The sequence below is a fragment of the Thermobia domestica genome, chromosome 7 (genome assembly GCF_964235325.1).
Source record: "Thermobia domestica chromosome 7, izTheDome1.hap1.1, whole genome shotgun sequence".
Lineage (NCBI taxonomy): Eukaryota > Metazoa > Arthropoda > Insecta > Zygentoma > Lepismatidae > Thermobia > Thermobia domestica.
The window spans coordinates 207,332,397-207,404,485 of NC_137460.1; the positions used below are offsets into that span (position 1 = coordinate 207,332,397).

Genomic DNA, 72,089 nt, shown 5'->3' on the forward strand with positions numbered 1-72,089 from the left:
TAACGGCATGGATGTTTGCTGGTAAACAAGTGCGGTGGGTGTGCGAACTGGTAGTGAATAGGCAATGCGAATGGCGCGGCGTTCCAGAACTTGGAGGCGATCATAATAGAATTTACAGGCGGATAGCCAGGCGAGATGGCCGTAGGTTATGACGGGACGAACAAACACCTTATAGGTATAGAGTAGGAGGGCGGAGTCTAAGCCCCATGTAGTGCCCTTCAACCGACTCAGTAGATATAAACGCTGGCGGACGTTTTGCTCCAAAGTCCGAAGGTGGAATCGCCACGTCAGATGGCTGTCAAAATGCACACCCAGGTATTTCAGACTATTGCGTAGAGGTATAGTGGAGTCCAAGACTGTGATATGGAGGCGGTCCGGATTTCGTGTGGGGCAATATTTGTTTTTATTTGGCCCGAAGAGCGTCATCTGGGTTTTGGTTGGATTGATCTTTAGTTTCCACTTTAAGCACCAGGCAATGAGACTATCTATGACTGTTTGTAAATGAATGGAGATGCGGTCCACCGATGACCCCAATGCAAGATAAGCGGTGTCAACTGCGTATTGAAGCGCATGCACCGGTGGTGGTGGGATCGGCATATCCGAAACATATAATATATATAAGAGGGGAGATAGAACTGACCCCTGAGGTACCCCAGCTCGTAGTGGGAATTTAGTGGACTGTGCACCATTGATATTGATAAAGGCCTGCCTGTCAGATAGAAAATTTGCAATTAGTCGGACATATGCGAGAGGTAAGAGCCGTTGAAGTTTGTAAAGCAACCCTTCATGCCACACCGTATCGAAAGCCCGTTCAATATCAAAGGAGATCAGGACTGCCGGAAGAAACTTGTTGTAGTGGTTGGTGAGCAGTGAGGAAAGTTTGAGCAACTGATCCGATGTAGAAAAAAAGGGTCGAAAGCCGGCTTGTGAAAGTGGAAGGATGTTATGATGTTGAATATAAACATGGAGCCGTTTCACGATAATGCGTTCAAAGGTCTTACTGAAAGCTGTGGTGAGGCTGATGGGCCTTTATGAGGTGACCTGGCTGGGATCTTTCCCAGGTTTGAGAAAAACGACTATTTTTGCTAGTTTCCAGGCAGGTGGAAAAAAGCCTGTGGTGGGGATGGCAGTGTAAAGGAGTGCAAGCAATCGATGAAAGAGAGACGGCGCTTTGTAGAGCTGGCGGTAGCTTATGGAGTCCACTCCCGGAGACGTGTTACGTTGATGTGACAGAACAGAGGTGATATCTTCGGCGGTAATGGGTGGAAGTTGAGCTCCGTTGTCGGGAGGCGGATGGGCGAAAAGTGGTTCGAAGAGAGGCTGATGTGGGGCGCCTGCTGCAATGATATGTTGGTGAGTCGGATGAGTGAAGATGGGATCCATGTGCGGCGTAAAAACTGTTCGAAAATGGTCGGCGAAAGCTTGTGCTGTGTTTGCGTCTGTTGCTGGAGCGGTATTATTAATAATGAATGGATATTGCGATCGAGTGGATTGTGAAGTAAGTCGTTTAAAGAGGGCCCAGAATTTAGTTGGATTTTGCTCGGTGCGTAGTTGATTGCAGCAGGTGCGCCACGTGAGACGTTTCCTGGCTATTATGAATGACTTGACCATACGCTGGAATTGCTTGTGGAGATGGAAAAAGAGTGGATCTCCGGTGCGCTTATATTCCCTAAGATAGACATGGGATCGAGCTAGAAGCGTACGGGCATATGGAGGCAGAGGAGGCCTGGAAGGATGCGGCGTGTAGGTAGGGACCGCCTGGGCTGTGCCATGAATGATAGCACCAGTGAGCGTTTCCGTGAGTTGGAGAATGGAATCTGATGTAGAGAGGTCAGTGCAGGCACCTGCAAGCGTCTCTGTGATAGATGATTGATATTTCGTCCAGTCGGCCCGATGAAAATTATAGTTCGCAGACGGAGTAGTTCGAACAGCATCACGGCCAGGTTGAGTGATGGTGAGTAAGACAGGAAGATGGTCGCTGCCGATGGTCCCCAAGACTTCAACCGTTGCAGATGGGAGCAGGTTGTGGGTGACAAGTACAACATCAGGCGTGGTGTCACTCACAGGACGAGTGGCCTGTGGGAGTGGCATGAAGGATGCTTTAGTCGTAAGGAGGAAATCTTCAAATCGGTGTCGTTGGTCGGCGGTTCGAGAGGAGTAATTGAGATCGGCCATAAGTATGTAGGTGGTGAAATGTCTATCGAGATAAGTCAGAAAGCGGTAAGGGAGTGGTTGTGTGGAACGTAGTAAATGGTGGCAACGGTAATGACTCGATTGGCAAAGTAAATTGTAGTAACGACGCTCTCCGGGTATAGATCAGCATTAATAGGCGTGATATGGCGGTAAGGTAAAGAAGGTCGGACAGCCAGAGCAGCACCACCTCGAGCAACAGTTGGCGAGAGATCTGAACGAAGTAGGTGACAATGAGGAAAATAGTATGGTTCATTGCGTTTGAGGAACGTTTCGTTCAGAAGAATGCAGTCCGCTTGATAAGCTGTGGCCATCGTTTCAAGAAGAACACGATTGGTTGTCAGTGAACGGACATTGGAAAAGAGAAAATTAAGTGGACGCCTGCCTCCCGATCGTAGATTCATGATGGTGGGTCAGAGTGAAAGTGGAAATAAGTTGATAAACCGGAATAAGTGGCTGCCATATGGAGGTGGAAGACATCCATGGCCGCTTTAGTAGCGTGTGTGAGAATGGCTTCACGCTGGTAAGGAAAGATATTTTGTAAGACCAGTGTAACGAATTGAAGCACATTCTCTACTGTTGGTGGCGGCAGGAGAGAAGTTTGAGTGGCTGTGGATACTTGAGCGGCCGGATGAAGTCTGAGAGGTACAACTGTTTCCGGTTTATCAGTTAATGGCTGTGGCTTCTTCGGGCAACGATACGAGTATGTAGGATGGGGACCATCGCAGGTATTGCATTTGGCCGGCTGTTGGAGATTGGGGCAGCTTTTGACCTTGTGGGACCCCTTGCAGTGTGGGCAGATCGTAGGCAACGTGCATTTGTTGGTAGGGTGTGTATTGTATGAAAGACAATTTTCACACCGCAACGGGACTGGTGGAGGAGTACGGGAAGGCTCCACCCGGTGGTGGCAACGATAGATATAAACTCCGTTGCGGAGGAGATTGTCAATTAGATCTTGATCATCCGTCAGGATGCGCACCATATACGTGGGCCCGTTAGCATTTTTGATGCGAATAGCACGTTTAGGATGAAGACCTTCTTCTTTGAGTTCGTCCAAAATGTCTTGCTCTGTTAAGGTGGGCTCAACTCCACGGATCACCGCGGAGAGAAGAGCGGTACGACGTGGTGGTGGTGGCGTCTTTGGAGTTGTGGACGACAGAAGTTGAATTTTGGCATTGGGGCCAAACATCGCCGGTCCTACTTTATGGATTAAGTGTTGATATAGTTGCAGATTAGTAGATTTAAGTATGATGCCGTTTTGAGTTTTGATTAGCTGCTTTAAATCTAGTCTATTGCAGTAGCGCATGATGTGTTGGTAGAAGGATTTGATATTTGAGTATGCTGGGTTGAGGTTGCTGAAAAGTATATTGAAGATAGTGGGAGTGTCGGCAGTCACGTCCATGATATTTTCGATAGAAGAAGCTGGTGTAACTTGAGGAGAGGCACTGGGTGAGGCACCAGGAGTTGCTTTAGGTGGACTCTTGAGAACTTCGGTGTAGGACGGCTTTGGTGGAGAACGAGAACGGTCGCGATCACGAGGGGGCGAGCCCTCGGAGGATTGAGAAGAACTAGTGGGTTTGGTACGCTTCTGAGAGCGCGGAGCATCCCTGCGAGGTTCTCGGGGGGGTCCCATTACAGTTGAAGGAAGGCCTTGGTGCTTGCCTTTGGTGGAAGAGAAGTCCGGGGTCTTAGGCATGATGTCGTCGTATTAGTGACGTCAGAAAGGCGAAGCCTTTCGTCAGTCGAAAGCCGCCGGAAAAAAGGACGCTAAGAGATGAGACAATTAAAGATGTAAGGACGATGTTCAGACAACTAGTGAAACTGGCGTACCGCTAACACCGAAGTGTTGCGTCACCAACTAAGGGAAAATTAGTATAGTGCCTGACGTTGCGCAAAAACACTAAAGTGAAGCGCCCCGTGCAGGTTTGAGCGGACTTGACAACCAAGTTAGTAATTAGCAAAGCCCTAACTAACTTCTGCGGCTCGGACCCGAAGGCCGATGTCGATTGGAACTATCCTCCGCACAAGGGAACAACGAACTAATCTAAAGTACAATTAGCCTAATATTAATCGCACGACTTATAGACTTTCGACTATAGTCGCCAGGTGAGTATGACGAGAGTTTTTTTTTAAAGCTAGCTCGTAAGCTAGCAACCTCTTAGAGGGGTACGCCCTCTTTTAGGAATGGGATGTAAAGGAAAATGGTTGGACTAGGATATTGGGAGAGGATCTAAGGGATGCATGGTTACAGTTTCAACCTTTATTTTGCTTTATTTCGTCATTTATTTACATCACTATATATATATGATTATGGATGGACATTATGATCTTTGCGACCATAAACATACTGACAGGTGGAAGCACAAGTAATAATATAAACAAGTAATAATATAAACAAGTAATAATATAAACATATAAGAGAAATCAAAGAAAATGCAATGAGAAGAATGGAAATAAATTATGAAACTATAAACATTACACAGACGAGAGAGAATGGTAATTATATGCTATGAACGTGAAGGATGAAATGGAGTGCTAGCACGCCACAACACAAGGGAAAGGTTAGATCAACGAATGCTGTTATCTTCCGCCTAGGGGCGACGCTAGACTGATGAAGACTGGGGGAGCCCTGTTAGTAAACAAAGGAAAATCACTGTGCAGTATATGAAGGAAATACGTGAGGGAGATGAGCCTGAATACGATAGTCGTCCAAAAGTTCTAGGTTGAGATGATTAGGGGGCAATGTATAACAATAGAGTGTGAAAAGGAGGTGCAAAGGGGTATAGTAATAACGTGGTCGGCATGGGTGAAGTGAAAGGTGTCGAAAAGTAGTGGGTGGTGACGAGAGTAGCGATCGGTGAGAAATTTATGGCGTAGCGTTTCGAGGTGAAATTTGAGAACAGGAAATGTAATACGAGAGTAAAGATCACGGGTGGGACTGGGTAATGAAATGCGATAAGCGATGCGAAAGGCGTGTCGTTCTAAAACTGCGAGCTTGGCATAGTAGGATGGTGATGCTGATATCCAGGCTGGAGAACCATAGGTAAGCACGGGGCGAAGGAAGACTTTATATGTATTAAGGATAAGCTGGGAAGAGAGCCCCCAAGTAGTTCCGGTTAGTCTTTTGAGTAAATTAAGTCTATTATATGCCTTAGTTTTAACAGAGTTGAGGTGAGGTGTCCAAGTGAGGTGACGGTCGAAAATGAGGCCAAGATAAGTGACAGTTTTAGAAGGATGTATTGGTACGTTATTGACTTGTAATGAAAGAAAAGATGAATTGCGATGGACTTTTGTGCGTTTGCGAGGTGGGATGAAAACTATGGCTTGTGTTTTTCCGGCATTTATTGTTAAAGTCCATTTCCGGCACCAGTGTGTAAAGCGATTTATAGCTTCCTGGAGTGCAAGATTGATTTGCGGAACGGTGCGACAGAGGGCAAGAAATGCCGTGTCATCGGCATATTGGAACAGATGGACGTTCCTTGGTAGATCTGGAAAGTCAGCAACGAATAGTAAATATAAAAGAGGTGATAAAGCAGATCCCTGTGGAACGCCAGATAACAGAAAAATGGGATATGAAAGCGCAGAATTTATTGCAACGTAAGTAAGACGGCAGACAAGAAAGTGATATATGAGCCGAATATAGGTCATAGGAAGCCGGAGTCTGACAAGCTTGTAAATGAGCGCTAAATGCCATACCTTATCAAACGCTTTTTCGAGATCGAATAGGAGAAGACAAGATGGCTGAATCATGTTATAATGGTTTGTGATTAATGTCGTGAGACGAAGCAACTGGTCGTTAATAGAGTAACCAGGACGGAAACCAGCTTGATGGGTCGGGATGAGATGGCGATCAGTTAAATATGGATGTAAGCGTTTGACGATGATTCTTTCAAAGATTTTACTGAGTGTGGACGTTAACTGGATGGGTCTGTAAGATGAGACGGAACTAGGAGATTTATTAGGTTTCGGAAACATAAGACATTTTGAAACTTTCCATTCAGTGGGGTAGAAACCAGTGCGTAGTATGAACGTAAATATAAGGGCCAGAAGTTGGAGCAGTATAGGTGGGCTTTCCTTGATGTGGCGGTAAGTTATGCTATCAAAGCCGGGAGCAGTATTTTTCTTACGCTGAACCACAGCTGTTATTTCATCCGACTGGATGGGTACAGTTAGGACATGCGGTGGTAATGGATGGTTGGCGTCCGGCTGAAAGTGCTTGGAATCCGTGTTTACACTGTCAACAGGATGTGAGCAGGAAGTAACCTGTGCAGGAGGTGTAAATATACCTTGAAGATGGTCTGCGAATGCATTCGCTTTTTCCAAATCCGAGTGTAATGGCTTGTCATCGACAAGGAGAGGATAAGGAGTCTTGGAAAATTTCCCACACAAGGCATTAAAACGCTTCCAATACACAGTTGGATGGCTTGTGTCGGCGAGATTATTGCAAGTTTTCACCCACTGCCTTTGCCGATATGCTAGAAGGTAATTTCGGACAGTTCTCTGTAGTTGATGGTGATGATGAAGTGCATCCGGGTTTCGTGTATGGAGATATTCACGATAAGCTTGTCGTGATTGACGAATCAAAGAAAGATAATGCGGTGGTAGTTTTGGACGATATGGTATGGATTCTGTTTGTGGTATGTAGAGAGCGGAGGCTTGTTGGAGAGCAGAGGTAATATGATCAACTTGAGCGTTAAGTTCATCTGAAGTGGTTGGTGCTTGATAAGGTGCAAGAGCAGAAGAGAGGTAAGTGCGGTAACGCGGCCAGTCGGCTTTATCGTAGCGGGGTGAAAGACGAGGTGGTGGGAGAGGCTGGTCAGGAGCAAGACCTGTATGATATGTAAGTTTTAACGGCGCATGGTCGCTGCCAAGTAAATCGAGATCTGTGACAGTACAGCGTGTGGTGAGCGTGTTAGAAGTAATTGCAATGTCCGGAGTGGTGTTTGATATTGGCCGAGTGGCCGTCGGAAGATCGAGAAGAACGCCTGTCGTATGAGTTGTGATATGATCAGTAAAACGGGTTCGGTCTTGAGCGGAGCGACTATGGAAATTGATATCAGCGAGAATGATATAATGGCGGTATGTAGCTGATATATGAGAGAAGAAATTCAGAGGAATTGGATTGCCTGGTCTGATGTATATTGTAGCCAAAGTGATAGTGATATTTTTAAAATACAGGGTAGTAATGACATGCTCTGGTAAATGTAAAATAGGACATTGTTGCTGCCTGTATGGTATGTTGTGTCGGAATCCTACAGCGGCACCGCCATTAGCTCGCAAGGCTGGTAGTGGGTTATCACAGCGAAGTAAGATGTAATTAGGGAATCGGCAAGAGATAGACTTTGTCAGAAAGGTTTCGTTGAGAAGGAAAGCTGTAATGTGTTCTTCGAGTAATAGGGTCTGGAAGAGGACTTTGTTTTTAGGTAAAGATCGGATATTCAGAAACAAGAAAGACAAGTCCATGAGGAGAAAATAGTTAAACAGTTGTTTCGTATCGTGCAGTATGAAAATGAACATAATTATTGGAGTATGTAGCATAAAGTGAGACATTGAAAGTTGATTTAGCGGCAAGTGTGAGTTGTTAGAGAATGTGCTGACGATTGAAGGGGTGGATATTCTGAAGTGCAAGAGTAAGAAATTCCAGGAGTTTGCCGACAGTAACTGGATCATCGACATGTTTTTCAGTGTTGGTTGATGCTGACTGGGTGCGGAGTGGAGCAACTAATTCCGGGTGTGATTCATCAGGCTTAGGTTTGTTTTTGCATTTATAGCTATAGGCGGGGTGCCTATCTTGACATGTTGGACATTGGGGTGGAAGTTCCATATTTGGGCAAAGTCGCGTTTCATGTGGACCAGAACAGTAACCACAAATATGACGAGAGCACGCAGTTTTCCACTTTATATTATCAATGTTCCAAGAGTTGTAGTGAGAGTTATTTGTGTTAGACACCTTTCATTCAATCCAAAGTAGGTATGGCCCAAATAAATGTAAATCTTAGACGCTGCTATTTGGTTCCAATAAGTGCGTTTAATTTCATGCTTGTGTAATTTGCGGTTCTATCTCGATTTGAAATTTCACTACTAGCATATATTTAAGAAGTCCCTATACATACATTGCTGCTACGCAACCCATCCGCCATGTTGGTGCCATTCACAACATCCAGTATATATTGCATGAAATCGGAAAATTACATTTATTAAAGCAATCTCAATGTTTCATCAGCTTTTCATGGATTATTTACCAATCATTCCATTGTTAAATGTTATTGTTTTCGTATTGTAAACAGCCAGAAAATTGTTGCATAGCAATAGTGCGCTCACAGATAGAACAGTTTCGGTTTGCGTTACACAGTTGGAAATAGGCATCAAATATCTTCAAGAAAGCACAGCCAACTACATATACGTACATTTCGAAACATAAATAGCTGTAAACTATACCATAATCATTTTATTCCTCTCAGTTGTGCCCATGTTCAAGACGTAAAACAAGAAGAAATGCCAACAGATAGCAGTAGATTGCTCACCGATGGTAGTAACCGAGTGCAGGCAGGTAATTTCTCGTCATAATATAAAAATGTTTCTATTTTCTGTGTTTTCTATTTCCTAGTGACTTTTCTGCCTACATTAAAATGAGTACTAGTGCAGACAACACATCTATGTTTGTGGTATAATTGTAACCTCTCACTGTCGATTCGTTGGGGCAATTTGATTGGGCAAATGACTTGGATTTCATGAGCATACTTACCTGGCGTAGGGGCTACCGTGATCAGCAAGGCGGTTCCCCCGGGGTGAGATCCTTCCATTGCACTTCGGTTGGGTTGACCCCCGCGAATACCCCAAACGTGGGTATCTCGGGCGCGTAATTTTTGTTAGTCGGGACTGCGTTCGCGCTGTCCCGGAATAAAACAATTCAAACGCAGACACTAGTTGGCAAGCTCAGTGGTAGAGTGCCCACTACTATGGTTTCGGTTTGTAGTTGTGGGTGTTCTCAGACTTTCATAATCATCCGTCTTGTGTAGCCTTTAAACTGTAAAACTGAAACAATTCCCACTCTGACTTCTTACAGATAAATATCCTGATTCATACGAAAACTACAGAAACATGATGTATCCAAGTACTGCTTCACTTTGGTGATCGAACGAGGACTACTATTCTCAACGTAGCATGGCCCTTCGCTACATGTTACTTCATTTTCTTCCAAATGTGGCAGGAGCACCTACTTCGATACCCACACAAGTAAATTTGTGGTCAACAATATCGTGTCCGTGGGTTTTCACACACATTCTCATTCCACCAAATTTTCCATCGTCATCATTCACTTGACTTACCTCTTACTTAGCCTGAACTTCAAGAAGAAAAAAGGTGGGACGTTAAACTGGATGATTTTATTTTCTTCTTATTCTCTCTGCAATAAAATAAAGATTCATTCCATCGTATCACCAGTATTCGTTCAAAAATAAGAAATTAAAGAAACAAATACATTTAAAAAAAGTGATAAAAGTAGTTAAAATGACAGAAACTAATAGGACTTTAAACAAAATGGAACATTAATTATTGGCATACAAATACACAAATGGAAAGCTATATAAATGGAGAAATTAGAAATTCGATACTACACTTACAGATACTATACTTTGATCTTAGCCAAATGGCCGAGAAGTAATGATGAGACGGTCACGGTCACGGTCACGGTAATGTTGAAGTTGTGTGAAGAGTATCGGGCCGAAGCCCCTGACTCCATGAGTAAGATGGAATAAAGAATATATATAGATGTGCAGGTGGCTAGTTGGATATTACTATTGTTTTATTATGGCTGGAAGTCTACATCTGCAACTGTCGCAGAGTAGCTGATAATGTTATTACGAGCTATGGAAAGATACTAGATGCGTGGCGTGCGATAAACATTCCGTAGAGCGCATTCGGTGCCAATGGTGGCTATAGCTGGATTAACATGTCTTGGTAAAGTATGCCAGAACTTATGATGGAGATGCCGTAGAACTTCTCGAACAGGAGGCAGCTCTAAATCTTCCAGAATTTGGCGGTTGCGAGTATATCTGTCGTGACCAGTGATGATGCGTCCGGCTCTCGTTTGCACACTTTCAAGTGTTTGAAGATGGCTATTAGAAGCATGTTGCTAGGCAGGACATGCATAAGAAAGTGTGGACAGGACTATCATCTTGAAAATGTGCACGCGGACCTCATGAGAGCAGCGAAAAATGGGGTACAAGGCCGAGATTTTTCGTAATGCTCGTTGCTTTATATCTTTGATGTGTGGGGCGAACGTGAGCCCCTGATCAAATGTCACACCCAAATATTTTGCATGCGTGGCGTGAGGAATGTGTGCGTTCTCATATATTAGATTTCGAGGGGCGCGGATGCGTCTTCTACTGTGAATGACAGCGCAACTTTTGTCGGCATTTACTTTAATTCTCCAGCGCCTGGCCCATTCCTGAAATCTGTCTAGTTGACGTTGCATATAGATGTAGCACTGTGCAAGTGAACTACTTGTTGTAAAAAAGGCGATATCATCGGCATACGTTGCGAAAAAGCAGTTTGGTGAAGTTGGAAGATCTGCTGTATAGAGATTATATAAAAGTGGTGAAAGTACAGCGCCTTGTGGGACACCTGCTTTAATTGGCCTAGACGAAGATTTGACACCATCAACTGACACATGAAAGGATCTGCCAATGAGATAAGAACGAAGTAAATGCAGAAAACGATCCGGAAAACCTTGAGTGTATAGCTTATATAACAATCCAGCTAACCAGACTTTGTCAAATGCTTTTGACACATCCAGGTATACTCCAAGGGTGTGGTGTTTTCTATTGAAAGCCACTGTTAAGTGATCAACTACTCGTACGAGTTGGGTAGTAGTGCTATGTTGAGCACGAAACCCAAACTGATGGAAGGGTAGAAGATCACTATTGGCGACATGATGTTTCAACCTCCAGAGGAACACACGTTCAAATAATTTACTTAAGTGTGACAGAAGACTTATCGGCCTATAGTTTTCCGGAAGCAGCGGATTCTTTCCGGGTTTAGGGATGGTGATAATACGAGCTTCCTTCCAGGTCTTTGGGAAGTAGCATATTTGAAAGATGGCATTAAATAAATATGCCAAAAAGACCAGTAATTTTCGAGTTGGATGTTTCAGTATCACAGGTCGAATCCCATCAGGCCCAGATGTTGTCTTTGTCGGTAGACATTTAATGTGTTTTTCTATTTCCCGAGGTGTAACTGGGTTGATGCCATGTGTAGGGTTTTGAGTTCGTATACTATATAACGTAGTCCCAATGTGCTGGTGGAAATAAGGATCGAGTTGATTTCTATTGGGCTGGAACTGTGCTTGCAGAGAGTCAGCGAAAGTATCTGCTTGCAACTGAGGGTCTTGAGTCAGTCCTTGTGGTCCTTGGAGGACTCTAGCTCTGGAAGCAAAAGTAGCCCGTTGGAAGGATTTAGAGTATATCCAAATTTTACGATCATTTACTGTGAGGTTACGAAAAGTATCTTCCCAGTACTGTTGGTTTTGTCGTTGAGTTAGCATCTTGATCTTTGCACGCAGTTTATTCCACAGTGTCTTGTAGGCTGGATGAAGTGTGAGCTGCCAGCGACATCTAGCCCAACGTTTTAAATGAATATAGAGTTGCAGATGTAGACTGTCGCATTGACCTGTTTGCGTTGGAGAGATTGTAGTAGTGGAGCTTGCTGCCTCTGCTGTACGAAGTGCTACTGTGATATGAGAAACTGCCTGATCGATGTCCTGAATGGTGGCGGGCCGATCTCTTAGGTCGATCAGTGTGTTTAATTCTTCTTTAAACAAATCCCAATCAGTTTCTATGTGTTTAAGAATAGGAGCAGTGTGGGCGATGCTACGGTGGAAGACATGAAAAATGACTGGGTCGTGATCTGAGTCTAGGTCCGAGAGAACATATGGGTGAATACTGAAGGATACGTTTTTGCAAAGAGCAACGTCAAGCACGTCAGGTTGGCCGCCGAATTTTGGATAATGAGTTGGATCTGGTGGAGCACTGATGATAAAGTTGGACGTGAGGAGGTATTGATGTAAAGCGTCTCCAGCAGTGTTTGGAGTAATGGAGTTCCATTCTCCATTCTTTGCGTTAAGGTCACCAGCTAAGACAACTTTGGGCCCTAAATTTGCGATGATGTCGAAGTCAGTCGGTTCTAAGTGTGTGGCCGGGGACCTATATCCAGTGACCAGTACTAATGGAATTCCTGGAGTTATTAGCTCAACAGCAAGTGCCTCTAAAGTAAGTAGTGGTGGTATTGTAAGCGACCTTACTGGTAATGACTTTTTGACAATGAGCAGCAATCCTCCTTTCTGTCTACCCACTCTATCCTGTCTGCATACATTGTAATTAGATAGGCGCCAAGAAGTGATACGAGCAGTAAAATGTGTTTCTTGGATGAACATGACATCAACTCTATGCTTTATTAGAAAGCGAAGAAGCGTTTGTTTCTGCCCCTCAAGACCATCTGCATTCCACGTAGCAAGTATAAGTGTGTGGTGTAGGACGCCGGATTTAGAAACAGCCATCGTCAACCATTTCCGCTATTGTTTCGATTACTGCTGCAGCCTTGGAAGCTGAGTCTGCAGCTTGTCGAAAACGTGTGATGCCACGTTTAATGTGTGTAAGTATTTTACGGAAATGTAAGCCCTTCAGAAATGAAAGAACTGATTTTAAGTCAACATCTTCGTTAGAGTTCTCTTGTTGGACGGCAGTAACTGGTTGGGTGTGAGAAGAAGTGGGAGCTTCAACATCATTGTTATCCTTAGTCACGGGTTGTATATTATCAGCAGTGGGAATGGATGTTTTCTCTGAGGATGGTGTGTGGATATTTTTCTTAGGTATATCTGGGAGTTTGTTCGGATGTTGCACTGGCAATTTGAGAGCTTCTGAGTAGGATTTAAATACCGGACAGCCACGGTAATTTGCTGGGTGATCTCCCTGACAGTTTGCGCAGGTGGCGGGTGTGGATGTGTCTGGTTTGGTACATGACTGTGTAAAATGTGATTGCCCACATTTGAGACACCTCGGGTGGGCTTGGCAGGTGTCTTGCGAATGCCCCAAGCGTTGACATCTGTAACATTGCAAGACTGAGGGATGCTTGTAAGGTTCAATTTGAACCCGGTAGTGAAGCATGTTGTTTATAGCGTATATTTCTTTGACTGCTGCAGTTCGTTCTAAAGCAACCAAGAACAGTGGCATCATTATTTTCTTGTCATCCGTCTTGCTTTTACGAAACATCTGGTGGACGCTGGTTAGTTTGTACCCCAGTCGGAAGAATTCTTCCTTTAGGTCGTCTAAATCTGTGTCAATAGGTAGTTTTCGGACAACTACCTTAATAGGTCGTTCATTTTTTGCTACACCTGTGGCATACTCAGTCTTCGTTTGCTCACAATAGGTTTTGATGGTGGTATAATCATCTTTGTTGGACGCTTGAATTCGAATGCGCTCTTTATTTGGTTGTGCTAATGGAGGCTTCTTCAATGCTCGTGACAAGGTCTTTATGAAAGTATAAGTATTTGTAATGCCGTATATGAAAATTGGAGGAGGCTTATGACTGGGCGGCTGTTTTGGCGGAGCAGTATTATTGCTGGCAGTAGTAATCGCGTCACTATAGGACACTTTTTGGCCCCTGGGTCCCTGCCTCAGGACCCATGGTCCCTGGCCGGGGTCAATGACCTAGGGGTACATAGGACCAACCCTCTAAATTTTGGCAGGGGTACCATGGCCCATCCCCTAAATTTTGGCAGGGGTACATAGGACCACCCCCCTTAAATTTTGGAAATTGCCAAATCTAAAAATTTGGTATGGTAGCCTAGGACCATAGTATGTACCTCTATCAGTATTGGGTGTCTATGTCGTTCCCTTTCATGGGTAAAAAATTGCCAAAAAGTCAAATTTCGGGGGTTTTTGACCGAATTTATCCCCTTTGATGAGGTGTTATTACCCTATATGGTTATATGGGCGTATACAGGGATTCATTCCCTTTCATAAGACATGGGTATATTAATGCACCACTTGAAAAATTTGGGAGGGGTACCTTGGCCCACCCCTTAAATTTTGGAAATTGCCCAATTTAAACATTGGGTATTATAGTACAGGACCCTAATATGTATTATGATAAATTTGGGTGGTCCACCTTGTTCCCTTCTAGGGGTACAAAATTGCCAAAATATAAACGTAAGCAATACGTAGTACCATGTGTTTGGTTTTTGGTCGATTTTATCCCCTTTGATGAGGTGTTATTATCCTATATAGTTATATGGTCATGTATAGGGGTCCATTACCTTTCATAAGATATGGGTATATTTGTGCACTCCTTTAAAAATTTGTGAGGGGTACTTTGGCCCACCCCTTAAATTTTGGAAATTGCTCATTTTATATATTTGGTATTATAGTACTGGACCCTAACATGTATTATAATAAATTTGGGTGGTCCACCTCGTTCCCTTCTAGGGCTACAAAATTGCCAAAATATAAACGTAAGCAATACGTTGTACCACGTGTTTGTTTTGGCTCAATTTATCCCCTTGGATGAGGTTCTATTACCTTATATGATTATATGGTTATGTATATTGGTCCATTCCCTATTATAAGACATGGGTATATTGATGCACCCTTTAAAAATTTGGGAGGGGTACCTTGGCCCACCTCTTTATTTTGGAAATTGCCCAATTTAAACATTTGGTATAATAGTATAAGACCCTAATATATTACTATAAATTTGGGTGGTCCATCTCGTTCCCTTTCATGGGTACGAAATTGCCAAATTTTAGTACAACCACGTGTTACGTTTTTGACTTAATTTATTCCCTTGGATGAGGTCCTATTACCTAATATGATTATATGATCATGTATAGGGGTCCATTTTCTATCATAAGACATAGGTACATTGATGCACCCCGGGAGGTGTACCATAGCCAATCCCTTAAATTTTTGGAAATTTTTCAATTTAAGCATTCGCTATCATAGTACATGACCTCAATATGTATCATGATAAATTTGGGTGGTCCACCTTGTTCCCTTTCATGACTAAAAAAAAAATGCCAAAATATAAACATAAGCAATATGTTGTATCACGTGTTTGGTTTTTGGCCCAATTTATCCCGTTTGATGCGGTCTTATTACCGTATATGGTCATATGGTCATGTATATAGGTTCATTTCCTATCATAAGACATGAGTACATTGATGCACCCTTTAAAATTTTGGGAGGGGTATCTTGACTCATCCACTCAGTTTTAGAAATTGTTTAATATAAGCATTTGGTATCTTCGTACAGGTCTTCAATATGTACCACTATAAATTTGGATGGTCCACATCGTTTGCTTTCATGGGTAAAGAACTACCAAAAATCAAATTTCGGAGGTTATTGACTCCTATTTAGCACGTTATATGGTTTATTACCTTTATATGTTTATGTTCTCTTTTAAATTTGGGAATTATAAAATAACATAATTTGGTAAACGTTTTCTAGGACCCTTTGGTGTTCCTCTTATGGCCAAATATTCAAAATTTAAAGGTTATTGACCGGCTTTATTATTGAATAACTACAGGATTTATTACTTTTTCATAAGACACAGGTGTATTTCTGTACCAATCTTAAATTTTGGGAGGGGTACATTTCTTATTGTCATATGAATAATTGGTAATTGTTCATTGTTTAAATCATTATGATCACGTGATCAGTTATTGACCTATGATGGGATTAGGAGTCCAGGACATTGGTACATTTAAACTTTGTAGGATAATTTGAGAATGCGTCATTGGTATTGATTACTACAGCCAAATATAAACGTAAGCAATACGATGTACCACGTGATTGACCTTGATGAGGTAGTGTACAGGGATACATAGCTAACCTTATTGAATCTTATGACTCATAGTCTTAAGGGAATACATGCTACAACACTGGCAAAGTTATTGTTGATGTAATTTGATTGGTTGATCACTATCTTTCGTGCAATCCGATTGGCTGATCACTATCTTTCGTGCAATCTGATTGGTTGCTGATTTTCAAATCTTTGTTGCATTCAGTTTTAAGTTTTGTTTAACATTTAAAAATCTTGGTTTCGTTCAACATTTTGCACTCACTGATAAATATGATCAAATCCGTTTATTTGTTAATCGAATAGTTAAAAACCGGATAACATTTGACGGTTAACCGTGAAACGTAAAATTTTTAGTTTGAAATTTTTTTGCTTGAAACTTTTTGTTTGAAAATTCTTGCTTTCAAATTTTTGTTTGAATTTTTTTGTTTCAGAATTTTGTTTGAAATTTGTTTCAAAATTTTTTGTTTGAAAATTTTTTTGTTTGAAATTTTTTGTTGCAAAATTTTGTTTGAAAATTTGTTTAAAATTTTTTCGTTTGAAATTTTTCGTTTCCAAATTTTTTTGTTTAAATTTTTTTGTTTCGAATTTTGTTTTTTCAAAATTTGGTTTGAAATTTTTTTTGTTTGAAAATTTTTGTTTCGAAAGTTTTGTTTGAAATTTTGTTTCAAAGTTTGGTTTGACATTTTTAAAAGTTTGTGCACTCATTAGTAAAGAACCGGAACTGTTTAGAACAAAAACCTCTGGCAACATTGTGGTGCAATAGTACACATCAGAATATGGGGTTGTACTTGAAATGAAAAAAACACAATTCATTGAAATGGATCATTTTATTACACTCCACATACATCCATACCAGATAGTGGTTCTGGATATTGTCGATACAATGTATTTTGAACTTCTTGCACTAGTTTGTCTTTAGCGTATAATTGAAGTCTTTTAAGGTCTATTGCGATATCAATTGGTGGAAACTCAATGTCCATTTGATCACAAATAAACTGTTTATCAATACAGATATGCACCCACGAACGATGTTGACAACCATCACAATATCTAGATACATGTTGTACAATATGCATAACACATTTTTCAAAATAGTACTTTTTCAGGAATATACTTGTTTTGTTGCACACTTCCACTGCATGTTTAACACACTGAAATACGTTGATAAATTTGTTCCATTCCGTTTGTGTTAGATACACCATGTTGCGAGAGTCATGGAATGTACTCTTTTTACGTAACAGCACCATCTTCTCTTCGAGGACTGTACGCAGCACCACTTCATGATTTGAGCCTAATGATTTGACTATGGTCACATTTAGCTCATCATGAAAATAATCGTTCATTTGGTCGATTCGTGAACATAATATTTGCCATTCTTCACAGGTCAGTTGTACACCAAATTGTTCTGCTTTGCCCAATCGAATTACTGGTTCAAATGTTCTAGCACTGATACCAATCATCACATGTTTTGTTTGAAATATATTTATTGGATAATAGCTTGCGAAGATGAACTCTTTATCGTTAGAAGTACACATCTTTCCACCTGAAAAGCACTTACTCAAATGATTTCGTGGGATGACAGTGTATTGGTTGATTTATAGAACTACGGCTGACGTCATTGGAAAGGAATGGGCTGACGTTTGAATTCATGGTTTCATCACAGTTACTGACGTCATGCTGACCAACCAAATTGATACAACTATGTCTGACGTCAAAGGAATGTGCTGACGTTTGAATTCATGATTTCATCACAATTGCTGACGAATCTGGCTGTGTACTAAATTCAAATTGATGACTTCGACCCAAGAGTCTTTTATAACATAAAGATACAGATCCAGTATTTAAGAAACGCAGCACTTCTTCTTGTTTTGATGCTTCCATGGGTAAATATCTTGCTGGTAAAATTATATTCTTATCATTTTCAAACCTCACTACGATTCTTAATCCAAACTTTGTAGGGATCATTTGGCTAGCTAAGATTCTATAAGGTACATTCTGTTGTAAATCAGTAATCTTGGTAAATGATTTCATCACATCACGTGTGTTTAGAAACTGTAGACAAGTAGCCATGATGATGTTATCATGAATACTAACTCGAACGATACTTATATATGATGCAAAACTGATGACGTTGCAACATGTTCTGACGTGTACTATTGCACCACAATGTTGCCAGAGGTTTTTGTTCTGAACAGTTCAGGTTCTTTACTAATGAGTGCACAAACTTTTAAAAATGTCAAACCAAACTTTGAAACAAAATTTTTGAAACGAAAAAATTTGGAAACGAAAAATTCAAACAAAATTTTTGAAACGAAAAAATTATAAACAAAAAAATTTGGAAACGAAAAATTTCAAAACAAAGATTTCGAACAAAAAATTTTAAACAAAAAATTTTCAAACAAAATTTTGCAACAAAAAATTTCAAACAAAAAAATTTTCAAACAAAAAATTTTGAAACAAATTTCAAACAAAATTCTGAAACAAAAAAATTCAAACAAAAATTTGAAACAAGAGTTTTCAAACAAAAACTTTCAAACAAAAAATTTTCAAACTAAAAAAAAATTCACGTTTCACGGTTAACCGTCAAACTTTATCCGGTTTTTAACTATTCGATTAACAAATAAACGGATTTGATCATATTTATCAGTGAGTGCAAAATGTTGAACGAAACCAAGATTTTTAAATGTTAAACAAAACTTAAAACTGAATGCAGCAAAGATTTGAAAATCAGCAACCAATCAGATTGCACGAAAGATAGTGATCAGCCAATCGGATTGCACGAAAGATAGTGATCAACCAATCAAATTACATCAACAATAACTTTGCCAGTGTTGTAGCATGTATTCCCTTAAGACTATGAGTCATAAGATTCAATAAGGTTAGCTATGTATCCCTGTACACTACCTCATCAAGGTCAATCACGTGGTACATCGTATTGCTTACGTTTATATTTGGCTGTAGTAATCAATACCAATGACGCATTCTCAAATTATCCTACAAAGTTTAAATGTACCAATGTCCTGGACTCCTAATCCCATCATAGGTCAATAACTGATCACGTAATCATAATGATTTACCCAATGAACAATTACCAATTATTCATATGACAATAAGAAATGTACCCCTCCCAAAATTTAAGATTGGTACACAAATACACCTGTGTCTTATGAAAAAGTAATAAATCCTGTAGTTATTCAATAATAAAGCCGGTCAATAACCTTTAAATTTTGAATATTTGGCCATAAGAGGAACACCAATGGGTCCTAGAAAACGTTTACCAAATTATGTTATTTTATAATTCCCAAATTTAAAAGAGAACATAAACATATAAAGGTAATAAACCATATAACGTGCTAAATAGGAGTCAATAACCTCCGAAATTTGATTTTTGGTAGTTCTTTACCCATGAAAGCGAACGATGTGGACCATCCAAATTTATAGTGGTACATATTGAAGACCTGTACGAAGATACCAAATGCTTATATTAAACAATTTCTAAAACTGAGTGGATGAGTCAAGATACCCCTCCCAAATTTTTAAAGAGTGCATCAATGTACTCATGTCTTATGATATGAAATGAACCTATATACATGACCATATGACCATATACGGTAATAAGACCGCATCAAACGGGATAAATTGGGCCAAAAACCAAACACGTGATACAACATATTGCTTATGTTTATATTTTGGCATTTTTTTTTAGTCATGAAAGGGAACAAGGTGGACCACCCAAATTTATCATGATACATATTGAGGTCATGTACTATGATAGCGAATGCTTAAATTGAAAAATTTCCAAAAATTTAAGGGATTGGCTATGGTACACCTCCCGGGGTGCATCAATGTACCTATGTCTTATGATAGAAAATGGACCCCTATACATGACCATATAATCATATTAGGTAATAGGACCTCATCCAAGTGAATAAATTAGGTCAAAAACGAAACACGTGGTTGTACTAGAATTTGGCAATTTCGTACCCATGAAAGGGAACGAGATGGACCACCCAAATTTATAGTAATATATTAGGGTCTTATACTATTATACCAAATGTTTAAATTGGGCAATTTCCAAAATAAAGAGGTGGGCCAAGGTACCCCTCCCAAATTTTTAAAGGGTGCATCAATATACCCATGTCTTATAATAGGGAATGGACCAATATACATAACCATATAATCATATAAGGTAATAGAACCTCATCCAAGGGGATAAATTGAGCCAAAACAAACACGTGGTACAACGTATTGCTTACGTTTATATTTTGACAATTTTGTACCCCTAAAAGGGAACGAGGTGGCCCACCCAAATTTATCATAATAGATATTAGGGTCCAGTACTATAATACCAAATATATAAAATGAGCAATTTCTAAAATTTAAGGGGTGGGCCAAGGTACCCCTCACAAATTTTTAAAGGAGTGCACAAATGTACCTATGTCTTATGATAGGGAATAGACCCCTATACATAACCATATAAGGTAATAGGACCTCATCCAAGGGGATAACTTAGGTCAAAACCAAACACGTGGTACAACGTATTGCTTACGTTTATATTTTGGCAATTTTGTACCCCTAAAAGAGAACGAGGTGGACCACCCAAATTTATCATAATACATGTTAGGGTCCAGTACTATAATACCACATATATAAAATGAGCAATTTCTAAAATTTAAGGGGTGGGCCAAAGGACCCCTCCCAAATTTTTAAAGGAGTGCACAAATGTACCTATGTCTTATGATAGGGAATAGACCCCTATACATAACCATATAAGGTAATAGAACCTCATCCAAGAGGATAAATTGGGCCAAAAGAACAAACACGTGGTACAACGTATTGCTTATGTTTATATTTTGGCAATTTTGTAGCCCTAGAAGAGAACGAGGTGGACCACCCAAATTTATTATAATACATGTTAGGGTCCAGTACTATAATACCAAATATATAAAATGAGCAATTTCCAAAATTTAAGGGGTGGGCCAAAGTACCCCTCACAAATTTTTAAAGGAGTGCACAAATATACCCATATCTTATGAAAGGTAATGGACCCCTATACATGACCATATAACTATATAGGATAATAACACCTCATCAAAGGGGATAAAATCGACCAAAAACCAAACACATGGTACTACGTATTGCTTACGTTTATATTTTGGCAATTTTGTACCCCTAGAAGGGAACAAGGTGGACCACCCAAATTTATCATAATACATATTAGGGTCCTGTACTATAATACCCAATGTTTAAATTGGGCAATTTCCAAAATTTAAGGGGTGGGCCAAGGTACCCCTCCCAAATTTTTCAAGTGGTGCATTAATATACCCATGTCTTATAAAAGGGAATGAATCCCTGTATACGCCCATATAACCATATAGGGTAATAACACCTCATCAAAGGGGATAAATTCGGTCAAAAACCCTCGAAATTTGACTTTTTGGCAATTTTTTACCCATGAAAGGGAACGACATAGACACCCAATACTGATAGAGGTATATACTATGGTCCTAGGCTACCATACCAAATTTTTAGATTTGGCAATTTCCAAAATTTAAGGGGGGTGGTCCTATGTACCCCTGCCAAAATTTAGGGGGTGGGCCATGGTACCCCTGCCAAAATTTAGAGGGTTGGTCCTATGTACCCCTAGGTCATTGACCCCGGCCAGGGACCATGGGTCCTGAGGCAGGGACCCAGGGGCCATAAAGTGTCCTATAGTGACGCGATTACTACTCTGGCATTGACATTAGCATTATCTGCTTGGGTAGAAGACAAAACATCAAACCTATTGCTGACTGGAAGAGGCGGATAGTCTGCTTTGTTGAGGTTTTCCAATGAAGACCTACGTCGCTTTAGTGTTCCCACTACTGTAAAGTCCATGTCTTCAGGCTTGGTTGAAGTACACGGTTGTGAGGCACTTGATTGCTTAAATGTACTTTGTTTTGATTTGAGCTCCCCTGGAATGGCTGTTTGCTTCTTCTTTCCCAAGGGCAGAAGAAAGTCTTCTGGTTTGTATGTGGCTCGTATTATTTTGCCCCTAATAGCAGGAATCTTCGTCGATTGAGATTTTTTCTCAGATTTGGTGGATGTCTTCTCAGAAGCCATCTTTATTGTTAGAGTAGGGGATGGCGCCAGCTTACAAGAAGGGTAGTGGCGTTCCCAATAAATGGTATGAACTTAGAGCAGTGCTCTAAGGTTTTAGTTTGTCAAAGTGCTTTTCCTCCGAAGAGGAAGCACTACGAATCGTTAGCCGGTAGAGGTGCCAAAGTCGTCAACGAGTTTTAGTTATCTCTGCCTCCGAAGAGGAGAGTATCAAAAATAAATCGTTTAGCCTAGAGGAATAGCAAGATCGTCAACAGAAAAGATCAATTTCGTGCGTTAACCTCCGTAGAGGTATTAAATATAATTCGACGGTTGTTTCCTCAGCCTCAAGGAGGCAAGTAATCCAACCGTATTAACGAAGTTCGCGATGCAATCAATGGGGATGGACACACTAAATGACTTGTTTATTTTTCTCCGCCAGCTACGAATACCCTATTTTTTTCCCTGGTTAGAGATTCCAGGTGGCCAGTTCTGATGAAAGCACGCTGTTTTCCACTTTATATTATCAATGTTTAAACAGTTGAGGTGAGAGTTAGTGGTGTTAGACACCTTTCATTCAATCCAAAATAGATATGGCCCAAATAAATGCAAATCTTAGACGCTGCTATTTGGTTCCAATAAGTGCGTTCATTTTCGTGCTTGTGTAATTTGCGGTTCTATCTCGATTTGAAATTGCACTACTAGCATGTATTTAACAAGTCCCTATACATACATAGCTGCTACGCAACCCATCCGCCATGTTGGTGCCATTCACAACATCCAGTATATATTGCATGAAATCGGAAAATTACATTCATTAAAGCAATCTCAATGTTTCATCAGCTTTTCATTGATTATTTACCAATCATTCCATTGTTAAATGTTATTGTTTTCGTATTGTAAACAGCCAGAAAATTGTTGCATAGCAATAGTGCGCTCACAGATAGAACAGTTTCGGTTTGCGTTACACAGTTGGAAATAGGCATCAAATATCTTCAAGAAAGCACAACCAACTACATATACGTACATTTCGAAACATAAATAGCTGTAAACTATACCATAATCATTTTATTCCTCTCAGTTGTGCCTATGTTCAAGACGTAAAACAAGAAGAAATGCCAACAGATGGCAGTAGATTGCTCACTGATGGTAGTAACCGAGTACAGGCAGGTAATTTCTTGTCATAATATAAAAATGTTTCTATTTTCTGTGTTTTCTATTTCCTAGTGAATTTTCTGTCTACATAAAAATGAGTACTAGTGCAGAAAACACATCTATGTTTGTGGTATAATTGTAACCTCTCACTGTCGATTCGTTGACGCAGTTTGATTGGGCAAATGACTTGGATTTCATGAGTATACTTCGAACCTAACTTCTCTTGTGGTTAGTTACTGTACTAAGCTGTGATCAAGTATTGCAGACGTACTTGTGAGAACGGTACAGATACGATACTTAGGAGTCTGACAGAAGATCCTCATCTTCTGGAGGGCATTGTTTGCACTCATACTCTGACCAACTCTTTGTAGCACGTATTCGAACGGGGTGCTCTTCGTTTATATACTGCTGAGTATTTCTTGTTTCCATTGCCTTGATCCCCTTGGATCATGCATCGGTTACCGGGGATAGTTGTGCCTCCCACCAGTAACCCCTCGGAAGAAACAGGAAGGGATCCTCGCAGAAACCGGCGCGGTCGACCACTATCAGAAAGTAGTGCCGAGTCTGTAGACAAACGCTCTCGGTCCCGTTCACCTGCTTACATACAGAAAACACCTGCACAAGCAGAACCAATGCAATGCACTACAGATATGTCGCCGCCATCGACATCTACTTCTGGAATGCAACCAAACTTTGTTGCATCTCTTACACGACCAAAGATACATTCTTTTTGCTTACCGATTACGACACCAAGTACAGCAATAGCCGCCATATATTTAATCAAATAATGAAATACCTTCCTCGCGCCAGTGTCAAAGAGATTGTGTTTACCAGGAATGGCATTATTATTAAATCTGATGATGAAAACTTCGGTATCACGCTTCGTAACAAAGCCAGCTACGAAATATTTGAAAAAAATGCTAAGCTTACCAATCACAGTACTAAGATCAAACAAAAACCACCGCCCTCTCGTTCACCGATGATGTCTGTTGTCATTCGAGGCGTTCTGCCAGAAATAACTGACGAAGAAGTCTTAGAGGAGCTTAAAGCCGAGGGCATAGAGGTAGCAAAATGTCTTCGAATCAAAAATAACAATGGTCCAACTTATATGGTTCGTGTTTTGACCATGTCTCAAATATCAATCGATACTTTGTTGCAAGATGGTGCTTACATCTTTAAAAAACGACATCGTGTTGAGCCATCTCGTACCAGTTCACCTCTTCCAATTAGATGTGAGAAATGTCAAATCTACAATGACCATGTTACTTCCAAGTGTTCAAATGTCCCCAAATGTGGGTACTGTGCAGGACAACATGAAACAAAGGATTGCTCAAATACAGGGAAGCCACCACATTGTTCAACATGTTCAAGTAATGCACATCCTACTTACAGTTATAAATGCAAATCTAAGCCAACAGCCAAACCAGATCACCCGGAAATGACTGTTCCGCTCCGTACAATAGACGCTTTTGTTCCTTTTTCCCAATCTATTGCTTCTCCTCTCACCGTTGAGAATTTCCTGCGCTATATTACTCTTATCTTGCAAAATATCTTTCCGTTTCAACGACAGCTAATTCTTGACCATGTTATTGCGGCGGCCTCAGTAATATTTCAAGTTAATCTCTATGCTACCTATTCTGGTCCGTATGTTCATTTCCATATTGTACCACGTGATACCGCAGTTTAAACCCAACGCTTTCTGTCTCAGTATGGCTCTTACTATTCTTTTTATGAATATTCGGTCGTTATCTCAACACCGAGTACTATTTGAGCAGCTGCTCTTAGAACATCATGTGGATAAATTCGCTTTGAATAAGACGGCCCTTAAGCCCACAACATCTATACGCCTTCCTAGGTATCAGTTACTAAGACATGATTACGCAGATACTAACGCTCGAGCACAAGGCGGCGCTGCTATTGGAATCTACCATAAACTAACTTACAGAGCTCATTCTATTCCATCACTTGTCCCCTTGCCTGAACATTTGGTGGCAACCATATATCTACCAAATATGGCTCTAACCGTAGCTACAATCTATGTCCGTCCAGGGCATGATATTCCGCTCGATTTCTTCCAGTACCTATTCTCGCAGTATCGTCAATTATTAATACTAGCCGATATCAATATTCACAGTCGATCCACCAGGGAGAAAACTCAGTTTTCTGATTTTATTTCCCTAGGTCTGCATGGCCATATATATCAACTACCCAAACATACCAGGCCGAGTAGTCAGACTACTCCTGACGTTATCATTAGTACAGCTTCAATAGTTGCTAAAACTTCTATCACGGTTCTTGACTGTATCGGCAGCGATCATCTACCAGTAAAAGCGGTAATTAACCATGCACGACCACCATCGTCTCCACAATTAACAAGAACTATTTTCTTATATGATAAGGCTAACTGGGAACAATATCGGACTGATATCAATACCGCAATAGATCAGTTACAACCACCAACCTCTGAAGCTGAACTGAACAATGTCGTTCATAACATTACAACTGCTCTTAACGACAGTGCTGCAAAGAATGTCCCTACGTACCATGGGAAAACATATCAGCCAATATTACCACCGCAATATCTTACACTTGTACGAAAATCCAGGCAGTATTTTCGTGAATATGAGAAAACACGAAACCCAGAATATTTAGCCCAAGCACGTCGATGGCAACGCACAGTTCACAATTATATAGTTGCCCATAAAAGACTTACGTGGACTAAAACGTGCAACAAGTTGAACACCGAAACACACCCCACAAGATACTGGAAACAGTTTCACCTGTTAACTGGGCAGAAAGTCAGTACTTCATACCCTTTTGTCCAGGACGATCAGCCTTTGCACACTGATCAGGCGAAAGCGGATGCTTTCGCATCTCACTTACAAACAGTCTTTACGCCGCCTCTATCTACACATCGTTTAAGCCCCCGCATATCTGAACCAGCAATCAACCAACTGCTCCAACCATCAGTCGCCCATGAGTTGGATACAACACATCCTTTAAATCACGAAATTACCTCAGATGAAATAAGAGATGCTTTAAAGCGGAAACGTAATACAGCACCTGGTTTTGATCATATATCTTATCGAATCCTCAAAGAGTGCTCACTACAGTTTTTTCTCTTCCTGGCAACGATTTATACGTTTATTTTAAGAACTGGATATTATCCACGCGACTGGAAGATGTCTAAAGTTTGCATGTTCTTAAAACCAAACAAACCACCTCACTCCGTGAAGTCATATCGGCCCATACAACTGACATCCACTTTGGGGAAATTATTTGAGAAAATACTGGTGCATCGTCTCCATCCATATCTCAATGATCATCACCTTTTACCTTCTCATCAGACAGGATTTCGTCCATATTACAGTCTCAATGATCAATTACTCCGTCTTACCACTATTATCACCAATCATTATAACAAAGCACTACCGTCCTGCCTCATACTCATGGACCTTGAGAAAGCATTTGATCGTATATGGCATTATGGGTTATTCTATAAATTGCTGAAGCTTGGTGTTCCTCTAAATTATCTTCGAGTTATCTACTCTTTTATATTAAACCGTATTGCCTATGTTAATATCAACGGCTCTCTATCACATCCGATTTTCCCCTATACGGGAGTGCCACAAGAGTCAAGTTTATCACCTCTTTTGTATATCTTATATGCCTCCGATTTACCATCTCCGGCACCTCATACATATCTCTTCCAATATGCGGATGACACTGCATTTCTTACGCTCGGTAAAACAATTCAGCAGATTAATGTCAATTTGCAGACTACAATTACGGACTTTCTTCGCTGGTGCAATAAGTGGACACTTACTGTTAACGAAGAAAAGACACAAACTTTAGTTATTTTACCGCCTAATTGTCGTAGCAAAGTCCATCGTAATCCGAATTTGCTTGAGATACGTGTTGGAGATCATCTCCTCCGACCAACTAAAACTGTTACTTATTTAGGTGTCATTTTCGATGATAAATTGAGATGGTCAGCGCAACTACAGAAACCTGTTACAAAAGACAAAAATAGACTGCAACTTCTTCGTCGCCTTGTAGGTCAAACCTGGGGTTTAAATTCAACATTGCTACTGAACACTTATAAAGCATTTATGCGAAGTATTCTTACTTTCGGTCATGTCGCCTGGTGTTCAGCCCCTCAAAAGTTTTATATCAGATTAGAGATACTCGAGCGTCATGCCTTTCGGCTAGCATTTCGTATCAAACTACCTTACCATAATCAAGATCTTTACGACAAGATAAACTTTCCGCCGCTTGTACAACACATTGCGCACTTACGTAGAAAATATATAGCTAAATGCCTTCACGACTACAAGGATATTTTTCTAGACACCATATTTATAGATTTGGAGCAAGAATCGCAGTTCAGATACTTTTATACGCCACTAAGCATCTTACTTTCCATTTATGCTCGAACTCTACCGGATGATCACCATCATGTCAGATTTTTCCAACGACAACTCATTCATCATGACATTCCTCATCTTTTTCCATTATAGCACTGTTTATTTATCACACCACTAACAAGGGCTTCCCAGTGTTTTCTCATTAGTCTTGAGCCGCCCCAAGACAGAAGACTAACCTGCATTCGTCATACTTACAAATTTAATTGTTTTGTGTTGTGATGTCAAGTGCACTGCATTCATCATCATCACTCGACTGTCGTTCTACCAATTCGACGTTATTTGAATACCATTATTGCTTTATATATTTGTACATTCATTTCGTCGCATTCTTAGTACCATCACTGTTCTTTATCACTTCACTTAATTATATATTTAATATATATTAGTTACATTTATCTTGGCTTCATTATATATTTCTTATAAATTAGTTAGTTATATTTATCTTTCCTATGTTAATTTTTCTTTATGTTTTCTCTTCACTTATCAATATATATGCTGCTGTAATGTATTAGTTTCCTTTGATATTTATTAATTATTAATCACCAGTATATTTCTCTACAGCTCAGTGCCCAACTATAAGTAAAATAAAGGCACAATTGATGCAAACACACCCCATGCCAAGAGAGAGGGCGAAACCCTCTAGTGGCAGATTAATCTCATCTTCTGCTTTTGAAACAATAAAGATGTTCTCCAAACCTGCTTCCCTCAAAAAAAAAAAATTCATGAGCATACTTACCTGGCGTAGGGGCTACCGTGATCAGCAAGGCGGTTCCCCCGGGGTGAGATCCTTCCATTGCACTTCGGTTGGGTTGACCCCCGCGAATACCCCAAACGTGGGTAGCTCGGGCGCGTAATTTTTGTAAGTCGTGACTGCGTTTGCGTTGTCCCGGAATAAAATAATTCAAACGCAGACACTAGTTGGCAAGCTCAGTGGTAGAGTGCCCACTACTATGGTTTCGGTTTGTAGTTGTGGGTGTTCTCAGACGTTCATAATCATCCGTCTTGTGTAGCCTTTAAACTGTAAAACTGAAACATTTCCCACTCTGACTTCTTACAGATAAATATCCTGATTCATACGAAAACTACAGAAACATGATGTATCCAAGTACTGCTTCACTTTGGTGATCGAACGAGGACTACTATTCTCAACGTAGCATGGCCCTTCGCTACATGTTACTTCATTTTCTTCCAAATGTGGCAGGAGCACCTACTTCGATACCCACACAAGTAAATTTGGGGTCAACAATATCGTGTCCGTGGGATTTCACACACATTCTCATTCCACCAAATTTTCCATCATCATCATTCACTTGACTTACCTCTTACTTAGCCTGAACTTCAAGAAGAAAAATGTGGGACGTTAAACTGGATGATTTTATTTTCTTCTTATTCTCTCTGCAATAAAATAAAGATTCATTCCATCGTATCACCAGTATTCGTTCAAAAATAAGAAATTAAAGAAACAAATACATTTAAAAAAAAGTGATAAAAGTAGTTAAAATGACAGAAACTAATAGGACTTTAAACAAAATGGAACATTAGTTATTGGCATAGAAATACACAAATGGAAAGCTATATAAATGGAGAAATTAGAAATTCGATACTACACTTACAGATACTATACTTTGATCTTAGCCAAATGGCCGAGAAGTAATGATGAGAGCTTTTTTTTTTTTACCTGCAATTTCATTCCCAGTTGAAACTGGGCGGGCCACAGAAGGTAACGCCTTCTCTGGGGCCAGTGAAAACGGAGTTGTTGGTATCTTTTGTTTATAGATGGGCTCAGGATGCTATTAAATGGACAGTTGTATATTCATTATTATATCTAGGGATGCGGTAGAAGAAGTGCATGAGCGTGGATGAAAACCCAAATGTGGAGGATAGAGGTTACGGATTATAGATATGCGGATGGCAATGATATATTCGACGACGTGGGTTATAGGTAGCAGTGGCCTCTTCTTGGTCATTTAAAGCGAGTAGATGGTCAACTGGAGGATAGGCATGCCGTGGTTGTGCAGGAGTCTGGTCTACTAATTCACCAAGGATAGGACGTCCTTCCGCTATACGGCGCTGTATGTAACGAGTGCGCAGGCGATACAGATGGGGTAAGAGCGTGGGAATGGTGGTGCGGCGGTAGACCTCTTGAGTAGGAGTATGTGGCGGTAATGAGTATGCAAGCCGCAGAGCATGACGTTCCAGGACTTGTAATTTGTCGTAGAAGTGCTGTGGAGCTGACAACCAGGCAATATGACCATGTGTAAGGGCAGGGCGGACAAAAACTTTGTACGTATGGAGAATAAGTCTAGTGTTGAGACCCCAGTTGGTGCCGCAGAGACAGCGCAACAAATTTATACGACGTCTAATCTTAGCTTGTAAAAGGGAGAGATGGGCGGTCCAGGTAAGGTGTTTGTCAAATATGACGCCTAGATATTAGACACTGTTTGACAAGGTCAACGGTGAGTCAAGAAGCGTAAGATGTAGACGCTCGGGATTTCTAGTTAGACAAAATTTGTTGCGGTTGCGGGCGAATAATGCCATTTGGGTCTTGGAGGGGTTTAATTTCAGCTTCCACTTCAGACACCAGCTGACGAGCTTATCGAGTGCTGGTTGGAGAGTGATGTTGATACGATCAACAGAGGAACACAAGGCGATATAGGCGGTGTCGTCAGCAAATTGGAGTGCGTGGATGGGCGGCCGAGGTTGGGGCATATCTGCTACATATAAGATGGATAGTAAGGGGGAGAGCACTGAGCCTTGTGGTACACCAGCGCGAAGAACAAAATGGTGGGATTGAGCCTGGTTAATTTGGATATAAGCTGAACGTTGATGGAGAAAATTTGCTATGAGGTGAACGTACGGTAAAGGAATAATACGTAGTAGTTTGAAAATAAGGCCTTGATGCCACACAGTATCGAATGCTCGTTCGACGTCAAATGAGATGAGGACAGAAGGCAGTCGTTTATTCAAGTGGTTAACCAGGAGGCTGGAGAGTTTGAGCAGTTGATCAGTAGTGCTGAATGATGGTCTGAAGCCAGCTTGCGTTGGGGGTAGAAGATGATGAGTTTGGAGGTAAGAATGAAGGCGTGTGACCACAATACGCTCCATAGTTTTGCTGAAGACGTTAGTTAGACTAATTGGGCGGTATGATCCGACGTTGGTTGGATCTTTGTCCGGTTTCAGAAAAACTACTATTTTGGCGAGCTTCCAAAGAGCTGGAAAATGGCCAGTCGTGAGAATAGTAGTATACAACTGAGCGAGCACATTATGGAATTCCGGTGGGGCTTGCCGAACTTGGTTATATGTGATAGTGTCGGCCCCAGGTGCTGTATTGCGGCGTCGACGAAGCATAGTTACTATTTCAGGACTAGTGATTGGAGCTGTCAAGGAATTAGTCGGATCAGGTTGATGGGCCATGTCAGGTGTAAATAATGGTCGCTCAGGATTACCCAAAGTGGTAATATGACGGTGTGATGGATGGGAAAACAATGGAGCACTGTGAGGGGTGAAGACAGCCTCAAAGTGGTTAGCGAAGGTGACTGCTTTGTCAGAATCCGTCGTAGGGACGTTGCCATCAACAAGAATAGGATAGTGGGAGCCCCGGCGTTGGTAAGTAAGACGTTTAAATAAGTGCCAGAATTTAGTGGCATTGGTTTCGTTGCGCAACTCGTTGCATGAGGTTCGCCAGTCGAGTCTTTTCCGGGCTATGAGGTACTGTTTGACCATGCGTTGGAACTGTCGATGCAGTATGAGAAAGTGTGCATCGTGAGTCCGTCTGTATTCAGTCAAAAGGGCATGTGACCGGTGAAGGAGAATGACTGCATGAGGTGGTAAACTCGGTCGATGTGAGTGGATTGAACGTTTCGGTACTGCATGTTCAGTAGCCCCTGCAATGATTGTACTAAGAGACATGGAAACATGGTCAATGTCGTCTAAATATGAGATTTCGGTGCGAGTAAAAGCCAGTTGCTCAGAAATATAGGTTCGATATTTCTCCCAGTCGGCTTTGGCGAAATTGTAGGTCGCAGAGGATGCTGGTGTTTCCTTGGGTTTGGTGCCAGGAGGTGTTATTGTAAGCAGAACTGGGAGATGATCGCTGCCAACCGAGCTAAGTACATCCACAGAAGAGTTGGGGAGCAGATTGTTACTGACTATAACCACATCAGGTGTGGTGTCACTCTCAGGCCGTGTGTGGTGGGGCAGAGGAATACAAGAACTATGCGTGGTATGTAGGAAGTCCTGGAAACGCTGTTTCTGCGCCGAAGTGCGTGAGTGGTAATTAAGATCTGCAAGAACTACGTATGTTTTGAAGTTGACATCCAGGTAAGTGAGAAAGCGGTATGGCAAAGGTTGAGTAGATCGGACGTATATGGTTGCCAGGGTCAGAGTAAGGGCTGGAAGGTAGACGGTGCTGATGACGTGTTCGGTGTACTGGTCAGGATACGGTGGTATGACGTGACGACGAGGTAAGGATTGTCTGATGGCAATGGCGGCACCACCTCGAGCAATGTTATTAGGGAGATCACTACGTAACAGGTGGTAGTGTGGAAAGTAGTACCGGTCAGTTGGCTTCAAAAAAGTTTCATTGAGTGCAAGACAATCAACGTTGAGTGAGGTCATAATGTTTTCAAGCAATACCCGATTAGTCTTGAGCGAGCGGATATTGGAGAAGAGCAATTTTACTATCTTATTTCTGTTCCCCGCCATCTTGATCAGGAGGTGTAGATTCAGAATGGAAATGAAAATGGGAATATAGGCCGGAATAAGTGGCTGCCATATGGATATGGAATATGTCATAAGCAGCTTTTGTTGCATGTGATAGAATGGCTTCGCGTTGAAACAGGAAAGCATTTTGTAAAACTAGAGTGATGAACTGCAAGACATTTTCGACTGTGGGAGGTGGAAGTAAAGAGGTTTGAGTGCCAGTCGAAACACTTGTATGTAGTCGGAGCGGCACCACTGTCTCTGGTTTATCTGGCAGCGGCTTCGGTTTATTTTTGCACTGATAAGAGTAAGTGGGATGGTCGCCATTACAGGTGTTGCACACAGGAGGTTGTTGAAGGAGGGTGCAGTTTTTGATCTTGTGTTGGCCTTTGCAGTGTGCACAGATGGATGGAAGAGTGCATTGATTGGTCGGATGTGAGTTGTAGGTGAGGCAGTTTTCGCATCGTCGAGAGAGAGGTTGTGGCATGCGAAAAGCCTCAACTCGATGGTGACAACGGTAAATAAAAACACCATGTTGGAGAAGATCATCTATGAGTGTTTGGTTGTCAGTAAGCAGTCTGACCATGTAAGTAGGACCTGTTGCATTTTTGATGCGAAGTGCACGACTGGGATGGATATCATCAGCCTTGAGTTCGTCTAACAGTTCTTGTTCGGTGATGCTAGGGTCAACGCCACGAATCACTACAGACAGTAAAGGGGTTCGTTGAGGTGGCTGGTTTCAGATAGTAACGGACCAGTTTCAGATAGAAAGATTTAACATTATGGAGTGCTGGATCCAGCTGCGTGAAGAGAATGGTGAGGAGCGCAGGATTCGGAGTAATACCAGTCATAGGTTGGGCAACAGAAGTGCTTGCGATAGTATGGGAATCAGATTCAACAGAAGCGGTCTTGGAAGGACTCTTGAGAGCCTCAGTGTAGGATGGTTTAGAGGGAGAGCGAGAGCGTTCGCGGGCCCTAGGTGGGGAGCCATCGGAAGACTGTGAGGTGCTAGGTGGTTTGGTGCGCTTTTGTGAACGTGCCGATTCCCGACGTGATTCCCTAGGCGGTCCCATCGAGGGTAATCCTTGATGTTTACCCTGGGAAGAGAAGTCCGGTGTCTTAGGCATAAGTCGTCGTAGATGACGTCCGAAAAGCCGGAGCTCTTCTTTCGTCTAGTAAGATTGAGATCACTACCAATAAAGGATAAAGCAATACTCAAGTAATAATATGGTTTGAGATCACTACCAATTAAGGATAAAGCAATACTCTGATCAACGAAGCTAGATGTTAGTAATAATTAGTTGGCGTGCTCGCTAATCACAAAGTGATGCTGCTGTGCCAAATTATGAGCGGACTTTCGAACCAGTTAGCAAAAACAAAAGACAAAGAATTCACCACAATGCCAAGCACGAGGTAAATGCAAAAATAAATGTTCCCTCCGAAAGATGAAAATCTTTCGTCTATCCCTTTAATAGAATGACTGCACAAGTCTCAAGAATACGTTTGCAATACTCTATCACCGTTCGTGCAGCAACAACTATAAGTAGGGTTAGCAATATTTAAGTATCCGACAAAATCCAGCTGCTTTCCTTTTTATATTAGCAATGACTAAATAGTTGAGGTGAGAGTTAGTGGTGTTTGACACCTCTCATTCAATCCCAAATAGATATGGCCCTAATAAATACAAATCTTAGACGCTGCTATTTGGTTCCAATAAGTGTGTTCATCTTCATGCATGTGTAATTTGAGGTTCTATCTCGATTTGAAATTGCACTACTAGCATGTATTTAACAAGTCCCTATACATACATACCTGTTACGCAACCCATCCGCCATGTTGGTATCATTCACAACATCCAGTATATATTGCATGAAATCGGAAAATTACATTTATTAAAGCAATCTCAATGTTTCATCAGCTTTTCATGGATTATTTACCAATCATTCCATTGTTAAATGTTATTGTTTTCGTATTGTAAACAGCCAGAAAATTGTTGCATAGCAATTGTGCGCTCACAGATAGAACAGTTTCGGTTTGCGTTACACAGTGGGAAATAGGCATCAAATATCTTCAAGAAAGCACAGCCAACTACATATACGTACATTTCGAAACATAAATAGCTGTAAACTATATCATAATCGTTTTATTCCTCTCAGTTGTGCCCATGTCCAAGACGTAAAACAAGAAGAAATGCCAAGAGATGGCAGTAAATTGCTCACTGATGGTAGTAACCGAGTGCAGGCAGGTAATTTCTCGTCATAACATAAAAATGTTTCTATTTTCCGTGTTTTCTATTTTCTAGTGAATTTTCTGCTTACACTAAAATGAGTACTAGTGCAGAAAACACATCTATGTTTGTGGTATAATTGTAACCTCTCACTGTCGATTCGTTGAGGCTGTTTGATTGGGCAAATGACGGATTTCATGAGCATACTTACCTGGCGTAGGGGCTACCGTGATCAGCAAGGCGGTTCCCCCGAGGTGAGATCCTTCCATTGCACTTCGGTTGGGTTGACCCCCGCGAATACCCCAAACGTGGGTATCTCGGGCGCGTAATTTTTGTTAGTCGGGACTGCGTTCGTGCTGTCCCGGAATAAAACAATTCGACCGCAGACACTAGTTGGCAAGCACAGTGGTAGAGTGCCCACTACTATGGTTTCGGTTTGTAGTTGTGGGTGTTCTCAGACTTTCATAATCATTCGTCTTGTTGTAGCCTTTAAACTGTGCAGTGCGTGTAAAACTGAAACATTTCCCACTCTGACTTCTTACAGATAAATATCCTGATTCATACGAAAAACGTGATACATCCAAGCAGTCCATCTATCCAAGTACTAACACTGCTTCACTTTGGTGATCGAACGAGGACTACTATTCTCAACGTAACATGGCCCTTCGCTACATGTTACTTCATTTTCTTCCAAATGTGGCAGGCTCAGTGCTAAAGCGCTTACTTCGATACCCACACAAGTAAATTTGTGGTCAACAATATCGTGTCCGTGGGATTTCACACACATTCTCATTCCACCAAACTTTTCATCATCATCATTCACTTGACTTACCCCTTACTTTTAGCCTGAAGTTCAAGAAAGAAAGAAAAAAAGTGGGACGTTAAACTGGATGATTTCATTTTCTTCCTATTTTCTCTGCAATAAAATAAAGGTTCATTCCATCGTATCACCAGTATTCGTTCAAAAACAAAAAATAAAAAATAAAATAAGAAATTAAAGAAACAAATATATTTAAAAAAAAGTGATAAAAGTAGTTAAAAAGACAGAAACTAATAGGATTTTAAACAAAATGGAACATTAATTATTGGCATAGAAATACGTAAATGGAAAGCTATCTAAATGGAGAAAATAGAAATTCGATAAATTAATAAAATAAATATTAATTATAACTTTCACACACAACAAATTGAACATGAGAAAATGGCAAACACAAGATAGATATAGAATGAATATTGTAAAATAGAAAATGCAGAAAACAGTTTCTATTCTTTAATGAAAAAAAAAAAGCTTTCCTCTCGTAAATTATAAATATTGACTGATGTGACTTCCTTCAAGAACTGCCACTAAAACATGTTCGATTTCGACGTGTTAAATATTTCAAAAACTATCGTCATTGTGAGCAAGAATTTCCACATGAGTCAAGTGTGCGGGAAATTTGTCCCAAGAATTTTTTTTTTTTTTTTGAACTCTCGCCAAGTGAAAATTTGTCAAAACGTTTTGGGATTGTATAAAAATGATGCTTTGGGCAATATTATGCTTTGGGTGATGAGACATGGATATTCCAATACGACACCAAAACAAAGAGGCAATTGGCACACGTCGACGTCGCAAAACACCATGCTCATTGTATTTTCTGACATTAGGCGGATCGTTCACCATGAGTTTGTGTCTCAGGAAACAAGTCTAAATTTCACGTACAAGTCCTCAACAGACTGAGAGAGAGCAAGGATTCAGTGCGTGGTGATATCAGCGGTGATTGGATACTTTATCATGACAACGCGCCAGCCCACACTGTCGTGGGCGTGACCAATTACCTGGTCAAATCTAACGTGGCAATTCTGCCATCCTACAGTCCGGACTTGGCTCCCTCAGGCTTCTTTTTGTTTTCCCGTTCGAAATCCTGCCTGAAAGGACATCGTTACAGAACAATTGACGTGGTGAAAGCAGCTTTTGAAATGGCTTTAAACGCATTGCCAGCACAGACCTTCCAGGATGCCTTTGCAGATTGGAAATCATGCTGCCAAAGATGGATCGACGCAAGAGGGCAATAGTTTGAATAATGCTAATCCACATTATGTAAATAAATGGTGACATTACTTTCCGGACAGACCTTGACCATGTTGCAGAAAGAATGTCTCTTGCATCATGAATGACAGAAATGAGGCTTCATGTAGGTAACAAGTAGAACTCGAACCCATGACCCACCAAGTTGAGAAGAACTATGGTTGAATTTGATTTAGGTGTGCCGATCCCAACTGTACTGCAATGCTGGGCCGACACGTGGTGAGGGTGTGGCAAGCCACAACCACCTCATCTCAGTCCAAAAATCAGTCTAATATTCTGGACCCACAATGTGGGTCGTATGAGATATTAAGCTGATAAGAACAGATCGTAATTGTAGTAATGTTTAATCCGTTATGTATATAAATCTAGGAGAGACTCCTGTAGTCATTAGGTAAAGCTTCAACCTATATTAGGTTATCGTTATAGTTTCTATACATAAACCTCTGTTCTTACGATCTGTCGTAATTGTCTATATTAGGGTATCTACCTTTGTCATACTATAGGATAATTCTAATCTGTATTAGATTGTCGTCAATATGGGTAAAATGTCTCTATTTTCTTATCAGCTTATTAACATTTTTAGATTTTAAAAAAAACTAAAAATTAAATAAATAACAGAACTAAAAATAACTAAAAGCAAGTAGAATCACGTAAAAATAATCTTGTATAAAAAGTATTGTTTTTATTTCAAGACTCATGTCAACTAAAATCTGATTTATATTATCGCTTACCCAAATGCTATAAATCTTTACATCCTCTCTCTCTCCCTCTCTACTTTTCTTATTCTTACTATTTCTAATACTGTCTGATTTCGGTTATGTGCTCGATGTATATGTCTCTTGACCATCTAATGACATCCGAAACACATAATCTGCGCATTAATTGTCCATATTTTTTTGAACATAGTTTCCTTAGTAATTCGCCGTTCGCCGGATCCCAAGATCCCAAAGAGCCAACTATAATGGGGAAGATTTTAATTTCTGGGTACTCATCAGAAAGTATCTTACACAATTGCTCATATTTTGTTACTTTCTCTTCCCTGGCTCTCTGGAAAGCTTGGTACTTGTTATCGAATGGAATGGTGACATCGATTATGTAGGCAGACTGTCTATTGGCTATTACTAAATCCGGTCTTTGATTTATTTCTTGGATTACTCTTTGATTCTCACTTATAATTTGAAATTTATAGGAAGCAGCTTTCCTTAAACGCTCAACGATGGTATTGTGTCTTTTCTGCATTGCCTCTGCATAGCTCATGCAATGATTCAGTACATGAGGCAATGTCTCGTTTCCATATCCACACTTCCTACAGGCTTTATTTATATTAGTTCTTGTTTTCTTGACACCATTTAGGGGCATTAAGTTTAGCCTTGCTCTATGAATAAATCTCCAGTCTGCAAATCTGGTGTATACTCCATCCGATAGAAAGTGAGAGCTAGCTTGGGCCATCTGAGCGCATTCTATTGCCTTTCCTTGATCAGGATATTGGGCAAGCTCGTCGCTTCTCTTCTTCTGTCTAACTGTTCTTATTTTCTTTGATAAGTTGTGTCTTTGTCTTGAAATAACTCTCATTTCTTCATCAATTATTACTTCCGGCTCTTTTTCTTTGAATTCCCACTTGCATCCTAATCTGGAGGAAGCCTTTCTTGCTTCAGACCATGCAGATTTGTAATTATTGGTGGTACGTTGGTATATTTCGTCCATATCCCCAGAGAGGAACTTTCCTAGATCAGCCTCACTAGCCTCCTTCTTCAACCTCTCACCCACTGTCTTGTTTAGGTCTATATATGCCATTTTCCTTATTTTCTCATCAATTGATGTCAGTAATTTGAATGCGTTGTCAATTAGAACAATGTCGGAATCCTCGGCCGCTATTGGAATTCCACATTGTCCTTTCTTCCTCAACCCATATATGTATAGGTTGGAACTTTCCTGAGGGAGGTTGAGGGTTCTCTTGAATTCTGGTCTCAAAATTTCATCTAGTCTCTTCCATTCAGTTTTCTTAAAGGCACTCATTCTGTACAAAAATTGTAGAGAGGGGTAAAAAAAGTCCGCATAGCATCCAGTCTCTGCCATGGGGCTAGTTTTGAAGTAAGGAGTCTTTTACCTTTGTTTATAATGGCTAACATGTCTTCCTTGTTGGACACTATGTTAAACCCGATGGGCTTTCCTAAGAATTTCGATTCGTCACCTTCCTTCAGTTGCTCAATTTTTTCCCCTTTTATTCTTATTTCCATTTCACGGCACCCTGCAGGCTTCCTCCCCGATATTCTCAAGGTACGGCACTTCCCCGGATTTATACTCAGTTTTATCTTCTCCAGATCTTCTACTACTAGCGCCACTCTTTCTTGAAGATCATTTGGATCGCTGCCTATAATGGTTATATCGTCTGCAAAGGCTAGAATTTTATGATCTTCATTGTCTTTCTCAGCTTTCCTGATTATCGGATCTATCGCCAGGATGAATAATAGACCGCTCAAGGGGCATCCCTGTCTAACACCTGCTCTCACTTCAATTCTGTCTGTTGGTCCTTCTGATGTTATTATTTTGGTAGCTGATCCTTGGTATATGTCTTGTATAATTTTTATTATTCTCCCTCCTGCTCCCATTTTCCTTAGTGTTAGCAGTATTGCTTCATGTGGCAAAGATCCGAAAGCGTTGGAACAATCTAGCTGAGCGATACATATTTCCTTCTTGTCTGATCTAACTTCTCTAATCATTTTTTCCAATACATAATTATGCTCAAACACTCCATCAAAGGGCATAAACCCTTTCTGCGCTCTAGCTATTAGGTCGTTTTCTAATATCCATTTCTTTACTCTGTTTGCCCAGCATCCCAAATATAGCTTCGCTATTGTTCTTGATAAAGATATGGGCCTATAGTTTTTTATATCATTGATGTCTCCCTTTTTGTAAATTAGGATCGTGGATGTCTCTTTCCATTCTTCGGGTACTTTCCCATACTTCAAGCATATATTAAATATTGTTGATAACAAAGTGCCATTAGGGTCAAGCTGTTTCCAGTGGAAGTAGGTTATTCTATCGTCCCCCGGCGCCGAGTTTTCTGTTTTGCTAAGTTTTCTAGCTACTTCCTCTGGAGTGAAAGGTAGCTGATCAATCTCATTTTTCGCAGTTACTATTTGGTCGTAGACATTTTGATCTATATGTTTCTCCTCAAACATTTTCTTATAGTATTCTCCAGTTTCTCCTTTTGATACTGGGCATCTCGGGGAGTTATCGTCTAAAATCAACCTAATTGCTCTCCGCCTATTCCGTTTATATAATTGTTGGATAAATTTAGGATTATCTTTGTCATGATCTTCAATTCTAACCTTTACTTCACCTTCCTTCCTAGGTTTTAGCTTCACTAACTCGCTTGCCCTTACTGTTATTTGTACCAACGTATTGGAGAACTCGTTCCATCTAACTTCAGACTCTTCAGCTCCTAATATTAATTTAAGTTTCGGGTGAAATTCTTTATGGAGGCTACTTTCGTCTTGTTGGTCGATTAAGGGGTCACGCTCATGATCACTAGTTATAGCAATATCGTCCTCACCCTCCATTACCTCTATATTTGTTATTATTTCGCTTTGAGATACCTCATTCCCCTCATCATCATCTTTATTTCCTCTCGCTTCGTCTGATAGGTTATCCGTCCCTTCCATCTCTCGGTATTCTCTTATATTTTCAATATCCATGCTTTTATCTCCCTCGCTAATTTTACTCTCATTATGTTCATCTATTGTATTTTCCTCTTGGGATTCTAAAGCCTGGATTTCATTATAGATTCTTTCCTGATCAACCATCTGATTAATACCCCTGTCTTCTCTATTTCCTACTAGGCGGATTTCTGTTCCGTCGTTTCTTTTATCCCCCCACTTATTTGGGGTGGCCCAATTATGGACCAGCGCAGTTGTTACTATTTCGTTCACATTATGCAGTGGGGAGTGGTCTATTATTTCTCCCTCTTCCATTTCTGAACATTTCATTGTTTCATGTAAACTCCTTTCAATTTCGTGCCTACTCAAGGCAAGGAGTGAGTCTATTTGGGACTCATTCTCCTGCTCTTCCGCTAATATTTTGTCTACGAGGGATTCGAACAATTCATCCGTCGTTTCATTTTCCTGGTGGTATACAGATTCGACCCTCATGTCCATTTCGTCACATTTTTCGTTCCGCCTATTTTCATCCTCCCGACACCTTTCATTTCCATCATCGGCGTATCTAAATTGCTCGTTGTTCTCATTTTCATTTTGCGTTGCCATATCAACTTGTGTCCTTTCATTTGTGCCGACTTTATCCCCTCTCCTCCTTTTCCTGGTTTCAGGTTCAGGGATAGTGACATTTTCTTGTCTGTTTCGGACATCCCTTGCTTTGTGCCAATTGTAATGATTCCTAAGGGCTCTCGTACCTGGGAAAGTCTCTCCGCATTGTTCACATTTGAAGGCGAACACTTCAGGTTGGTCATCTTCCAGATACTCCTCTGCAGGTGCCTCGCAGGCATGCCCTGACGGTCTCCTCCCCAATTCAGTATTGCATCTGCCACATATGTTAGTAGTATTCGTAATCTTAATGTTATGATCCCGTAGTAGATGCCGCTCCACCGAGGCTCTCGCAGACGTCAAGTTTTAGACTTGAACGCCGCTCTACAACCTCTTTCGGTGCAGTTAAAGTGGTCAGGGGGTGGGAATCTAACTATGAGCGTGCTATCGTTCCTTTCTAGGGGAGGGATACGCCTTCTATTCCTTTCCATAGCTGTGTATCAGGCATCAATTCACATAGGTAAGTTGTTCACTGTAATAGGTATTCACTCTAGCTAGAATTTCTTATCAACCAGGCTGTTAGGAGTCATGAATTATGTGTATATCAGATTCCTAGATCTAAGCGGGCTTGGGATACGCCTTCTCAACGAGTGTGTGTATCTCAACTTTACCGTCCTTCTATCGATTACTCTCACGGTCAGATTCACTAATCAGTTGACGAAGCGCACCTAAAGTTCAGTTTGGGGTGTCATCAATTTATCCTGCGTAAGCAGTAGCTGATTATCTCAGCCCACCTGCAACACGCCAGGATCTAGGGGGCCTCCAAGACATATTAAAACCGACACCGACCCAGGAGTATGCTTATCTCAACTGCAAGACCCAGCTATCGATTACTCTCACGATCGATTTGAAAATCAGTTCACGAAGCGTAACTAAAGTTCACTATGCAATGTCAACGATTTTCCCGCGCAAGCAGTAGCAGCTCACAAGCGCCCACCTGCAATACGCCAGGATCTAGGGGGACCTCAAAGACCTATCGCGACCGACACCGACCACCCCCCTGGCCAATCTAAACTCGTGTGGCTCGGACCTGTAGCCGATTTCGGCGCTTGAGGAGCACCCTCCACACACATAAACCCCCCAGATGATTGTGTCTCACTATGTGAGAATTTTGCCAAAAGACCAAGATCAAAATGCTTAGAGATGATTAAGCTGATAAGAACAGATACTACACTTTAATCTTAGCCAAAAGGCCGAGAAGCGATGAGGAGAGCATTTTTTCACAGTCTTTCATTCCCATCCAGATATGGGCAGGCCGTTGAAGGTTATGCCTTCTCTTGGCCGGAGGTTTGCGAGAATGGAGATAAAATGAAAGTTAGTTCAAAACAGGATGTACTTTAACATGAGTGAGTTATTATGTGCTTCTACGTCAGATGAGGAAGAAAATGTAGCCTATGTGAGCATTGGATAATGGTGTCAGCGGTGTATAGATGCGAGAAAGCTAAGTCGGATAGATGTATGGGTGGCACTGATATATAAGTCAAGCAGGATTGTAATCGGCACTATCAGTTTCGCGTTCGTAGATTGCTAAAAGATGGTCCACCGGTGGGTAAGCTCTGCGTGGTCGTGTGGGAGTTTGGTCCAGTGATTCAGCTATGATTAGATGATTGGCTGCTATGTGACTCATAATATATCGAGTGCGAAGGCGGTAGAGGTGGGCTAAGAGGAGAATCATAGAAGTATGGCTATAGACAACAGCTGTAGGTGTTTTGACTAGTATGGCATACGCTATGCGAATAGCTCGGCGTTCAAGAACTTGGAGGCGGTCATAAAAGTGTTTATTTGCGGAGAGCCACGCAAGGTGTCCGTAGGTAAGAGCGGGACGGACGAAGACCTTATAAGTATGTAACAAAAGTGCGGAATTTAGGCCCCATGTAGTCCTTTTGAGACGACTGAGCAAATAAAGACGCCGGCGTATGTTTTTCTCCAGATGTTGTAAATGTGGTCTCCAAGTAAGGTGACTGTCGAATTGAACGCCGGGATATTTAATGCTATGACTTAAAGGTATGGGTGCGCCCATGACATTGATGTGTAAGCGATCGGGATTTCGTGTTGGACAGAACTTGTTTTTGTTTTGCCCGAAGAGCGTCATTTGTGTTTTCAGTGGATTGATTTTTAGTTTCCAACGGAGGCACCATGCAAGTAAGGTATCGATTGCAGTTTGCAGCTGAATAGAGATGTGGTCGACAGATGATCCAAGAGCAAGGTAGGCTGTATCGTCCGCGTATTGGAAGGCGTGAACAGGTGGTGCTGGGATGGGCATGTCTGCAACGTAGAGAATATATAAAAGAGGGGATAGCACTGACCCTTGGTGTACCCCGGCTTGTAATGTAAATTCTGCAGATCGTGCGCCATTGATGGAGATGAAGGCACGCCGGTTAGACAGAAAGTTGGCTATGAGGTGGACACAAGCAATAGGCAGGATCTGTTTTAATTTATAGAGTAATCCTTCATGCCAGACGGTGTCGAAGGCACGCTCGATGTCAAAAGAGATCAGGACCGATGGGAGGCTTTTGTTGAAGTAATTAACTAGAAGTGATGAGAGTTTAAGAAGTTGGTCGGATGTGGCGTAAGAGGGACGGAAGCCGGCTTGAGTGTGTGGTAAAACATTACGTTGTTGTAAATAGTTATGCAGCCGTTTAACGGGTATGCGTTCAAAGGTTTTACTGAAAGCGGAGGTTAAGCTGATGGGGCGGTATGATGTGATTTGTGTGGAATCTTTCCCCGGTTTCAGAAACACTATGATGTTGGCCAGTTTCCACGTGGAGGGAAAAAAGCCTGTGGTCAGTATTGTTGTATAAAGCAGGGCGAGCAAGGTATGGAAGAGCAATGGAGCCTGCGATAGCTGTCGATAACTAATTTTGTCAACACCCGGGGAAGTGTTACGTCTACTGGAAAGTGTAGAATGGATATCTTCGGTTGTGATAGGTGCGAGAAGGCCTGTGTGGACTATTGGCTGTGGTGTAAAGACCGGTTGGAAAAGCGGGTGGTTTGGAGTACCTGCTTCGGTAATATGCTGATGAGTAGGATGGCTGAAGAGAGGATCAGTATGAGGTGTGAAAACGGTCTTGAAGTAATGCGCGAAGGCCTGTGCTTTGTCTTCGTCAGATGGTGGAGCTGTATCGTGTACTAGAATAAGGTATTGAGTGCTATTAGTTTGGAAAGTGAGTCGTTTGAACTGGGTCCAAAACCTGGTCGGGTTATGTTCATTTCGCAGCTGGTTACAAGAGTTACGCCACAATAGTCGTTTCTTAGCTGTTATGTATGATTTTACCATCCGTTGGAATTGCTGATGCAAGTGGAGAAAATGTGGGTTGTTGGTTCTATGGTATTCTACTAGATATTGACGGGAGCGTACCAGAAGAGTTAGTGCTCTGGGTGGAAGAGGAGGCCGTGTTGGATGAGCCGGTTGTTTCGGGACCGCATGGTCAGTACCGCACTGTATAGCATTGGTCAGTGCGTCTGAGAGCAAAGTTATAGAATCCGCATTGTTGATGTCGGTAGGTGTGATTTCTAGAGTATTACTGATGTAGGTTTTATATTTCTGCCAGTCTGCCCGATGGAAATTGTAGGTGAGACGTGAAGATACGGGTGCGGTGTCTCGCCCAGGGTGGGTGACCGTAAGTAGGACTGGGAGATGGTCACTGCCTATGGTCCCCAAGACTTCAATAGTAGAAGATGAGACTAAGTTATTAGAGATGAGGACAACGTCAGGCGTGGTACCACTAACTGGGCGGGTAGGCTGTGGGAGCGGCATAAAGGAGGCTTTCGTGGTAAGTAAAAAGTCCTGAAAGCGTTGTTTTTGTTCTACGGTACGTGAAGCGTAGTTCAGGTCTACCAGGAGTACATAGCTCTTAAAATGCATGTCAAGATATTTAATAAAACGGTATGGGAGCGGCTGGGTAGAGCGCACATACATAGTGGCGGCCGTGATGAGTTTAGCAGGAAAATATAAGGTGGCGATGACGCTCTCCGGGTATGCACCAGCGGGTGTTGCTTTAATATGTCGAAAAGGTAATGAAGATCGAACAGCTACAGCGGCGCCACCCCTTGCTACGTTTTGAGGTAGATCAGAGCGTAGTAGATGAAAATGTGGGAAATAATAAGGTTCTGAAGATTTTAAGAAAGTTTCGTTCAGTAATATGGAATCAACGTGATACGCTGTAGCTGTAGCTTCCAAGAGTGTTCGGTTCATAGATAATGAACGGACGTTTGAATAGAGAATGCGGATCGGTTTCCCTCCCATCGGTCTACTATTCATGTTCAGTTTCCGGGTCGCAGTGAAAATGGAAGTAAGTAGACAAGCCTGAATAAGTTGCAGCCATGTGAATGCGCAGCCTTGGTGGCATGAGTGAGGATGACTTCCCGCTGGTATGGAAAAGTATTATGCAAAACAAGTGTAATGAATTGCAGAATATTCTCAACTGTTGGAGGTGGTAGGAGTGAAGTTTGAGTACCGGTCGTCACGTGAGTTGCAGGGTGCAGTCTGAGAGGAACGACCATATCTGGTTTTTCGGGAAGAGGTGGCGGTTTCTTGGTGCATCGATGAGTATGTTGGATGTGGACCATCACAAGTATTGCAAGAGGCTGTTTGTTGGAGATTTGGACAGTTTTTGACTTTATGCGCTCCCTTGCAGTGAGGGCAGACCGGCGGTAAAGTGCACTTGTTGGTGGGGTGCGTATTATATGAGAGGCAATATTCGCATCGCAATGGGATTGGTGGAGGCGTGCGTGATGGTTCGACACGATGGTGACATCTATAGATGTAAACTCCGGTGCGGAGGATAGTGTCTATGAGGGTTTGATCCTCAGTCAGGAGACGAACCATATAGGTAGGCCCATTAGCATTGCGAATACGGATGGCTCTTTTAGGATATAGACCTTCCTCTTTTAGCTCTTCTAGTATATCCTGCTCTGTAAGGCCGCGGTCGACACCACGTATCACCGCTGATAGGAGAGGCCTGTGGCGGGGCGGAGGTGGTGTTTTAGAAGTAGTGGGCTGTAAAAGTTGGATTTTAGCATTAGGGCCGAACATTGCTGGGCCCACTTTATTGATTAGCTGTTGATATAGGTTTGCATTAGTGGATTTCAAGATAATGCCATTCTGCGTTTTCACTAGTTGTTGGAGATCGAGCCGTGTGCAATATCGCATGAGTTGCTGATAAAAGGATTTAATGGTAGAATAGGCCGGGCTGAGATTGCTGAATAGTATGTTAAAGATTGTTGGATTGTTGGCACCTATGTCCATAAGGTTTTCGAGAGAAGAAGTCGGTGTGGCTTGAGGAGAATTGTTCCTAGATGTACCAGCAGTAGGTTTTGGTAGCAAGGCTGCAGTGTATGACAGTTTGGTCTGAGAGCGAGAACGGTCTCTATCCCGAGGGGGCGAGCCCTCAGAGGATTGAGACGAGCTAGGGGCCTTCGTTCGCTTCTGTGACCGAGGAGCTTCTCGTCTAGGTTCACGCGGTGGTCCCATGACAGTGGATGGAAGGCCTTGATGTTTCCCTTTGGTAGATGCGAAATCCGGGGTCTTAGACATGTTGTCCGTGGAATAGTGACGTCAGAAAGGCAAAGTCCTTCGTCAGTCAGGAGCCGCCGGATCAGATGAAATGCAGAAACTAGTGAGTAGGTGGAATAGAAAATTTGATGGATTAAAGAAATAAAGAATTTGGCGTACCGCTAACACCGAACTGTTGCGTCACCAGCTAGTGGGCGTTAGTAGGAGCCTGACGTTTCGCAGACACAAAGTGCAGCGACCCGTGCAGGTTATAAGTGGACTGTACGACCAAGTTAGTAACAAAAGCCCTGTCTATAAATGTGCGGCTCGGACAGTGAGGCAGATGTCGATTCTTGAAGAGAATCCTCCGCAAGATAAGATCTAACTAATCGAAGAACGAGTAGCCAAGATAATAGCACGACAAATAGGCCAATAGATGGCTATAGTCGTCAAGTGAGTATCGACGAGAGCATCATCATCATCATCAAAAGCAATTTCATTCCCATCCGGAGATGGGCGGGCTACGGAAGGTTACGATTTCCCTTCGGCCAGAGTAAATACAAAACTTATGGAAACAAGATAAGAGAGATGGTGAAAAGGATGTGATTAAAGTGTTTGGCGTGTGTTATTCAACCTTTGTGCCCAGCTGGAGTGAAATAGTTAATTATGTTTGTGACGCTAGACGAGGAAATATTTAATGAAGTGCAGTTATTAGGGATAGATGGACGGATGGCTGCGATATATGCGCCGAGCAGGGTTGTAATCAGCGGCATTGTTTTCCTGTTCATATATTGCTAGTAGGTGGTCCAGGGGTGGGTACGCTCTGCGTGGTATTGCCGGGGTTTGCTCTAATAACTCTGCGATGTGTGCCGAGTATGTGTTGCACAATATAACGGGTGCGCAGGCGGTAGATATGAGCCAGAAGAAGAGTCATAGATGTATGATTGTATACAACGGCAGTGGATGTTTTTTTCTGGTAAGGAGTAGGCGATGCGAATAGCTCGGCGTTCAAGGACTTGGAGGCGGTCATAGAAGTATTTATTTGCTGAGAGCCAGACAAGATGTCCGTAGGTGAGGGCAGGACGGACGAAGACCTTGTACGTATATAACAATAATGAAGAATTTAGGCCCCATGTAGTCCCTTTAAGTCGACTCAGCAAATAAAGACGCCGGCGGATGTTTGTCTCTAGAGTTGTTAGGTGAGGTCTTCAAGTAAGGTGGCTATCGAATTGAACGCCGAGGTAGGTAGTACTGCTGCGGAGAGGGATGATGGAACCCATAACAGAGATGCAGAGACGGTCCGGATTGCGTGAGTGACAGTACTTATTTTTCTTAGGCCCAAAGAGTGTCATTTGAGTTTTGAGCGGGTTGATTTTCAATTTCCACCGAAGGCACCAGGCAAGCAGAGTATCAATGGCAGATTGGAGCTGGATAGAAATTCGGTCAACAGAGGACCCCAAGCCAAGGCAGGCTGTACCGTCGGCGTATTGCAGGGCGTGGACCGGTGGTGTTGGTAAGGGCATGTCCGCGACGTACAGGATATACAAAACAGGAGATAGAACGGACCCCTGAGGTACTCCAGCTCGCAACGTGAATTCGTGAGACCGCGCTCCATTGAGATGGATAAGGCCCGCCTATGGGTTAAAAAATTTGCAATGAGGCGGACGTAGGGAAGAGGTAGAAGTTGGTTAAGTTTGTAAAGCAGGCCTTCGTGCCAGACCGTGTCAAAGGCACGTTCTATGACGAAAGAAATTAAGACCGAGGGAAGGTTCTTGTTGTAGTGGTTGACTATTAGAGATGATAATTTCAAGAGTTGGTCGGTCGTGGCGTAGAATGGGCGAAAGCCTGCTTGAGCGATCGGAAGGATATGGCGCCGTTGCAGATATAGAGAGCGGAGTGAATATCGTCTGTAGTAATTGGTACAAGAAGGCCGGTAGAAACTGTAGGCTGAGGAGGGAATAGTGGTTGATAAAGTTGGTGGTGCGGATCACCGGCTTCAGTGATATGTGCATGAGTAGGATGACTAAAGATTGGAGCCATATGCGGAGTGAAAACCTGCTCGAAGTGAGTAACGAAAGCTTGGGCTTTAGCGGTGTCTGTCGGTGGTGCTGCATCCTGAATAAGAAGCGGATATTTTGGGGTGTTGGTTTGATATGTAAGGCGTTGAAAGAGGGTCCAGAATTTAGATGGATTGCGTTCGGTACGAAGGTGATTACAGGAGTTGCGCCATGTGAGTCGTTTTCGTGCTATTATGTAGGACTTAACCATGCGTTGAAACTGCTGGTGCAAATGTAAGAAATGCGGATCCTTAGAGCGGTTGTATTCGGCAAGGTAGTGTCGAGAACGTGCCAGAAGAGTGAGTGCTCTGGGCGGAAGAGAAGGCCGAGATAGATGAGCTGGCTGCTTTGGAACGGCATGTTCGGTGGCTCGATAGATAGCATCAGTTAGTGTGGTGGATAACGAGTTTATTGAATCAGCACTAGTAAGGTCGGTAGGGGTACCGTCAAGCGTTTCTGTCAGATATGTTTTATATTTATGCCAATCAGCCCGACGAAAATTATAAGTAACAGGTGGTGGTACGATGGTTGTGTCTTGTCCAGGGCTGGAAATAGTAAGGAGGACCGGTAGATGGTCACTTCCGATAGTCCGTAGGACGTCAAGAGTTGAAGATGCCACTAGGTTGCTAGAAATGAGGACAACATCCGGTGTGGTGTCACTGGCTGGGCGAGTTGGCTGTGGAAGCGTCATGAAGGAGGCTTTGGTGGTCAGGAGGAAATCCTGAAAGCGCTGCTGTTGCTCTGCGGTGCGAGATGTATAATTCAGGACTGCCAGGAGCACATAGGTTTTGAAATGTGTGTCTAGATAGGTTAGAAAGCGGTAGTGCAGCGGCTGAGTATTGCGCACGTAGATTTTAGCCACGGTAATGATTTTATCTGCGAAATAGATGGTGGCAATAACGCTCTCTGGATATGCAGCAGCGTAGACAGGAGTAATTGGTCTAAAGGGCAGTGACGACCGGACAGCCACCGGGGCACCCCTCCGGGCAACGTTGTGAGGGTGATCTGAGCGCAAGAGGTGAAAATGTGGAAAATAGTAGGGCTCAGATTGTTTCAAGAAAGTTTCGTTAAGGAGGATGCAGTCCACATGATGAGCCATAGCTAGCGTTTCGAGAAGTATGCGGTTCCTGGGTAAGGAACGGACATTAGAAAAGAGGATATGTAGTGGTTTTCTTCCCTTCGGTCTTGGATTCATGATTCCGGATCACAGTGAAAATGGAAATAAGTAGATAATGAGTAGGTAGCAGTCATGTGAAGGTGGAATATATCTATGGCGGCCTTAGTTGCATGGGTGAGAATGGCCTCCCGCTGATACGGAAACGTATTCTGCAGCACAAGGGTGACAAATTGTAAGACCTGTTCAACCGTCGGGGGCGGGAGGAGAGAGGTCTGTGTGCCTGTCGATACTTGTGTTGCAGGGTGAAGACGGAGTGGGACAACTGTTTCCGGCTTATTTGGTAGAGGTGCTGGTTTCTTAGTGCAGCGGTATGAGTAGGTAGGATGGGGCCCATCACAGGTGTTACAAGTGGCTGGCTGTTGAAGGTTCGGGCAGTTCTTGAGCTTATGTGACCCTTTGCTGTGAGGACAGATAGTGGGCAGGGTGCACTTATTTGTGGGGTGCGTATTATAGGACAAGCAGTTTTCGCATCGCAACGGAACTGGTGGTGGAGTGCGGGAAGGTTCCACGCGATGGTGACATCGATAGATATACACTCCGTTGCGAAGAAGATTGTCTATCAGTTGCTGGTCGTCGGTAAGGACACGCACCATGTACGTAGGTCCGTTGGCGTTTTTAATACGTATAGCTCGTTTGGGATGGAGTCCCTCCTCTTTCAGCTCTTCTAGGATTTCTTGTTCCGTTAGAGTAAGCTCGACACCGCGAATCACCGCCGAAAGAAGAGAAGTGCGGCGTGGAGGCGGTAGTGTTTTCTGATGAGAGGACGACAAGAGTTGGATTTTAGCAGTAGGGCCAAACATAGCAGGACCCACCTTGTTGACGAGATGGGAATATAGTTGGGCGTTTGTGGACTTCAGGATGATACCATTCTGGGTTTTAACAAGCTGTTTCAAATCCAGTCGGGTGCAATAGCGCATTAGGTGTTGGTAGAAGGCTTTGATAGTACTATAGGTTGGATTGAGGTTCGTAAAGAGGATATTGTAGACAGTGGTGGTGTCGGCGCCTTCGTCCATAAGATTCTCAACAGATGAGGCCGGGGTCACTTGATTGGAATTGGAGACGGATGGACGCTATGATTGTTTCGGTGGACTCTTGAGGGCCTCCGTATAGGAGAGCTTAGGTGGTGAGCGAGATCGATCTCTGTCTCGAGGGGGTGAGCCCTCGGAAGATTGAGATGTGCTGAGGGGTTTGGTACGCTTTTGAGACCTGGGAGCGTCACGGCGTGCTTCACGTGGAGGTCCCATGACAGTTGATGGAAGGCCTTGATGTTTGCCTTTAGATGAGGAAAAATCCGGGGTCTTAGGCATTTGGTCGTCGTTAGAGTGACGTCGGAAAGGCAAAGCCTTTCGTCAGTCGAGCGCTACCCGGTAGGATGAAAGAGACCACTGAAAACGTAAAATGGATGTTAGAACTCGGCGTATCGCTAACACCGAAGTGTTGCGTAACCAGTTACTGTACGTTAGTAAGAGCCTGACGTTTCGCGGCCACAAAAGTGCAGCGACCCGTGCAGGTTATAAGTGGACTGTACAACCAAGTTAGTAACAAAAGCCCTGTCTATAAATGTGCGGCTCGGACCGTGAGGCCGATGTCGGTTCTTGAAGAGAATCCTCCGCAAGGTCAGTTCTAACTAAACGAACAATTATAAGCCTAGATAATTAGTACGAATATAGACCAAGAGATGGCTACAGTCGCAAGGTGAGTATGACGAGAGAACGCTGTTTTCCCGTTTATATTATCAATGTTTGAACAGTTGAGGTGAGAGTTAGTGGTGTTAGACACCTTTCATTCAATCCCAAATAGATAAGAACAGAGTCAATCGTAATAATTTTATAATTTTATGAATTAATATATAGGATAGATTCCTATCGTCACTAACTTAAAAACTTCACCATTGTTGGGTTGATTTCATTTTATCCTTAAAATACAAGTTGTAGTTTTACCTATCTGTCTTAAATTTAAATCTTAGGATGTTCTCCTTTGTCATTGCTCTCTTCTTTTTTTATTTTATTCTTTTTATTTATTTATACATTTATTGCGGAGGTACCTTGTCGTTTTCATGTGTTCCTATCAGCTTAATATACTAAAACAGAAACGTCAGTTTCTGTAATAAAACCATGTACCCTTTATTCCAATATGGATTAAATGGAGTCTAAAATTACCTAAAAAGAATGGAAGATGCACAATACATACATATACATAATTGTAGTTAAGTTAAAGTTTTTGTCAAACTTTAAAATCAGATTTGCTATCACTTGCCCAGATCTCTTTTATTTTTGTTTTCTTTCTAATATTGTTTCACTCCAGTTATGTGTTCAATATATATATCTCTTGTCCATCGTATCACGTCAGATACACGTAACTTTTTCATTAGTTGCCCGTATTTCTTTGAGCATATTTTCCTTAATAGCCCATCGTTCTCTGGATCCCAGGATCCCAGTGAGCCTACAATAATCGGGAAGGTTTTTACCTCCGGATACTTCTCCGAAAGTCTTCTACAAAGTTGTTCATATTTTGTTATCTTCTCTTCCCTAGCTCTCTGGAATGCTTGATACCTGTTATCAAACGGTATGGTGACGTCAATTAGGAATGCAGACTGGTTATTTGCTATTATTAGGTCAGGCCTTTGGTTTATATCCTGCACTATTCTCTGATTTTCCCCTATGATCTTGTATTTCAGTGAAGCTGCTTTCTTTAATCGGTCAACTATAGTGTTATGCCGCTTCTGCATTGCTTCTGCATATCTCATGCAATGGTTGACCACATGAGGCAATGTCTCATTAGGGTAATCACATTTTCTACAATTTTTATTTTCGTTTTATTGGATTTTTTAGCTCCATTTAGGGGGACCAGGTTTAGTCTAGCTCTGTGTATGAACCTCCAGTCTGCAAACCTCGTATAAGCCCCATCCGTCAAGAAGTGAGAGCTCACATTGGCCTTCTGGGCACATTCAATCGCTTTTCCCTGATCAGGGTACTGGGCAAGCTCATCGCTCCTCTTCCTTTGCCTCACTGTTCTCAGTCTCCTGGATAAGTTATGTCTTTGTTTAGCGTTTACCCTAATTTCCTCATTTATTATCACTTCAGGTTCATTTCCGTTGAATTCCCACTCACACTGTATTCTTGAGGAGGCTTTCCTTGCCTCAGACCACGTGGATTTGTAACTGTTTGTCGTTTTTTGATACTCTTCATCCATTTCCCCTGAGAGGAACTTCCCTTTGTCTATCTCATTTGCATCTTTCTTTAATCTTTCACCCACTGTTTTCTTTAGATCTTCTGATGCAATTCTCCGTATTTTCTCATCTACTGAGGTTAACAGCTTGAAGGCATTATCGATCAGAGCGATGTCTGAGTCTTCAGCTGACATCGGGATTCCGCATTGTCCTCTCCTTCTCAAGCCATACAGGTAGTGGTTGGAACTTTCTTGCGGGAGGTTAAGGGTTCTCTTAAATTCCGGTCTCAGTATATCATCTAGTTTTTTCCATTCCGTCTTCTTGAAAGTATTCATTCTGTATAAAAATTGAAGGGAGGGATAGAAGAAGGTCCTCATTGTATCAAATCTCTGCCATGGAGCTAATTTTGATGTTAATATTCTCTTACCTTTATTTATTATGCTCAGCATGTTTTCTTTATTTGATGCAATATTGAACCCAACGGGCTTCCCCAGAAATTTTGTTTCATCCCCTTCTCTCAGCTGTTCTATTTCCTCATTTTTTATCTTTATTTCCATGCCTCTGCATCCAGCCGGCTTGCTACCTGATATTCTTAATATGCGACACTTTCCGGGGTTAATATTGAGTTTTATCTTTTCCAGTTCTTCTACTACTAATGTCACCTTGTTTTGTAAGTCATCGGGGTCACTACCTAAGATGGTCAGGTCGTCCGCAAAGGCCAAGATTCTGTGCTCTGTATTTTCCATTTCAACTTTCCTTATTATCGGGTCTATTGCTAAAACGAATAGCAGGCCACTCAGTGGGCACCCCTGTCTTACTCCCGCTTTTATTTCGATTCTATTCGTTGGGCCTTCTCATGTTATTACTCTCGTTGCCGATCCCTTATATATATCTTCAATGATTTTAATTAGTTTTTCACCTACCCCCATTTTTCTTAGCGCCAGTACTATTGCCTCATGTGGTAGTGAGCCGAAAGCATTTGAGCAATCAAGCTGGGCAATACATATTTTTTTCCTCTCCGCTCTTGCTTCTCTAATCATTTTCTCTAAAACATAATTGTGTTCAAATACACCGTCAAATGGCATAAATCCTTTCTGTGCTTTAGATATCAACTCTTGTTCCAAAATCCTTTCTTTAATCTATTTGCCCAACAGCCCATGTATAGCTTAGCTATGGTTCTTGATAATGCTATCGGCCTATAATTCTTTATATCATTAAGGTCACCTTTTTTGTATATTAAGATGGTAGATGTTTCCTTCCATTCTTCAGGAACTCTAGCATACTTTAAACATATATTGAATATGGTTGCTAGTAGGGTGCCACCCGGATCCAGTTGTTTCCAGTGGTGGTAGGTTATTCTGTCTTCTCGTGGCGCAGAGTTTTCTGTTTTACTGAGTTTCCTTGTTACCTCATCAGGAGTGAAAAGCCCTTGATTTATCTCATCCTTGGCAGCGTTTATGTGGTCATACACACTAGGTTCAATGAACTTCCCCTCATAGATTTCCCTAAAATAACCTTCAGTATTTTCCTTAGGTACCGGACATCTTGGGGAGTTATCATCCAGAATCAGCGTAATTGCCCTACGCCTATTTCTTTTATGTAATTGTTGAATAAATTTAGGGTCATCTTTGTCTTGATCTTCCACTCTGCCCCTTACTTCACCACCCTTCCTTGGTTTCAGTTTAAGCAGCTCAGATGCTCTTACTGTTAATTCGTTCAATATCTGGGAGAATTCATCCCATCTTTCTTCTGACTCCTGAGCTCCTAATATTATTTTTAGTTTTGAGTGGAACTCTTTGTGGAGGCCGATTTCATCCTTTTGGTCTATTAAGGGTTGTTTGTTTTTGTTTAGTGAATCACCCTCATGGTCACTAGTTATAGCAATATCGTCCTCACCCTCCATTACCTCGATATTTGTTGTTATTTCGCTTTGAGATACCTCATTCTCCTCATCATCATCTTCATCTCGTCTCGCTTCGTCTGACAGGTCATCCGTCCCTTCCATCTCTCGGTATTCACTTATATTTTCAATATCCATGCTTTTATCTCCCTCGCTAATTTTACTCTCATTATGTGCATCTATTGTATTTTCCTCTTGGGATTCTAAAGTCTGGATTTCATTATAGATTCTTTCCTTATCAACCATCTGATTAATATCCCTGTCCTCTCTATTTCCTACTAGGCGGATTTCTGTTCCATCGTTTCTTTTATCCCCCCACTTATTTGGGGTGGCCCAATTATGGACCAACGCAGTTGTTACTATTTCGTTCACATTTTGCAGTGGGGAGTGGTCTATTATTTCTCCCTCTTCCATTTCTGCACATTTCATCGTTTCATGTAAACTCCTTTCAATTTCGTGCCTGCTCAAGGCAAGGAGTGAGTCTATTTGGGACTCATCCTCCTGCTCTTCCGCTAATATTTTGTCTACGAGAGATTCAAACAGTTCATCCGTCGTCTCGTTTTCCTGGTGGTATACAGATTCGACCCTTATGTCCATTTCCTCACATTTTTCGTTCCGCGTATTTTCATCCTCCCGACACATTTCGTTTTCATCATCAGCGTATTCACATTGCTTGTTATTCTCATTTTCATTTTGCGTTACCGTATCAATCTGTGTCCTATCAATTGTGACAATTTTATCCCCTCTCCTCCTTTTCCTGGTTTCAGGTTCAGGGATAGTGACATTCTCTTGTCTATTTCGGACATCCCTTGCTTGATGCCAATTGTAATGATTTCGCAGGGCTCTCGTACCCGGGAAAGTCTCCCCACATTGTTCACATTTAAAGCGAACACTTCAGGTTGATCATCTTCCGGATACTCCTCTACAGGTGCCTCGCAGGTATGCCCTGACGGTCTCCTCCCCAATTCAGTATTACATCTGCCACATATGTTAGTGGTGTTAGTAATCTTAATGTTATGATCCCGTAGTAGATGCCGCTCCACCGAGGCTCTCGCAGACGTTTAAGTTTTAGACTTGAACGCCGCTCTACAACCTCTTTCAGTGCAATTAAAGTGGTCAGGGGGTGGAAATCTTACTATGAGCGTGCTATCGTTCCTTTCTAGGGGAGGGATACGCCTTCTATTCCTTTTCATAGCTGTATATCAGGCATCAATTCGCATAGGGAAGTTGTTCACTGTAATAGGTATTCAGTCTAGCTAGAATTTCATATCAGTCCAGGCTGCTAGGAGTCATGAATTATGTATATATCAGTTTCCTAGATCTAAACAGGTTTGGGATACGCCTTCCCAACGAGTGTGTGTATCTCAACTTTAACGTCCGTCTATCGATTACTCTCACGGTCAGATTCACTAGTCAGTTGACGAAGCGCACCTAAAGTTCAGTATGGGGTGTCATCAATTTATCCCGCGTAAGCAGTAGCTGATTACCTCAGCCCACCTGCAATACGCCAGGATCTAGGGGGCCTCCAAGACCTATCAAGACCGACACCGACCAAGGAGTGTGCATATCTCAACTGCAACACCCAACTATCGATTACTCTTACGATCAATTCTTAAGATCAATTCACAAAGCGCAACTAAAGTTCACTATGGGATGTAATCAATTTTTCCGCGCAAGCAGTAGCTGATTACTCAGAGAGTTGAGAGCCCTCGATCTACTCATCTATCTGCGTTCACTAGAAACAAAGGAGTTCATCGGTTTATCTCGCCCAAGCAGTAGCAGCTCACCAGCGCCCACCTGCAATGGGAGAGAAACTAGGGGGATCCCTAAAACCTATGGGATGTCATCAATTTTCCCGCGCAAGCAGTAGCTGATTACTCAGAGAGTTGCGAGCCCTCGATCTACTCATCTATCTGCGTTCACTAGAAACAAAGGAGTTCATCGGTTTATCTCGCCCAAGCAGTAGCAGCTCACCAGCGCCCACCTGCAATGGGAGAGAAACTAGGGGGATCCCTAAAACCTATGGGATGTCAACGATTTTCCCGCGCAAGCAGTAGCAGCTCACCAGCGCCCGCCTGCAATACGCCAGGATCTAGGGGGACCTCCAAGACCTATCGCGACCGACACCGACCACCCCCCGGCCAATCTAAATTCGTGTGGCTAGGACCTGTAGCCGATGTCGGCGCTTGAGGAGCACCCTCCACACACATAAACCCCCCAGATGAATGGGTCTCACTATGTGAGAATAATTGCCAAAAGACCAAGATCAAAATGTTTAGAAATGATTAAGCTGATAAGAACAGATCGTAATTGTAATAATGTTTAATCACTTATATATATATATATATATATATATATATATATATATATATATATATATATATATATATATATATATATCTAGGAGAAACTCCTGTTGTCATTAGGATAAAATTTCGCCCCTAGTTAGGCTGTCGTTATATTTTCTATACATAAAACTCTGTTCTTACGATCTGTCGCAATTGTTAACATTAGGATATCTTCCTTTGTCATACTGTACGATAATTCCAATCTGTATTAGATTGTCGTCAATATGGATAAAATATCTTTATTTTCTTATCAGCTTATTAAAATTTTAGGTTTACTGTTGATTTAAAATACCTTGTTTCTCCTGTAATATAATTAAAAGAATTTAGAAGAACGAGAAAAATATATAATTAAAAATAACTAAAAGCAAGTAAAATCAAGTATTATTTTAATTTCAAGACTAAAAACTTATTTTACTATCGCTTGCCCAAATCCTATAAATCTTTACCTCCTCTCTATCTCCCTCTCTACTTTTCTTATTCTTACTATTTCTAATACTGTCTGATTCCGGTTATGTGCTCAATGTATATATCTCTCGACCATCTAATGACATCTGAAACACATAACCTTCGCATTAATTGCCCATATTTTCTTGAACATAGTTTCCTCAGTAATGCGTCATTCGCCGGATCCCAAGATCCCAAAGAGCCAACTATAATGGGGAAGATTTTAATTTCTGGGTACTCCTCAGAAAGTCTCGTACACAGTTGCTCATACTTTGTTACTTTCTCCTCCCTGGCTCTCTGGAATGCTTGGTATCTGTTATCGAATGGGATGGTGACATCAATTATGTAGGCAGACTGTCTGTTTGCTATTACTAAATCAGGTCTTGGATTATTCTTTGATTCTCACTTATAATTTGAAATTTATAGGAAGCAGCTTTCCTTAAACGCTCAACGATGGTATTGTGTCGTTTCTGCATTGCCTCTGCATAGCTCATACAATGATTCAATACAAGGGGCAATGTCTCGTTTCCATATCCACACTTTCTACAGTTTTTATTTATATTCGTTCTTGTTTTCTTGACACCATTTAGGGGCATTAAGTTTAGCCTTGCTCTATGTATAAATCTCCAGTCTGCAAATCTGGTGTATACTCCATCCGATATAAAGTGAGAGCTAGCTTGGGCCATCTGAGCGCATTCTATTGCCTTTCCTTGATCAGGATATTGGGCAAGCTCGTCGCTTCTCTTCTTCTGTCTAGCTGTTCTTATTTTCTTTGATAATTGTGTCTTTGTCTTGAGATAACCCTCATTTCTTCATCAATTATTACTTCCGGCTTTTTCTCTTTAAATTCCCACTTGCAACCTAATCTGGAGGAAGCCTTTCTTGCTTCAGACCATGCAGATTTGTAATTATTGGTGGTACGTTGGTATATTTCATCCATATCCCCAGAGAGAAACTTTCTTAGATCAGCCTCACTAGCCTCCTTCTTCAACCTCTCACCCACTGTCTTGTTCAGATCTATATATGCCATTTTCCTTATTTTCTCATCAATCGATGTCAGCAATTTGAATGCATTGTCAATTAGGACAATGTCTGAATCCTCGGCCGCTATTGGAATTCCACATTGTCCTTTCTTCCTCAAACCATATATGTAAAGGTTAGAACTTTCTTGAGGGAGGTTGAGGGTTCTTTTGTATTCTGGTCTCAAAATTTCATCTAATCTCTTCCATTCAGTTTTCTTAAAGGCACTCATTCTGTACAAAAATTGTAGAGAGGGGTAAAAAAAAGTCCGCATAGCATCCAGTCTCTGCCATGGGGCTAGTTTTGAAGTAAGGAGTCTTTTACCTTTGTTTATAATGGTTAACATGTCTTCCTTGTTAGACACTATGGTGAACCCGATGGGCTTTCCTAAAAATTTCGATTCGTCACCTTCCTTCAATTGCTCAATTTTTTCACCTTTTATTCTTATTTCCATTTTACGGCACTTTGCAGGCTTACTCCCCGATATTCTCAAGGTAGGGCACTTTCCCGGATTTATACTCAGTTTTATCTTTTCAAGATCTTCTACTACTAGCGCCACTCTTTCTTGAAGATCATTTGGATCGCTGCCTAAAATGGTTATATCGTCTGCAAAGGCTAAAATTTTGTGATCTTCATTGTCTTTCTCAGCTTTCCTGATTATCGGATCTATCGCCAGGATGAATAATAGACCGCTCAAGGGGCATCCCTGTCTAACACCTGCTCTCACTTCAATTCTGTCTGTTGGTCCTTTTGATGTTATTATTTTGGTAGCTGATCCTTGGTATATGTCTTGTATATTTTTTATTATTTTCCCTCCTGCTCTCATTTTCCTTAGTGCTAGCAATATTGCTTCATGTGGCAATGATCCGAAAGCATTGGAACAATCTAGCTGAGCGATACATATTTCCTTCTTGTCTGATCTAACTTCTCTAACCATTTTTTCCAATACATAATTATGCTCAAACACTCCATCAAAGGGCATAAACCCTTTCTGCGCTCTAGCTATTAGGTCGTTTTCTGATATCCATTTCTTTACTCTATTTGCCCAGCATCCCAAATATAGCTTCGCTATTGTTCTTGATAAAGATATGGGCCTATAGTTTTTTTTATATCATTGGTGTCTCCCTTTTTGTAAATTAGGATCGTGGATGTCTCTTTCCATTCTTCGGGTACTTTCCCATACTTCAAGCATATATTAAATATTGTTGATAACAAAGTGCCATTAGGGTCAAGCTGCTTCCAGTGGAAGTAGGTTATTCTATCGTCCCCCGGCGCCGAGTTTTCTGTTTTGCTAAGTTTTCTAGCTACTTCATCTGGAGTGAAAGGTAGCTGATCAATTTCATTTTCCGCAGTTACTATTTGGTCGTATACATTTTGATCTATATGTTTCTCCTCAAACATTTTCTTATAATATTCTTCAGTTTCTACTTTTGATACTGGGCATCTCGGGGAGTTATCGTCTAAAATCAACCTAATTGCTCTCCGCCTATTCCGTTTATATAATTGTTGGATAAATTTAGGGTTATCTTTATCATGATCTTCAATTCTAGCCTTTGCTTCACCTTCCTTCCTAGGTTTTAGCTTCACTAACTCACCTGCCCTTACTGTTATTTGTATCAACGTATTGGAGAACTCGTTTCATCCTTCTTCAGACTCTTCAGCTCCTAATATTAATTTTAATTTCGGGTGGAATTCTTTATGGAGGCTACTTTCGTCATGTTGGTCAATTAGGGGTTCATCGTTTCTATTAGAGGTGTCTCCGTCCTGATCACTCATTACTGCGGCCTCGTCTTCCACTTCCACATCCTCAGTATTTGTTGCTATATCATTCTGAGTATTTTCAATGACTCCATCATCTATGTCACTCTCATCTACTAGCTGGTCCTCTACCACTTCTGTTACTTGAGTCAATATATTCTCTTCAGATGCTATATATTGATCGCCTTCACCTAGTTTGCTTTCATTGTGTTCCCCGTACATAATATTGCCCTCCTGGGATTCAAGGATCTGAATTCCATTAAATATTGTTTCTAGATCCTTTTCATGATGGGTTCGCTTTCCATTTTCGTATGTTTTTTGATATTTTTCTGTCTCATTACTCACTTTATCTCCCCACCGATCGGGAGTAGCCCAATTATGGACTAGCGCTGTTGTAACCACTTTGTTAACCATTTGCTCTGGGGAGTTGTCTATTATTTCACCCTCCTCCATTTCGGTCGAATTTATCATTTCCTCTATATTCCTTTCCATTTCACATCTACTCAAGGCAAGAAGTGAGTCTATTTGAGTCTCATCTTCACGCTCTTCATCTAGTATTTTATTAACCATTGATTCAAACAAACTATCTGTCGTTTCACTTCTTGGTGGGTTATTGGTTCAGTACATATATCAGTTTCCATGTAGTTCGTATTCTGTACGTTATTAACTCCCTGGTATCTTTCGTTCTTTATATCCAGTTCTACATTTCTATCGCCTTCGGGACCTTTAGGGTTAACTACGTTTGTATTCTGTGCCACGTTTTCACTTTGATGGTCATTATTAACATGGTGTCTTTCATTTCTCCCTGTTTTATCACCTCTTCTTCTTTTCCTAGTGTCTGGTTCGGGGATATTCACCTCTCTTTGCCTATTTTGGATCTCTCTCGTTCTATGCCAATTGAGGTGATTTCTTAGTGCCCTCGTCCCTGGGAACGTGTCTTCACATTTTTCGCATTTAAATGCAAATACTTCATGTTCTGCATCCTCTTGATAATTTACCTCAGGGGCATCGCAAGTATGCCCTGAGGGTCTCCTTCCTAAATCAGTATTACATCTCCCGCATATGTTAATTGTACTGGTTATTTTTATATTATGATCTCGTAATAAGTGTCGTTCAACAGAGGCTCTGGCAGACGTACAAGATTTGGACTTGAACGCCGCTCTGCAACCTCGTTCAGTACAATTGAAGTGATCTAATGGCGGGAATCTTACTACTAAAGTGTTTTCATTTCTTTGTAGAGGAGGGATTAGTCTTGGATTCCTCTCCATAATTGTGTATACTAATTGGGGATCTTTTGGGTTTGTTCAATTATTAGTCTCTCATCGTCGTATGGTACCTACAGGCAGTATTCCAGGTAGACTATTGTATTCAGATTTGTGGAGATAAATTCTTGGTATAATAGATAGCACGACCTTCTTTTAAAGATTAAATATTTATATCTAACGCAAGATTACTCCGCGAATGAAGTAGTCTCTTATGCTGTCCAGGGAAACTAATCTCATAGGAATGGGCATCAATTTATCCCACCCTCACAGTAGCTGCATACACAGCCCTCCTGCACTGGGTAGGGATCTAGGGAGACCCTATCTCAACTATATTAAACAGCCCTCCAACCAGTCAATATTGCTTCAACTCTCGCAATTACTGTTCTTCGTTTGCCTGTCTCACAGGGGAGTATGGCATTAATTTATCCCACCCACACAGTAGCTGCGCACACAGCCCACCTGCGCTGGGAAGGGATCTAGTGGAGACCCTATCTCTACTGAATTGAACAGTGCTCCCTTCAACTAATATTTCTCCAACTCTAGTAGTTATCGTTCTTCATTTGTCTGTTTTAGATTATTTTCTCAGGGGAGTATGGCTTTAATTTATCCCACCCACACAGTAGCTGCGTACACAGCCCACCTGCACTGGGTAAGAATCTAGGGGAGACCCTATCACTACTATATTGCTCCAACTCCCGTAATTGCCGTCTTCGTTTGACTTGTTTCCGATTATTCTCTCAGGGGAGTGTGTTATCGAGTTATCCCACCCACACAGTAGCTGCGTACACAGCCCACCTGCACTGGGTAAGGATCTAGGGGAGACCCTATCACTACTATACTGCTCCTACTCCCGTAATTGCCGTCCTTCGTTTGACTTGATTCCGATTATTCTCTCAGGGGAGTGTGTTATCGCGTTATCCCACCCACACAGTAGCTGCGTACACAGCCCACCTGCGCTCGGAAGGGATCTAGGGGAGTCCTAACCGCAACCGACACAGACCAACCCACCCCGGCCAATTATGCAAGTGTGGCTCGGACCTGTAGCCGATGTCAGCGCTTAAGGAGCACCCTCCACACGTATAACCCCCAGATTGATGTATCCCACAGATGTGAGATAAGATGAATCCTTCTGACCAAGATCAAGATGATGTGTAAATTAAACTGATAAGAACAGATATACTGATACATGTTTGTTACTTTCATTATGAAATAAAATTTCGACCCATTAGGTTCGTCAATTAAGCTAAAATATGCAGTGTTTCTCGTTATATATATATTAATAGAATAAATGTTATCGACCGTTTGGTTTCGTCACTTTAGGCATAGAAAGATTAAAATAAAGTAATAGATAAAAAAAGATAGGCAGATTGGTAAGGATATAGGCCAGACTTAATAAATAGTTTATTTGAATTTGTTATAATTAAAATGCTACATTTTAATATTTTAGATGGTGTGTATATATGTCAGCAATAGTAAAATGAGAATGGGAGGGTATTATCACTTCGAACAATCCTTTAGGTAGGTGTCTTAAAATTCAGATTATTTGTTTAGTTAGTGCTTGTGGTGTCATTCCTAGTATTGTTTCTGGCCTGTTATGTGTTCAATATAAATGTCGCGGGACCATCTGATTGTGTCACTTACGCATAATTTTCTCATTAAATTTAGGTTGGATTTAGAGCACAATTTTCTTAAGAAATGATCATTTTGTGGATCTCAACTACCCAGTGCTCCAACTATTATTGGGATTATTTCGACCTCTAAGAACTTCTCCATTAGTCTGGTTTTGACCTCGTCATATTTCTGGATTTTCTCCTGTCTTGCATTTTCAACGGCTTCCAGTCTATTTTCGAAGGGAACCGTTACGTCTACTATATAAGCTTTATTATCTTTGACCAGTAACAAGTCTGGTCTGCATCTGTTACCCTCAACGATCTGCTGATTTTCGGCTTCAACTCTAAACTTTGTCTAGGCGGCCTTTTTTACTCTATTGACTATTGCATTATGCCTCTTTTGCATGGCATCAGAATATCGCATGCAGTGGTTCAAGACGTGGGGTAGTGTTTCATTTTCATATCCACATCTTCTACACTGCTTATTTCCGCCATTCCATTTTTTGACGCCATTTAGGGGTACTAGGTTTAACCTGGCTCTATGTATAAATCGCCAGTCAGCAAATCTCGTATATTGGCCGTCTTGTATGAAGTGGGTGCTGGCTCTACTCGCGCCCACACACTCAATGGTATTACCTTGGTTCACGTATTGTAATAATTCCGTGCCCTTTTCCTCTTGTAAACCTCCTCTCAATCTTTTTGAAACTTGCAGTCTTTGCGTTGGTTTTATTGTCTTCCCCTTGAATTCAATGTTTGGTAGGCTATTTTGAAATGTCCATTTGCATTTTAATCTGTTAGATGCTTTTCGCGCTACCGTCCAGGAGTTTTTGTACGCATTTGTTGTTGTTCTATATGACTCTTCCATGTTGGCCGATAGATATTTACTTTTGTCTTCATCTTCTTTTTCCTTACCGATCCTTCCTCTTATTGTTTTTGATAGTTCATTATTAGCTAAAATTCTTATGTCCATGTCTATTGACGTTAAAAGTTTAAAAGCACTATCAATTGAGGCAATATCGGCGCATTCAGCTGCAAGAGGGATACCACACAGTCCCTGTGCTCTACCTCCGTAGAGATAGAGGTTGGAGGCCTCCTTCGGGACGTTCAAAGTCTTCTTAATGAGAGGTCTTAAGGCATCGTCTAGTTTCTTCCATTCACCTTTACTTCTTTGATTGGTTCTCATTTCGAAGTGAAGGGACGGGAAAAAGAAGCTCTTCATGGCGTCTATTCTTTGCCAGGGTGCAAGTTTGGAGGTCAGTATTTTCAGACCTTTGGATATAATTTTATTTACACTAATTTCGTCATTGGTTATGTTGAAGCCGACTGGTTTACCTAAAAAGATGGTTTCTTCACCATCTTTAATGCATTTTGTTTCATCACCAATTTTCAACTGCATATTCCTACAGCCAGCAGGGGTTTTGCCTGAGATCCATGTGCATACGCTTTTGCGTGGGTTTGTTGTTAAATTGATCTTTTGTAATTCGTTCACTAAAGAGTCTACATTATCTTGTAACTCGTCAGCTGATGTATTCAGTAGAGTGATGTCGTCTGCGTATGCTAGTATTTTGTGCATATGGCTGTCAGATTCGAACTTTCTAATTATAGGGTCTAAGGCTAAAATAAATAGCAGACCGCTGAGGGGACATCCTTGTTTTATTCCCGTTTTGATCGTGATTGGGTCAGTCAAACCAGTAGGTGTTGAAATTGTCGAGGTCGAGTGGTTGTACATGTCTTCTACTATTGCTACCATAGTTTCTCCCGCGTTTGTTCTTTTCAATACTTTAAATATTGCTTTGTGAGGGAGACTACCAAATGCGTTGGAGCAGTCTAGTTGAGCCATGCATAAATCTATTTTTTCTTGTCTTGCTTCTTGGATTCTCGTTTCAATTATGTAATTTAACTCCAGGACCCCGTCAAAAGGCATAAACCCTTTTTGGGATCTGCAAATGGCTCCTTCTTCATTTATCCATTTCATTAACCTAGAGGCCCAGCACCCGGCATACAATTTAGCAATGGTATTTGTTATTGTTATCGGCCTATAATTTTGAATGTCATTTGGGTCTCCCTTTTTGTGGATTAGGATTGTGTTTCCCTGTTTCCATTCCCTCGGGACTTTTCTATATTTCAGGCAAATGTTGAATATTTCGGCCAGTAACTTACCACTCGGGTCTAGTGTCTTCCAGTGTTTGTAAGTAATTCTGTCTTCTCCAGGGGAGGAGTTTTCAGCCTTTCTTAGTCGTTTGATTACTTCTTCTGGGGTGAATGGTTCTGCTAATATCTCGTTTTCGGCTTTAAAATCAAAGTTTTCGAAGACTGATTCGTCATAGCACTTTTCCTCCCACAGATTCTTAAAGTATTGCTCTATTACTTTCTTTTCAATTGGGCACTCAGGTTTTTGTCCTTCAGTTATTAATCTAATCGCTTTTCTCCTGTTCAGTCTGTATATTCTCTGGATTGTTTTGGCATCCTCTATATCAATAGGTTTCTTATTGTTTACGACTGGTCTTTTTGGTTTAAGTTTCAGTATCTTGGATGCTTCAATAATCAGTTCGGATAAAATATTTTGGAATTCCTCCCATTCCTCATTACCATTTTCAGTTTGTCTTAACCTTTTCAGTCTATTGAGGAAAAGTATATGAAGTTGTGAGTCATCGTTTACATTAATGAGAATATTACCTTCATTGCTATTATTTGGGTCTATCTCGACTTCTATATCGGCATCCCCTTGTGAGACGTTTTGTTCATCTTCCGATTCGTTGTCTGAGTCAGTTATTACGTCTCTATCATTAGAAGAAATTCTTGTATCGGACATCTGTTCGGGCAAAATATCAGTGTCTATTACTTGATTAGTGCTGTTGATAAGATCTTTTTCAGGAATCACTAGTTGTATTGTAGTATTGTCTCTTTGGTTTGACATTTTTGGTGATGTGCTTTCACTATTAGTTGTATCAAGTGTATCTTCTTTCGTCATTGCCTCTACAGTTTCTATATTTAAATGCAACGGTTCAGAGTTTATGTTGATAGATACCTCAGCCATTTGGTGCTCATCCTCATGGGGGTCAGGAGGCGGCCAATTGTGGACCTCAGCGATGGTCGTGATTATATCAGGATCTACTCCTGGAGTATCAGGAATTTGTTCTATATCGGGGGACTGGAAGCTCTCATATAGTTCCCTTTTTATCTCGCATCTGCTTATTGCTAATAGAGATTCAATTTGTGAGTTTTCATCTGTATTGTCATCCAGGATCCTGTTGACCATCTTTTCGATCATGCTATCTGAGGCATTTTCATATTGGGTATCCTCGTTCGTTCCGTCAGGTTCATTATTTGTGGTTCCCAGGGCTTCCCCGCTCTGCGAGGGATCACCCATATACTGCCCATCCTCTGTTCGTATCACGTGTCATCACCGTGAGTTTCGGCTTGCTGTTCAGTTAGATATTCGTCACGCAGTTCCCCATCTTCGAGCTCTTCATTAACTTGAAGAGTCTTTTCATACTACATACTACATAAGAACAGATTTCTTTTTGTTTAGGGGCATGTTTATTTATTTATTTTTATTTCACTAGTGGCATCATCATTTTATTTTCATCATCGTTTTGTTTTCATCATTTTTTTTTTCATCATTTTCGTCATCATCATTTTTTTTTTATTTATTTATTTATTATTTCTTCCAGAGGTACTATGGTCATTTTTCTTATAATAAAAGGATTCACCTATAAGGGTTGTCAGTATATTTAAAACTAATCAGCCATCATTCAGAATTTGTTATTCATACAAGAGTATTCGTTATGTTTAAGCTAAAAATCTTCGGCTACTAATACTGCCTCGTCCCTGTTATGTGTTCGATATATATGTCTCTGGTCCATTTTATTGTTTCACTAATTATCAATTTCTTCATTTGCATTCCATACTTTTTCGAGCATATTTTCCTAAGGAACTTGTCATTTTTTAGGTCCCATGACCCCAGTGCCCCTACTACTATTGGTATTATTTCAGTCTCAAGAAATCGTCCTTTCAGCTTATTTCTCAGGTCTTCATATTTTCTGATTTTTTCGTCCCTAGCCGCTTGGAAGGCTTCGAGTCTGTTTTCGAAGGCTACTGTGACGTCCACTATATACGCTTTCCCTTGTTTCGAAAGCACTAGGTCTGGTCGGCATCTACTTTCTGGTGTAACCACCTGGTTTTCAGCTTCAAGTTTAAAGTTTTTCACAGCAGCGTTCTTAATTCTGTTCACAATTGCATTGTGCCGTTTCTGCATGGCATCGGAATATCTCATGCAATGGTTGACTACGTGAGGGAGAGTTTCCTTCGTGTATCCACATCTTCTACAGGCTTTTTCATTTTCCGGCCTCCACCGTTTGTTGGCATTCAGAGGTACTAGGTTCAATCTTGCTCGGTGGACAAACCTCCAGTCGGCAAATCTTGTGTAGGAGCCGTCTAGCATAAAATGGCTGTTTAACTTGCTGGATCCCACACATTCCATTGCCTTCCCTTGATCACTATAGTTTATTAGTTCCTGGCTTCTCTGCTGCTGTTTGCTCATTCTCAGTGTTTTCATTATTAGGGTTCTTTGTGATTCTACTATTGTCTTTTCGTTCACTTCCAGTGTGGGAGTCCATTCATTAAAGCTCCATGTGCATTTTACTCTTCCGGATGCTTTCCTGGCCATTGTCCAAGTGTTCTGATGTGTGTTCGTGTTAGTCACATATTCATCACCCATATTCGCAGATAGGAATTTGCCCCTGTCATCTTCATTTTCTTGTCTTTTCAGTCTTGTCCTTATTGTTTGTTGAAGATCTTCTTTTGCTAATTCCTTTACTGTTGGGTCATTGGATGTCAGGAGTTTAAAAGCGCCGTCAATCAATGCTGCATCGGCATCTTCGGCTGTCAGGGGTATTCCACATGCACCCTTCTCTCGCGCTCCGTACAAATAATTATTGGATGCTTCCTTAGGCAAGTTCAACGTTTTCTTGAACAATGGTCTCAGCGTGTCGTCAATCTTCTTCCATTCTCCCTTCAGTTTTTGGTTTGTTCTCTGGGCAAACAGCAGGGCGGGGGAGAAGAATGTTTTCATGGCGTCAATCCTCTGCCACGGTGCAAGTTTGGAAGTTAAGATCTTGGTGCCATTTGCTATTATTTTGTTGGTGTCTTCCTTTTCTGGTGGAGTTAGGAAGCCTATAGGTTTTCCTAGGAATAGTGTCGTTTCGCCGTCCATTAACGTCTTTGCATCTTGGCCGTTGATTTTCCATGTGGTGGGTCGGCATCCTACTGGTGTCTGACCTGATAGGTGCATTCCAACGCTCTTCTGTGGGTTGATCATCAGGTTTATCTTCTCCAGGTCTTCTGTAATTCGATCGAGGTCTGTCTGTAGGTTTCTTGGATCATCGCTGAGGAGAGTTATGTCATCGGCGAATGCGAGAATGTTGTTGCTATTTTCATCAGTTTGCATTCTCCTTAATATGGGGTCTATTGATAGTATGAATAATAGTCCACTCAGCGGACATCCTTGTCTTATTCCTGCTTTTATTTGTATGGGATCGGTCGCTCCCTCACTAGTCAACACAACTGAGCTCGTATCTGTGTACATATCTTCAACTACTTTGGTTAGTGTGTCGCCCGCATTGCATTCCTTTAACATTCTGAATATAGCTGCATGTGGCAGACTTCCAAATGCGTTTGAACAATCTATCTGCATTATACATAGGTCTTTTCTATTCCTCCTTGCCTCGTTCATTCTACTCTCTATTATGAAGTTGTGCTCGAACACTCCATCGAACGGCATGAAGCCCTTCTGGGCTTTAGTTATCATGTCCTCACTTATAATCCATTTCATTACTCTGGTCGCCCAGCATCCTGCATATAACTTCGCAATTGTTCGTCCCAGTGAGATTGGCCTGTAATTATTCACATCGTTCACCTCTCCTTTCTTGTGTATCAGTATTGTTTTAGTCTGTTTCCATTCTAACGGTATCTTTCTGTATTTCTGGCATATCTTGAAAATCTCAGCTAGCAATTTTCCGTTTGGGTCCAGACTCTTCCAATGATTATAGGTGATTCCGTCTGCGCCTGGGGCCGAGTTCTCCGTTTTCTTCAGCCTCTTAAGAACTTCCTCTGCTGTGAAAGGTCTGTCCTCCACTTTTTCTATAGCTTTCCTCGTGTTTTGGTATATGGAATCGTTGAAGTCCTTTTCTTGCCAAGTTCTGATGAAGTGTTCGTACACCGTGTTCTTTTCTATATTGCATATCGGTTTTTCTCCTTCCAATATCAATCTGATAGCTCTTCTTCTATTCCTCCTATATAGTCTCTGGATCGTTTTGGCATCCTCGACGTCAATCATGTGGTTTTTCTGCCCTTCTTCCTTTCTTGGTTTTAATTTTATCAGTTTCCCTGCTTCTTCTGTTATTTCGTTCAATAAACCGCAAAACTCATTCCACCCTTCGTTCGAAGTTCCTCTCTGGTTAATCAGCTTCAGTTTGTCCATGAATTCCTTGTGTAAGGGCGTTTCATCTTTCTCATCTAGTAGTTGAACATTTTCTTGATTGTCTGTTTCATCTTCATGTGTTTCTTCAACTTGTCCCTGATCTTCATCTTCGTCTTCTCTACGAATTTCATCATCTTCATTTCCCAAATCTTCATCTTCTTCACTCCTTTCCTGATTACTATCCTCATTCCGTCTGACTTCAGGTATATCTGTTGTTATATTGATATCTTGGTCTCTTCTCTCTCCCTCCTTTTGTCTTTCTTCTATTTGAGGATTAAACGTTGCTTCCTCCATTGACCTTCTTCTTTCGGCGTTCTCCTCCGCAGTTGAAATCATCAAATGTATCACTGCCTCTACAGCTGATGTATTTTGTGGTGTTGTTTCTTCCTCCTCTTCTCTATCGAGGTCGTTTATTTCTTCTTCAGGTGCCTCTTCTATTTCCATTTGTGGCCGATGGCTGCCATGATCAGAGGTAGTATCACCTTCCTCATCTTCACCTTCCTCTTCTTCAAGCTCTTGGTTGGTGTTCCTGTTTTCTATATTTTGTTCCTCCATTTGTCCAGCCTCTTCCATCTCCTCGTCTTCTTCTTCAACTCCTTGGTTCCCTTCCAATCCTTTCTTCCGGTGCCAGAGCATATGGTTCCTTAAGGCTCTCGACGTGGGGAACGTTGTTGAGCAATCATTACACCCATAGGCAAACTCTTCTTCTTCTTCTTCTTCGACCTCTTCTCTAATGTTCTCCCTGCACACATGAGTAGAAGGTTTTCTACCAAGGTCTGCCCTGCATCCCTTGCATATATTTAAGACTCTGTTTATCTTCACCCCATGGTTTCTCAGCAGGTGCCTCTCAACCGATCTTCTAGCTGCAGTCCAGCTGCTGGCTTTGAAGGCCGACCTACAGGCTCTCTCGGTGCAATTGTACGTATTGCTCGTTGGATACCGGATTTTGAGTGTTTGGCCTTCTCGGCATATCTTCGGGATAACTGGCCGTTCTCTGATAACTGTTTCTCTTCCTCCTCCCTGCATACCTTCCTCCATTCTTGTATCAATAATTGTGGCTGGCATAAATTACAAGTAACGTTATGTCAAGTCGTCTCATGCGGCTGAGCCTGAAACTAGGCCATGTCGTATCTCAAGGCTGAGAACCTCCGCATGAGTTTTGTCTATTACAATTATGTATACAGGGGCGGCTGAATCTCGTAGTGGAGACATGTCGTGCTCCCACTATGGGGAGACCTCCGCACCGTTCAAACTCTAGCGGCTGAGTCTTCTAGATGACCATGTCGCCCTTCTTAAGGAAGAGCCTCCGCCTAACTAACCTAAGCTAACAAGCAAATGTATAGGAATCTCTAAGAAAATAACTGTAAAATGACCTAAATGTTACCTATTAAGCTGATAAGAACAGATACTACACTTTGATCTTAGCCAAAAGGCCGAGAAGCGATGACGAGAGCATTTTTTTTATTTACGTTTACCCGTTCAAAGGGTTGCACCCTTTCTTCGGTAAGAGAGAGAAAAGCATAAGAGGTCAGAGGTATCATTAGAGGGTCTAGGTGCTATTTAATAATCAATTCATTTGGAACTTTATTCATATTTCATATTGCATGGGGAGGGTAATCAATTGTGTGAGGACAAGCCTCAGTTACGGTGGGTGCTGGTCCAGACTGGCTGGCTGGCATACAAGTTATGATCTTGCTGGAACTGCGGTGCCTGAAATGAATAGATACAGCAAACATATAGTGGTTAGTTAAATACATGAAGAGCTATGAGAGCATGATTTTTAACAGCTAAGTATATGACAATCATTAGATCTGTAATGATGGATGGTATGAGGGTGAAGTGCTACGACGCCATAACACATGGGTGATGTTAGTTAGACAAATGCTGTTATCTTCTTTTCCTGGGGCGACGCAGGAACTGATGGAGACAAAGGCAGCCCTGTTAGTGGATGGTTTTACTGTGCATGAGATGGATAGATGAGTAGTGAAACTGTGCCAGGATGATAAATGTCATAAACTTCTGGATCAATGTTGTCTTGGCCGATGTTGAGATGATAAAGGGTCATCAGATGCTGAAGAGGTGTGGGATAATATACAGCGGGAGTGTCATGGTCTCGGTCATTGCGGAGAATGCTCAGGAATATGGGATGAGCAGCTTCAATGCGTTTCTGAACGTAGTTTGAGCGGAGGGCCTCAAGATGTGATAATAGTGGAGGAAAATTGATGCGTTCATAAAGAAGGCGTGTCGGATGCGGAAGGCTAAACGAAACGCATGGCGTTCAAGAATGGCTAACTTAAGATAATATTTAGAGGGAGCTGATATCCAGGCTGTGTGACCATAGGTT

The 72,089-nt window shown here is 41.6% G+C and overlaps 2 protein-coding genes, 3 non-coding genes and 3 pseudogenes across 5 annotated transcripts; 3 read left to right on the forward strand and 5 right to left on the reverse strand.

Annotated features, from left to right (window-relative positions):
* The first annotated feature begins 8,927 nt into the window (after window positions 1-8,927).
* Window positions 8,928-9,089, forward strand: LOC145691169 (U1 spliceosomal RNA). Its single transcript, XR_014132379.1, has one exon. It is a non-coding gene; the product is annotated as a U1 spliceosomal RNA (small nuclear RNA).
* Window positions 9,090-28,435: 19,346 nt separating this feature from the next.
* LOC145691167 (U1 spliceosomal RNA) lies at window positions 28,436-28,598 on the forward strand. The gene has a single exon (XR_014132377.1). It is a non-coding gene; the product is annotated as a U1 spliceosomal RNA (small nuclear RNA).
* A 6,240-nt stretch (window positions 28,599-34,838) lies between these two features.
* On the forward strand, window positions 34,839-35,000 carry LOC145691164 (U1 spliceosomal RNA). The gene has a single exon (XR_014132374.1). It is a non-coding gene; the product is annotated as a U1 spliceosomal RNA (small nuclear RNA).
* Window positions 35,001-36,871: 1,871 nt separating this feature from the next.
* On the reverse strand, window positions 36,872-37,041 carry LOC145691186 (U2 spliceosomal RNA; annotated as a pseudogene).
* A 454-nt stretch (window positions 37,042-37,495) lies between these two features.
* LOC145689488 (uncharacterized) lies at window positions 37,496-38,716 on the reverse strand. Its single transcript, XM_081763660.1, has one exon. The coding sequence runs from the start codon at window positions 38,714-38,716 to the stop codon at window positions 37,496-37,498; it is 1,221 nt and encodes a 406-aa protein (XP_081619786.1).
* Window positions 38,717-42,104: 3,388 nt separating this feature from the next.
* Window positions 42,105-42,227, reverse strand: LOC145691190 (U2 spliceosomal RNA; annotated as a pseudogene).
* Window positions 42,228-52,492: 10,265 nt separating this feature from the next.
* Window positions 52,493-53,665, reverse strand: LOC145689490 (uncharacterized). Its single transcript, XM_081763661.1, has one exon. The coding sequence runs from the start codon at window positions 53,663-53,665 to the stop codon at window positions 52,493-52,495; it is 1,173 nt and encodes a 390-aa protein (XP_081619787.1).
* Window positions 53,666-71,044: 17,379 nt separating this feature from the next.
* On the reverse strand, window positions 71,045-71,190 carry LOC145691187 (U2 spliceosomal RNA; annotated as a pseudogene).
* Between the last annotated feature and the right edge of the window lie 899 nt (window positions 71,191-72,089).

Bases quoted from the DNA above. Each gene is read 5' to 3' on its own strand.
- LOC145689488 (XM_081763660.1), bottom strand. From the start codon at position 38,716: ATGAGTGCCTTTAAGAAAACTGAATGGAAGAGACTAGATGAAATTTTG.
- LOC145689490 (XM_081763661.1), bottom strand. From the start codon at position 53,665: ATGGAAAATACAGAGCACAGAATCTTGGCCTTTGCGGACGACCTGACC.